The sequence below is a fragment of the Leptosomus discolor genome, unplaced genomic scaffold (assembly GCF_034619465.1).
Source record: "Leptosomus discolor isolate bLepDis1 unplaced genomic scaffold, bLepDis1.hap2 HAP2_SCAFFOLD_67, whole genome shotgun sequence".
Lineage (NCBI taxonomy): Eukaryota > Metazoa > Chordata > Aves > Leptosomiformes > Leptosomidae > Leptosomus > Leptosomus discolor.
The window spans coordinates 804,178-866,919 of record NW_028237828.1 but is presented as its reverse complement, the minus strand read 5'-3'; the positions used below and the strand labels follow the sequence as shown (position 1 = coordinate 866,919).

The 62,742-nt window shown below is 52.5% G+C and overlaps 2 protein-coding genes across 2 annotated transcripts; one reads left to right on the top strand and one right to left on the bottom strand.

The window, feature by feature from the left end:
- Positions 1-2,228: 2,228 nt before the first annotated feature.
- Positions 2,229-35,440, bottom strand: LOC147412710 (uncharacterized). The gene is made up of 3 exons (XM_086481102.1): positions 35,437-35,440; positions 32,101-32,727; positions 2,229-2,401 (listed from the first exon to the last, which is right to left on the bottom strand). Exons 1-3 carry the CDS (start codon positions 35,438-35,440, stop codon positions 2,229-2,231), a joined length of 804 nt encoding a protein of 267 aa, XP_086337228.1.
- Positions 35,441-36,206: 766 nt separating this feature from the next.
- Positions 36,207-59,918, top strand: LOC147412709 (axonemal central pair apparatus protein HYDIN-like). Its single transcript, XM_086481100.1, has 14 exons — positions 36,207-36,279; positions 36,607-36,842; positions 37,714-37,814; positions 39,088-39,223; positions 39,709-39,873; positions 40,568-40,720; positions 46,688-46,926; positions 49,284-49,539; positions 51,412-51,555; positions 53,279-53,422; positions 54,278-54,591; positions 56,327-56,360; positions 58,223-58,348; positions 59,850-59,918. Exons 1-14 carry the CDS (start codon positions 36,207-36,209, stop codon positions 59,916-59,918), a joined length of 2,190 nt encoding a protein of 729 aa, XP_086337226.1.
- The last annotated feature ends 2,824 nt before the right edge of the window (positions 59,919-62,742 follow it).

The following is a 62,742-nucleotide window of genomic DNA, read 5'->3' as shown; positions in this document are numbered from 1 at the left end:
TAAATGTAAAATCTGAATCAGAAACCTAAACATACAGTGACATAAAACCTAAACATAGAAAGAGATAGAATCTAAATCTCAAATCTCAGCCTAACATCCAGACCTAAAATCTAAACATAAAGTTGTATAAATACTAGATGTTAAATCTAGACTTAAAAAGTTGAACTTGAAATCTGAATGTAAAATCTAACCCTAAAATCAAATTGTAAAGTGACATAAAACGTAAACATAAAAACAAAACCTAAAATGATGTAAAATCTAAATGGAAAATAGGACAAAATCTAAATCGAAAATCTAAATCTAAAATCTAGACCTAAAATCTCACTGTAAAGTGGCATAAAATCCTGCTGCTCCTTTCTGTACCTCTGTGACCGCCCTTTGGCTCGGAAACAGATTCAGAAAAATAATCTAAATGGAAAATGCCATAAAATCGACAGGTAAAACCTAAACAAAAAAAGGTAAACTCTACACCTAAAATGACAGACTTCCCTCAAACAGTATTTATAACCTATCCAAGTAAGGGGACGCCAATACTTCCAATAGGTTTCATAACCCATAATGTAGGTCTTTGTGCTCAACTAGAGATTCTGATTTCAAACAAGAACAAACAATGAAATAACCCCTTTCCCCACAAAAAAAACCCACACCAAACCAAAACCTTCCTGCCGTCATATTGGCACGCCAGGGCTGTGATCTAACCTGCTTTGAGCCAGCTCTAGAAGCAGAAGGAAAGGTTGCTTCCCAGTCCAGGCACAGCAAGAGCAGGCTGCTCCTGACGGGATGGGGATCTCCGGGCCAGCAGGACCTACCTCAGCACCCCAGTAAGGCAGCAGGGCAGCCCCAGAGGTGCCTACAAGTCCAGAGCACCAGGCAAAGCCACGGGGACAAGGCAGGGCCCATACCAAGCCAGGAAGGTAAGTCAGGATCACGGCCAGCCAGCACAGCCAAGGTCAGACACAGTCCCGCGGGGGCCAGGCAGGCCTACAAGGACAAGACAGACAGACAGACCAACAGCCAGCATGCTGGGGCCGGGAGCAATGAAGACCCACACTCCCACAGCACTGCTCAGGGAGAAGGTTATAGCCTCAGGCTGAGCTTCAATGGAGCTCCTGGGCTGGGGGCAGGCTGGGGGGAGACTCCAGGACAGGCTGAGCAGGGTCATTAAGGCTGTTCTCGCCCTTGGGGCCCTGGAAGTGAAGGTTCCCCCCAGAGGGGAAAAAGGGTTTTAAAAGACGGAACAAATATTCCCATTCCACTATGAGTAAGGCAACTCTACTTATATCATGGGCACAGGATACTGAACTAAAATCAAACCTATCACCTGGAATCTCCCTCCTACCAATCCCAAGGCGCTCGCTTGTCCAACCTCGTTTCCAAATCCTGCAAACTTAGGAGAAGAACCCATATTCCTTCTAGCTTCACCATCAGCATGTGAAGCGGCACTCCTAAAGAAATCACAGGCAGCTCAGTGTCCAAGGAAGGCTTAAACAGGGAATACTTCTTCACCGACCTTTCAGAGTAGCCGGAGGAAACGCGCCTGTCACTTTTGAGTGCTCAGGAAACGCGGGATACCTTTACAGTACAGATTAAACATTGCTCAGAACAGGACCACAAGAAAACTGGCTGCATTCATCTTACACGACGGTCCTGGTACCCAGCACTATCTCCTCAATGCACTTGCAGGAAAGTGGATCTTTCCACTAAGCACAGCTGATTGGATAGTCCCCAACTGCCCCTGGAGAGGAACAACCCCAGGCACCAGTATATGCTGGGGGCTGCCTGGCTGGAAAGTGGCTTTGCAGAAAAGGACCTGGGGGACACCAAGTCGAACACGAGGCAGCAACGTGCCCTTGCTGCAAAGGCGGCCAACAGCACCCAGGGCTGCCTTGGGAGGAGTGCTGCTGGCAGGCTGAGGGCAGTGATCCTTCCCCTCTGCGCAGCTGTGGAAGCAGAGCTAGAGGCGACCTGGAAATTAGACTTGGATTAACGGTGCAGCAGTGTTCCCCCGCTAAGGAAGGGCACAAAAGCAGAGTGCGGCGGGTACACAAGGAATCCACTCCCCAGGAGCTCCCCAGGCAACCTTGGCTGTTGGCAACATCAGGGGAGCTTGATGTGCTGACTCTGAGAGACAAACGGCACGGCACAGAGGGTGGGGGCGGCCAGGCTCTGCGGTACCGCCCTGGGATGGGAACTGGATGGTGCTGCGGAACCAATAAGCTGCGTATTTGCTACCCGGGGCCGACGCTGTCATTCCTTGAGAGAATACTGTCCTTTGGGTGGACTTTGCCCATCATAATCTCACTATAATCCCAGAACACGCCTCCATCCCAAAAGCTACCCGCCTTCAAGGTGCGGCCATCCCTCGCTGAGCTTGAGCCCTGAATGTCTCTAGCCTGTACCTCTAAAAGTGAAGCGGGAGAGTTGGACACCAATCATAATGAGGGTCTGTACGACTGGAGTCACTCAAGCTCCGCCCAAAAAGTAAAAAATAGTATAAAAATAGCTTAAGAGAGGAGGCTGTTCGGGAAGATGTCATCGCTGACATGTCACAGACTCCCTTAAATTTCTGGGATCAGTCGACAGGCTGAGCCTCTCTTTCCCCCCACAGGGAGACCTTTGGGTAAGACTCAAACACTCGCTTGCACCACGTGCTCCCCAGCAAACTTAGAAATCTCTGTCGAGTTGCTTTTATAACTTAGTGTGTTTTATAGCCAGGCTGTGTTACTCTTACCTGAAACTTGCACGTGCCTTGCAGACAGCGAGTTTATCACCAGCAATCCAACCAACTTGTGTGTCTGTTGCCTTGGTGGCACCCAACTAATCTCAAAGACAACAAGAGAATCGACATAAAAGAATGTTAAAGGTCTGGTTTCATATGTAAGGTTAGGAGTGACATCGCTGACTTCACTGTAGTTTTGTATATAAGATCCAGCTTTAGCTCTCAAAAGCCGTGCTAGCTTTATGGAGTTACCACCTCACACCCTTTTTTGTGCAGACTGGAATTAAACCAGTATCTGGACTCTGTGGTTGTCTGCTCTTTGCACACTGGGTAAAAGAACCCTGATTTTGGGACAGCAGAACCTCCAGGCCAGCAGAACAAAAGGCTGCTGAGCATCAAACAGATGGATGCACTTTGAAGAGCTTTCAGAACTCGACAGTGCTCTGCCACAAGGTTTCTGGTGACGCAGCCTGAAGCTGCTTTTCAACAAACGATCCAGCTTAGTACCTGCCAGCACTCTAACGAACAGCAGTCTCTCGGCTCAGGGCTCGGGTTTTAGAGAGACTCGGGCCACAAACAAATGCCACAGATGTAGAAAACCTGAAGACTGAGAGCAACTGAAACGTAACTATTTTCCATTCCAGCAACCAGTTCTAAAACTACTTAACTCGTGCACTTCCGTAACAGAACACGGTAACTAACAAAAAGAAAGCCTTTTCTTCAGAACAGATTAGTGCGTTTTACAAGAAAGCCACCATTGCAACTTACAAAGTCAGCATTATCATTAGCAATGCACCTCTCCTGAAGAGGGAATCCCGACCCTTTTTCAAAGGTCAGCTGCAAGAGTGTGTGAATAAAAATCCCCACAAAAACCCCACACCAAATCCCACCCACACTCATACCCCAAAAGCTCCATTTAGATTATATGCCCATGTATTTATAACAGGTCTTCAGAGATGACAACAAGAGCAATTCCGGTCCTTCTCCTCCAGGAACCAGCTACAAAAGAGTAAGACAATTCTGTGTTAGTACCATAGAGCTGAGTTCTACAACCCCCTACGTGACAGTTCTTGCTTTACAACACTTTAGCAGATGGAGACTTCATGGTAGACCACAAAAGCGGTTTTTAGATCCCCTATTATCTTCCTCTTCCAACACAGGAAGTCAGTTACTGCCAGAGAAGCACATGCCAAAAACAATCTCCAAACTAAAAAGAATGTTTAACAAACCACAAAGGACATCCAAGATAACACACATTTTGGGTTTTGTCTTTATTATTCTCTTCAAGATGATTCTGTCTAGAAACACTACAGCTCATTCTGAAAAGGACAAAGAACATGCTTCCCTTCAGGAAGAATTTTTCCAATTGCTGATTCTTCCCCAGACTGTTGTTATACTGGGGAGCTCCTTTCCTCTTGCCAACTTCTGTTGCTCTGCAGAGCCCAAAAACTAAGAGCGAGCCTGAACCCTTCTACAGGCAGCAGGGTCAGCACAGCATTTTACGGTTAAGGAGGTAGAGAACGGAATAATAGAAAAAGAAATACCAAAGAAAAAACATGAATAAGGGGAAAAAGAAGAGACTAACCATTTCTTTTACTTATATATATATCCTAATGTCATATATCTAAATATCACTTATTAACCATTTTAAGCCTCTTAGCCATTCCTTTTCCATTTATAAACTCTTAATAAATCAGCTGAGCACTTCTAAAGACAAAAAACTTTGCCGCTTTTTGGACTGCGGTAAGAAAATTCTAAAGCAGAGTCTTCCTGGCGTGGGGTGAAGTGTCCCCAACAGAGACACAAGCCCTAACACAGGAACAGATCTGTGTCTTGCTGAAAATTTGCACTCCAAGAATCACAAGTTCTGCTCCAGGGCAGTACAGCACTATTTTACCCCCCCAGACTTTGGGTTTCCTCTGGGCTGCGGCTGTTGAAATCGCCCCCCCGTGTGCCCCCAGGCCTTCCGCTGAAGGGGGCTGGGCAGAGGGGTGGTGGGCGGGGGCGGTGCATGGGGGCTGCATCACCCCCATGGCACAATGCCACCACCCAGAAACGCCTCCACGTGACAATGCCCCGGGGCAGGATCAAGGGAGCCCCCTGCCCTGTCCCTGCCAGAGCTGGCCCGGGCAGCCCAAGGGAGACATCCCCGAGGAGGTCCCTGAGGAGCCGGCGGAATGGCTTGGAGGGGCTGAGGGAGGACGAGTGGAGGCCGCACGGGGCTGCTGGGGAGGAGAACCACCAGCGACAGCCGGAGGTGCCCAGGGCTGTCGGGCCTTTCCAGCTGGAGAGCAGCGGCCAGGCAAGGGGATGCCTTCTGGAGGAGCACTGCGGAGCTCGCCATCCTCACCCCTGCGGAGCCAGGGGCAGCGGCAGTAAGAAGGGGGACGCAGGCACGCTGGCAGGGGTGCCAGTGCTTTGGAGCACCCACAGGTGCCCTGCCAGGCGTGGTGGAGGGGGATTCTTGCCCCCGAGGTCGATCAGGCCGGGGGCATTTGGCCGCTCTGGGCAGCCCCGGAGGTGGCTCCAGGTTGAGGAAGAAGCAGGGGTCAGGCACCTCCTGGGAGGCGCGACCAGCCTGTGGGAGGAGGAGGAGGAGGAGGCAGGTCATGCTCACATGCTCAGGGAGCAGCCGATCACCAGCGCTGGGGTCAGGAAGGAATTTTCCCCCGGGGCAGATTGGCACTGGGCCCTGGGGGTTTTTTGCCTTCCTCTGCAGCACTGAGCACCACCACTTGTGAGGGCCCCTCTGCTCCGGTTTGGCTGGGTCACTGCCTGCTGCTCCTGCCCCACGACAACGGCCTCTCGGGCCCTGCAGCTGGGCGGAGGAAGGCTTTTTTACCCCCGAGGTGGGCTAGCAAGTGTCCCCGGGGGTTTTTTGCTTTCCTGCGCAGCACAGAGCACGGCCCCTTGCCAGGGCTCCTCTGGGCCATTCTGGCCAGCTTCTTGCCTGCGGCTCTCGCACCTCCCACGCGCTGCTTGTGCCCTGGCTCTCTCGGGCTCTCGTGCCCTTTGCAGTTTGTAGCGGGAGCGAGCTCTGCTCTTGCCTTGGCTCCATTTCCCCAGGGGTTTGGGCTTGGGCAAAGCAGCCTGTGCCTCGACAGATTCCACCCGTCCAACCTAACCCTAAAACGATATAAAATCATAACCTGAAACCCAAACCTAAAAACTATACCTCATTATAAAAAATAAAGTCTAGACTTAAAAAACAAAACATAACATATAGACATATAATTATGTAGCATCTAAACATAAAAAGACATCAACGAAGCCTAAAGCTAAAATGACATAATGTAAGCTAAAAGCCCGAACAAAAAAGCTCACCCTGAAACAAGCAGTTCAAATGCAAACCCAAAGTCTAAAGGTGAGCTAAAAGCCGAACCAAAAAAGCTCGCCCTGAAACAGGCAGCTCAGATGCAGACCGTAACTCTAAAAGGTGAGCTAAACCCCGAACCAAAAACCTAACCATGAAACACGCAGGTCAGATGCAAACTCGAAGTCTAAAGGTGAGCTAGAAGCCGAACCAAAAGACTCACCCTGAAACAGGCAGGTCAGATGCAAACCCAAAATCTAAAGGCAAGCTAAAGCCTAAACCAAGAGCTCACCCTGAAAAGGCAGCTCAGATGCAAACCCAAACCCTAAAGGTGAGCTAAAAGCCAAACGAAAAAGCTCACAGATAAACAGGCAGATCCAATGCAAACCCAAACTTTAAATTTGAAGCTAAAAGCCGAACCAAAAACCCCACTCAGAAACAGGCAGGTCAGATGCAAACACAAACTCTAAACGTGAGCTTAAAGCACGAACCAAAAAGCACGCCCTGAAACAGGCAGGTCAGATGCAAATCCCAACTCTAAAGGGGAGGTAAAAACCGAACAAAAAGGCTCACCCCGAAACAGGAAGGTCAGATGCAAACCAAACTTGAAATGTGAGCTTGAAGCCGAACCAAAAGGCTCACCCTGAAACAGGCAGCTCAGATGCAAACCCAAACTCTAAATTTGAAGCTAAAAGTAGAGCCGCATTTTAAATGAAATCTCAAACTTCCCCCAGACACTTCAGACGCATTTGAGGATTTCAAAAGCTGTCGTTGAACTGATCTGCGAAAGAACTCCACAACCCAAGCTGATGGTGAAGCAGGTCTGTTTATTACAGCTCTGCAGCGCTGGGTGCAGCGAGGGTCAGGTACCCTAAGGATGCTGCACCCCGAGCCGCGGTAATTGCGTCCTATTTAAAGCAACAAAACTTACATATTTACCTATTTATCACTCTGTCCCGCTTCGGATGTCAATTAGATCTCCTCCCCCTTGCGCAGGCACAGTCTTCCCCTTCGGGGGTCTTTTGGTGTTCTTGGGGAGGAAGTAAGAGTTCCTCGATAGTCTTCATCATGACTGTCCTTTTCAACCCGTCCTCCAGAGTGCGCAGTTCAGCCACAGCTGGGCAGTGTCTCGTCTCCACACACCCCCCCCACCCCCACCCCACGACCACAGCTCAAGGCAACATCCCCCTCCGTGGTCACGGTCTCTTGCACAAATACAATTCCTCCCCCATCCCCATCTCACCTAAAACAATGAAGCAGGCCTTCGAGTGATCAAGACCCTACTTGAGCACAATGAAGCAGGCCTTCAAGTGATAAAGACCCTACTTAAGCCCTGCCAAGGGCAGGGGGTCACACTCTTGTTTACCAAAGACAAGGCTAGCTAGCTAATATTGCAGAGACTAAAGCATATCACATATTTCAAAAAGAATATTTTCAGATATTTTCTACTTTCCCATCTCAAAACACATACACACGACTATTTTTGAAACAGTACAATTCACACCGCGACATACACTACAGGTACCTCCTTTTTCAGAAAGTTTCCTTCCTACTAGCACCATCTGCAAACTCATCTCTAGTAACTGTTTGTCATCCGATGGTTTTGGCAAGGCTGAACAAAACCTTGGGAGGGGGCAGTGATATTTATCCTCAGCGAGAGGAAAACACAGGGCCGGTAACATTCCAGGATTCATTTGTCATTTGAGCCCAACTATTCTCTTTTAGCTATCCCATCAGATATCGAGGGGGCTGTTAAAACCTTTAGAACACACGGCAGATTATACTAAAACCACCCACTGACAACCTCCCAGGAAGGCTCTTCAATTGCGCTGTACGGGCCCCCACACCTGCCCTTCTGCACAGCACACACAGGCTCTACACAGCTCTCACAGAAGCCTCTCACAAAACAGTCTGCCTAAACCAGCGGAATCACCGGAGGAGAAGCAACTGGCCCCTGTGGCACTGAGCTCATCGCCCACAGAGGCGGTGCCAGAGCTTTTAGGAGTGCAGCATTTAAGGCAACTAGAACCAGAAGCGAGGAATTGTTATACAATCAACTCTAATCACAGTCATTCTGTCGTTATTTAACTACGAGCGTATTTAATAGATCAACGCTGATTTACTTGCTTATAAAATATACACACAGATCAACACAAGGTATTTTTAGCCTAAAACCTCGGTATTTGACAACATCCCAAGACACAATTAAAGTGTCTTTTTCCCTGAACCTTCTGCAAATGCTAGAGCTTTCCACAAACTGCACGTTTTACACACACAAATAACACGTACAAATGGACTCGTCACACTTGCAACACTGCAGAACACAAACATTACTTTTTACATCTTCTCAACACTATTTCCTAGTAACAACATGGTCAGAACTTCAAAACATCAAGGCCACTGGAGTCATCTCAGAATTCAAACACCACAGAGCTTTCAGTTTTCTTCTGTTAAGTTCCTCATCACCGTCAGCCACCCAGGAGAACTCCTCCCTTCCACTCACGAGGGTGTCGGGACTTTAAAAAACCCCAAAGGCAAGTTCCCTACGGCGCACCCCCGCACTCCGCGGCCGAGCCGCCCCGCAGGTCACTCCCAGCCCCCGGCACACAGTAAAACGCAGCGGGCAGACACAAACCCTCCCCAAACGCACCCCCGTTTCCCCGCAGGGCCGACCCTTCCCCGCAGCAGGCGCTCGCCCGCCCCGCACCCCCCGCCGCCCCAGGGCCGCTCCGCCCCTCCCGCCCCGCCACCGGCACGGCCGGACCCGCCGCTCCCGCCCCGCAAACCCCCTCCCCGGCCACGCGCCCCCGAGCAATCGCTTCTCTTTTCCGCCGAGTCCCTTGCGACCCCCCGCCTGCCCCAGCCCCGGCTCCCCTCCCCAGCCGCTGCCCGGCCCCGTGGCTCCCCTCGGTCTCTCCTCACCGCCGCCCCCGCCCTTTCTTTTTTTTTTCCCTTTTTGCCCCTTCCCTCCCAGCCGGCCCCAGAGCACCACCGCCGGGGAAGAGGCTGGAGCACGGACCTACCGACGCTGCCGGGGCCGGGCCGGGCCGGGCCGCGCCTCCCCTCAGCGCAGAGGACGGACGGACGGATAGACGGACGGCAGCCTCGTGGCAGCAGCCTGGCGGACCGCTGCGCGCCAGAACAGCCTCCCCGACCAGCCACCAATCACCGAGCGCCTCTCCGGCCCGCCTTCCCATGGCAGCCAATCACGGCGAGGCGGGGGCGGGGGCTGCCGCGGCCCTCACGGGCAGCCTCTGCCGCCATGTTGGCGCCCTGAGGCGGGGCTGGGCTGCGGCGGGCGGCGAGACGCCGCCGGGCCCGATCGCTCCCTGCCGGGCGGGAGAGCGGAGGTCCGGGTTTGAGCACAGCAGGGGGATATAGATATAGATATCTATAATAGAGCCCTGCATGGGCTGTCATGGGAGGGGCCGTACAGTGTCTTATTGTGTTCTTATTTTGCTGTTAAAGTTCTACGAAAAGAAAACTGGATATGCCATCCTGGTGTTACACGAGTGGTCAATCGCCAGCCAGCTGATAGGTGACAGACTCCTGAAAATCACTTTGTGCTCTGCTTTGAGACTGTTCATTTCTTAACATTTTCAATGGAAAAAGAATCACCCTTGTTGCCAGTCTGCAGTGGTTAAGAAAAACTCCTCTACACACAGTGAGATCAGTAGAGACGTCCTTTATTAACGATGTGCCCCGGGGACATGGGATCCTTCCCAAAGATGTCTGCCTGCACGTTGCAATCAACAAATATTTATACATTAAATTCATACAGATTCAGTCTATACAATGCATATTCAATTTCATCCTCTCGATGATTGGTTCTTCTCTCGCTTCTGATGCAAATTAGCACGCAGCCTCTGTCGTGGTCTTCTATTGTTCCCTTGTGAGTAGGGGGTATAATTTGGGTAGGTGGTCCGTGAGTCAGAGGTCTCAACCACTCCTCGAATTGGCTGTGTTTGGTCAAGGAACATGTCCTTGGCTCGTAGGCTCTTGGCTCGTACCTCCTTTGGTCACGATTCAAAGATTATACACAGCGGGAACCATCAGAAATCCTGTCTAGCAGACATCTTGGACTGCAACACATTATCCTTGTTTCTAACCACTAACAGATCATTGGTTAATGAATACCTCAGGTCTGGGACTTTACAGGAGTATCCTAGCAGCATTGGCAGTACAGACAATTTGATCATTTATTCCATTTGAGACTTATTTTCCCAAAATAATCATTAGTCTCTCCTACTAATATCCACTAATTAGAATTCTTGATATTCAAATCAAAATGGGAAAAGTAAGGGGACTTCTAAGCAGTATCCTAAAATCCTAAATCTGGTGATTTCTGCAACACCCTGTTCTGTGCAATGTTTGAAACACCCCCGTTTCCAGCACCGGCCTCTCCCAGTGGTTGCACTGCTGTTGCCCTGAGGAAGCGCAGTGCGGGTGGGCCAGGGCTGTGACATTCGGTATGAGCAGTGGGACGACCCCCTGCAGGCAACTGTTCCCGGGCAGAGTCAGCAGCAGGCTCTGGCACCCCTTCCTCCAGAACATGTCCTGGATATCGGGATGAGAAATGCAGGGCTGCATCAGCGCTGTGCAGGCGGGGCTCCCACAAAACACCTCTGTGCGGTGGGTGCTCCACTGTGGGTTGGTTTGTTTCTGTGGGGAGCTGCCCCTGTGTCTTAACTCTGAAAGGAAACCCGGGTTGTCCTGGGTTGTTTGCCTTGTTGTATTTTCCAGAATTGAAGGTGCGGGCAGTTGAATTTGAGACACACGTAAAACCCACCAAAGAACATGTTCTGAAGGCAAAGTGGAATTAACCTCTGCAGTGCACCGCTGTGCGATATTCTTGGGGCTCTGTTTTGTTTAATAGATGCTTTGATCTATCAAAGTCAGGCTGGGGAAACAGGTTTTAAACTGATGAAAATTTTGAGACCAAAATCTTTGTGAATAATCTGGATAGGTACTGCCTGGCAGGTGTCATACCCATGTTTCTGAAGACGTACTTTTCACTTGCTCTTAGTAATAGCTCCTTAAAATGTTTGCTAAACTGCCAAAACTCCCAGCGGTTAGAAAAGGACGAGCTGCCTTCTGATTGAGCCGGATCTTTCCGTTGAAACCTGTCCCTGTTCCATCTCCGTCATTTCTTTGGGTGTCAGAGCTTCAAGCTTGTGATTTCTGTTGTAGGATGAAAGAGGGGCGTCTCAAGGAGTCAGTTTGTGAACAAAACAGACAAACAGCTGGTGCTGGGCACTCTTGTTCTAGTGTCTTGTTAGAAGGCTTGGAGGGGAGGTGACCATTTCATTACTGTGCTGTCACTCTTGTTTGTGTTTCAGGCCTGTTTGGGGACAGACTTCTGCAGTACCCGTCTGGAACTGGGAGTGAGTCGTTGGGGGTAGGGGAGTGTTACTGCCTTTGTTCTGAACATGTTTGTGTTGCTGCTGTGTTTTCTGTTTTCAGTCGTGATGAGGTGGATGTGTTTGGGGTGTCCCTGCACCTCCTTCCTCCTCCGGGAGCTGCAGTGTTCATTGGAACATGTTGGAGTAGACAGGAGGTTTCTCAGCCTGCGCCTGCAAGCTTGTGTCCCTTTCCCGCTGCCGTGTGTCAGGGCTCTTGTGGATGTCTCTATTGTACTAGTGTGGTATTGTGGCAATTGAAGGCACGGGCTCAGGCTGAGGTGAAAGCTCACACTGAGACACCTTTGTTCAGCAGGCACACTTATTTATACCCAGCTGAGATACTGTATTTAGCAACAACCTACTTATACCCAGCGGAGATACTTTATTTAGTAACAAACTTATTTATACCCTCTTGCGAGCCCTGGTAACTGTTAACGTTCCCACGGCTTCCCGCCAACCAAAGCAACCGTGCCTGGCTGGCTTCCAAAGGTCGCCTCTGACTTACTCCTACATAGTATTTCCCTTCCATTTACGGCTCAGCTCCTTTCGGTCTCCCCACAGAGAACGCTGCCCAGATTATCAGGGAAAAAACAGGCACGATGAAGACTCCACAACCAGTCCCAGTGCTCGGTCACCCTCACAGTACAAAAGTGTTTCCTGATGTTCAGAGGGAACCTCCTGTGTTTCGGCGTGTGCCCGTTCCTGCCACGTACACACATACCCTTATGTACGTCTCTTCCCTCCAGATCATGTGAAAGAAGTGTGCAAAACTGCCCTCAGGCGTGTTGCTCAGGCTGCTGCGGGGTGGCCGGCCTGTCTGTGCTGGCAGCGGAAGGGCCCCCTCACAGTTTTAGGGCACCCTCTGGGGTTAATCAGACACGTGCCGTGTGCTGGTGCAAACGCCCAGTAGAGCTGTCGCGTGCTGGCTTCAGAATGTCTCTCTTTCCTTATTTTCATTTAATAAAAACCAAAACAAAACAGGACTTGCTTATCAATGCTCATGAAAGGGACTTAGCCCTGCGTTCCCTACGAGCTGCTGTTCAGGGGTGCCAGGACCTGCCCACCCGCCCCACCAAGCCCCTCCCAGCTGTGAGTGAGCGCAGGTCTCACTGCTGCAAGCTGGGGTGCCCCTGGGGTAACAAGGCGCAGGCACAGGGAGGGCAGAGCTCGCTTGCCCGGAGGAGAAGCGCGGGAACAAGGGGAAGAAAGCGAGTGCCTTCCGCTGTGTGAGAGAGTGACATTTCCCAGCACCCACTGCACTGGAGAGCTGGAGCAGACACTGGCAGCAGCACTGAGCTTGTAGGTACTGCGGGAGTTTAAAAGACAAGTCAGCTTCAAAGTGCCCGTGAGGTGGAAGAACGGGGTGAGATGAGCTGTGCTGTTGCTGTGTTTCCTCCCACATTTCTGAGTAGCTCGGAGCGTGAACCTGTCCCCCAGTCTCCCCTGTCCTGGCCTCATAAATGTAGAGGAGCAGTTGGCAGAGCAGACTTTGGGGTCTGCTGATGCTGCTGCCTCCTGACTGTGAGAGGGAGAGAAAATGGGATTCTGAGGGAAGAAGAATCACCTAAGGCGAACTGCAGAGGAAGTCAAGCAACAAGTAAGCTGATACCCAGACGCTTAAAGCTGGCCACCTGCTGTATTTCACCATGGCAGGGATTCCAACAGCACAACCTTTTACCTTGGATTGAAGATTCTTTTTTTCTTAGATGTCTGAAAGAAGGTAATCTACAGCTGTTTGATGGATTTCCACTGACAGCTGAGGATTTAAAAGACTCCACCCTCTAAACTACATGTGACAGAACACTGAACCAATAAACTGCTGCTTAAAAGTAGAAATGGGAAAAAAATAGGAAAAGCTCTGATAGATTGACACCCACTGAAAAACAAATTTATTTCAGGAAAACTGTAAACAATATATACACAACAAGCTTAAAGGGGTTTCTCCTCTTGCTTACAGGAATGTACGTTCTTTTTGCTGATGTGCCAACACTCCCAACAGTTTTGACGTTACCCGCAATCGGTGCCCCTGGTGATATCACCATCCTTGGCCATGACTCTCCCAGAGCCGTACGTACTTTCCTGCTGTCTCTCCAGGTACAGTCGTGACAGCACCCTCTGGGTGCTCCTGTCTCTTGAACTGTGATGTGTGTACTTCTCTCTGGCCATTACTGAGCTCCATAGTTTTGTTTCCATCTCTGCATTAAAGAAATGTGTAGAAGTATTTAAAAAAAAAATAAATTAAGGACTATATATAGGCTTCAGCTTAATCTCAGAAAAAACATTCAATATGCAAGCCTAAATGAAGGAAGAACTTAAAAATACGATGTTTGTGTAAAGCCTGTTAAGTGTCATCCCAGCTGGCTGGTACTCAAAAACCTGTTTCTGCAAAACTGACCTGACTTCTTTATACTTGAGAGCCTCTACCACACCTCTTCTGCACTAAGTCTATTGCTGCAGCAGGCCAAGCAGAGTGTAAACTGTGATGCTTTGAGCGCTCTCAGTTATCAGCTGTCCGTCAGACCTGCCTGCCGCACCACCTTGGTTCTCCCATGTTCTCACAAGCGAGAAAAATCCCTCAGATTAGGGTAGGAGGAAATACACATGGCTATTCAGCCTTTATGTCTCCTCCAAGCTATCAAAAACCATCAAAATCCAACTTTCCAGCAGTACATCCATGTTTACAGTGCAGTATGTTCCAGTGTGAACTTCTCGAGCTGGCTCTGTCACCACACCCTGCCTCTGTCAGTGAGCCCAAACTGCTCCTCTCCCAGCAGCAGCCTCGGGCACCTGAAGAGGTAAAGCCGCTGGATATGAACAGCAGCGCTGTCTGGAAAGACACTTTCTTCTTGCCCATCCCTAAATAATTCTTCATAGTTTGATCAGGGAAGGTAATTTCTTTCTTGCCATCAGGAAATGCTTCTCTGAAGTGTCTTTGGGGACAATATGCTGATTTATGCAGGTGTGTATCTGGGCAGCAATTCTGAGGAATGGCCGGGTTGGCTGATTTCTTTCCCATTCGTCCGTTTGGAAACTGCAAGACCTCTAAGCCGTCAGAGTATGTCTGAGCTTCAGCATAATAATAACTCTGCAGAAACCAGTTCAGATTTGACATAACTGGTGAGAAATTTTATATGCGTGTGTCCACGTCTGCCTAAATACCGATAGAAAAATGCAGAAGACGGAGGGTATCGCCGCTGTTGGATCAGGCGTAACTGCTTCACACCCCACTGAAGAAGGTCGTAGTTACGGTCTGCCCCTCAGGACCCGCTTTTTTCCATGTCCCACTGGGGAAAAACAGGGGCTGAGCCGCATTTTTCCCAACCTTTTCAACCGAACGAGTACATTATGGAGAGGTCAGCATCGAGCCATCGCACTCACCTGCTCTTTCCTCTTTCACAGCTCTGCCCTGTGGAGTTTCAGAGGGCCAAGCTCTCATTTCTGGCCGTGTCTCCTCGCTGTCTGCATATGCAGGTCCAGGTGGTGGTGACCCATGAGCTTCATTAGGAGAGGTGTCCTGAAGTGACACCGGGCATGGAGCATAACCTCAAATCAAGCTTTGTCTTTACACACGATTTCTTTCCTAGGCTGACAGGTATTTTAGGAAACCAGGAGCATCAGGGGAGGAAGATAAGGCTGGGAAGGCATAAACACAATCCGGGTTTTATGCAACTCCAGTGTAATTGAAGCGGTGAGACAGACGGAGACCCAGCAATAACGGGGGGTCTGTGGTCAGCTGTAGTCCGGACCGAGGCAGAATTCAGTGGTGTGTTGTAGCACGGTGCTCTGCTGCCTTGAGTCGTCCACATCAAGGTGTGAAGCAACTGATGAAGGCTCCTAAAGCCTGAACGCTGCCTGCAGCAAGGAACCGCAGAATTAATTCAGCTGTTCACAAGGTGCTTGTGCCTGGACAGTGACCGTCTCAGCCGAGCGCTCGCTGAGTTAAGCAATAAACTCACTTCTGTGTCTCTGTCCCCTCCTGTCCCTCCGTGTCCCACGTGTGTCACTCCCCATGTCCCCAACCAGCTTTTGATTGCAGGGCTCTGTGTGTGTGTATGTCTGGGCCCCCCCTCATTCTGTATTGGAATGGTTGGTGACCACCTGATACCCTGGATAACGGGGAAAAATGCCCACGGCTCGAGACTGTTCATTCTGACACCATTTTGCAGCTCCTGTTGTTTTGTAAGCGGGAGAAGCAGCGGGATGAGGTGCCCTGGGTGCAGCTGGTTTCACGTGACGAAATATTGATGCGATCCAGCAGAGATGGGAGTCAGTGTGGAGAGATTCAAATGGCTCTTCCTGAGGTGAGCTCTGGAGTGCAGCAAGGATTGCTGCGCTGCTGCTCTGCTGTGTGCAGGGCTGTGGCGTTAAAAGCTTCAGAGTGAGGAGGAGGAAGATGGGGAAAGGCTATGGGTGCTAAAAGGCAGGCTTGGAGCCTAAAAAGGAGATGTGGGCCCTACAAATGGGGCTTTCCAGCCTAAAAATGGGTCTTTGGGTGCTGAAATTGAGGCGTTGGACATGAAGAAAATGAGGCTTTGAGCCCTAAGGGAGAAGCTTGTACACTAAAAGGAGGGTTTGGACCGTAAAAATGCGTCTTTCAGAACTCAAACTGAGACTTTGAGCCCTAAAAGAGGGATTTGGACCCTCCAAATGCGGGTTTGGACTCACAATGCAGCTTGGGCCCTAAAAATGCCTGGCAGGATCCTAAAAACGAGGCTCTGGAGCCTGAAAGTGAGATTTTGCAAGTCAAGCTGACCTTTTGGACCCTAAAAATGAGGCTTTGGACATGAAGAAAATGAAGCTTTGTTCTCTAAGGGAGGAGTTTGTACCCTAAAAGGAGGGTCTGGAGCATAAAAATGAGGCTTTGGGGACAAAAAATGGCACTCCGAGCCGGGCGGGAGCAGGGCAGGGACAAAACTCAGTGCCTCAAGTGGGGCAGGAGCAAAGCTAGCCACCCTGATTTGGGCAGGGGCATAAAGAGCCACCGGAGCAGGGCTGGAGTAAATCCAGGCAGCCTGTGTGGAGAAGGGGCAAAAGGAGCCTCCCCAAGCAAGGGAGGGGAAGAACCGAGGGGGACACGATGAGCAAAAGGCGCCCGAGCAAGGCTGTGGCCAAACGGGATGCCCCAGCAGGGGATAAAAAGAAGAAAGTCTCCCCGGGTGGAGCAGGAGCAGAACGAACTGCCCTGAGCTGAGCAGGAGGAAAACCAACTGCTCCGAGTGGACACTGGGAAAACTGGATGACCTCAGTTTGGGGCAGGGGCCAAACCGGCCAGTTCAAGTGGGGCAGGAATAGCAACCAGCTGCCTCGTCGGGGCAGGAGCAAGACTCACTGCCCGCGGAGCAGGAACAAGGGGTTGGAGCAGACGTCCCGAGCGGGGACAGCCCAAAGCTACACAGGCCAGGCCGGGCAGGAACAAAACTGCCTCCAGGCACCGCGAGCGGGGATCTGGCTCGACAGAGAAGAAAACATCAAAGGAAAAACCCATGGAGACCACCAAAGAACCAGAGCCTCCCGCTTTCCTTAGTATTGCAGCCAGCAGGGAAGTACCATGTGAGACTTCTGGTAGCGTGGAAGTAGAAGCCCTGACCCCAAAGCCTTCCAGGTCAGGGCAAACCAGAGGGCAGTGACTGTGGCTGCAGGAAATCAGCGAGATCTGCAAAGGTGCTCTTGGTAAAAGCCTGGTGTCAGAGGGCCTGCTGACATGCCTGCACGCTGGTGTGGACAGAGGTGGATGGCTTTGGTCGTTCGTTTACAGCCTGAACTGCAAAAGCCTGGCTGGAGTGGGTGGAAAAGCCAAAGTCCGTGTTTAAGGTGGAGTTTGAGGACTGTGTGATGGGAATGCTGGGCCTGGTCACCTGAGATGCTGGGGGCAGGTGGAGGTGATGGATTCCACGGTCCAGGGCAGGTCTTCTGGAGTCCTGCTGTCTGTGTTCCTACTTACTTCAGAAACTTAACGTCTCCCCTTTTGTCCCTCACGGTCTGAGAGGCAGCTTTTTGACTGAAGGCTCTGTTGGTTCATTTGTCAGCCTGCTGACAGAGGGATGCAGGAGCTCTGTCATCTGTAACCCTGAACAATTCGCTTGTTGCTATGGAAACAGCTCTTGTGGTTGTGAGCGGAGTTCACAGTCCTGTGAGAGGCAGATGGGTGTGCTTTGGTGGTGAGCTTTGCTGCAGGTGGTGAGCGAGAACCCTTTACCTCGTGGAAGTATAAATTTGAGATAATTTCTGGAAGATTTCAGTGAGACGTCTTGAAATGTATTTTTCTGATTAGTAGAGCTATAGGTGTAACTAGAACAGTCAGAAAAGAAAAAGATATTTCTGACTTAGGGAAATTGATTAGTGTAAATCTCCTCATCTCTTTCTCTTCTTTTCTACCTCAAGAGATCCTGGCTTTAGAGGTAGTATAAAGACCGTGGGCGAGGAGGAGCTAGTGGCCAATATCATCATTATCCAGGTTAAAATAAACAAATAAATAATCTGTAACACTTTCAGGAATGTCAGGCATCACGAGTTGCGGTATTGAAGGGGTACACAAGTTCCTTCTGAGCCCACATTGTCTGGGTGCCTTTTCTAAAAATGAGAAAAAAAAAATTTCTGCCTTCATCCCTGGAAAAACAAGCTCTGGAAAAGGCAAATCCTCAAATCAAAAAAAAGTGGCCTTTTTCCCGAAGTAGACCAAGTGGGAACAAAAACTGGAAAAAAGCCATTTGGTTTCGGTCGAGTTGCGGATTAACACTGTCCAAAGCTTTAGTTAGGTCAGTGTGGTAACTGAAGCGTGAGCTCTCTTCATTGCAGCCCAGTGAACTGCATCCAACACTCAAATAATCACAATTAGTCAGAATTCCTGAAAATTACCGACCCCACTGGGCTGAGCCATGTTCTGGGTACCTGTTGCTTGTATACCAAAGTAGTTCCTTTGAGATCTTTCCTGGGTTACACTACTATAAACAGATTTAAATTACATTATTTACTCCCTTTAAAAAAAGGTGCAATATTTACCCACTCAAGAGGTGGTGAAGAGGGTTACTTATATTTTGAGAGCACTTTGCAAGCAGCATTTAACGTTCTGTGTAGGTGTTCAGTCATCCTAAACAGAATTAGACTAGAAAGAATGATCTCTCTGCCCGCTTGGAGAGATTGCATATGGAGGAAGATTAAACAATTTTCTAATATTGACAAATAATTGTGATAAATATCTAATTTTTCCATTGTAGAGACAAGATGTTTAAACTGTTCATATGCACTGTGAAGAAATTAAATGTATTGGAAGAATAATTAATGATTACAAATGCATTAAAACTTAGCAAGGCTCCACAGAATTGCTTTTCCATTATCTAACTTTCCCGGGATGCTGGGTGAATAAAAGCAGAGACATGTTTTTGTTTGTTGGTTTTGGGGTGTTGTTCCCCGCCCTCCCCCCCACTAGGGCTGTATGCTTTAGTGTGGTATATTTTGGAGTAAATGGTGCCAGAACAAATACAAAGCTAATTCCCACCCCAAAGCATCAGGTTTTAGAATATCCCCAGAAGATTGAATCATTTGACATTTTTCTTCTCGTTTGAATTGTTGTTGTTTTCTTTCTGGTGTAAGGACTTGTGTGTGAGGTTTATTTACGGGGTTTATTGTCCTTTTTTGTTTGTTTCCCTCGCAGAACAGACACATTTCCTGTATGAATCTGTGCAGCGAACAGAAGTCACCAGTCTGACATTGATTTTTTCCCTAATTTTAATGTATGCAGCTGATGTAATCCATGTGTACTGACTGAGGAAGGCAGAGGCTGCAGTGTACGTTCTCCTCACAAAGCTGGATTAACATATACTAGTTTGGTGCTTACAGTGTGTTTGCGCTGCTTCTTTCCCAGACTCATCCCAGAAGGGTTTGGGCTGGAAGGGGCCTCCAAGGCCACCCAGTGCCACCCGCTGCCCTGGGCAGGGACACCTCCCACCAGCCCAGTCGCTCCCAGCCCCGTCCAGCCTGGCCTGGAGCCCTGCCAGGCAGGGGCAGCCCCAGCCGCTCCGGGCAGCCTGTGCCAGCGCCTCGCCGCCCTCCCGGGAAGAGTTTCCTCCCCGCATCTCACGGGAGGGAAGCGCCCCGCAGCCCCCGGCCCCGCCGCTGTCCCGCAGGGCAAACGCCCCCGCAGCGGCCCCGGCCCCGCGCCCGGCGCCCCGCTCCGGTCGGAGCCGTTTCTGCCCGCGCTGCCGGTGCCACCGGGAGCGCGGCCGCGCAGTTCCCTCGGCTCGGGGCCGGCGCCGTCGGGCCCCAGGGGGCCGCGGGAAGGGGCTGCCAGGCCGGGCGGCGGTGCCGCCGCGGGGGAACCCCCAGAGCGCCCGGCCCGGCCCCGGCCCGGCCGTGCCTCGGCCGAGCTGGGCTCTGCCCACGGGGCGGGGGGAGAGAGCCCGGGAAGGGGCAGTGTCCTCCTTCCCTCTCATGCCGCTTTCGCCGCTCCTGCTCCTTCCCCCGGCCACTCCTTGCCCTCCTCCGGGGGGGCCAGAGCGGCAGGACCCGGGTGACAGGGCCAGAGCCCCTTCCCGGAGGGGCCCGGGTGGCGAGCGGAGCGGAGCGGGGCGGGGAGGTCGGGGCGAGGGGGCGGGGAGCCGCGGGGCCGCCGACTGCGGTGCGGGGGAGAGGGGGCCGACTGCTCCCCCCTCCCGCAGGGAAACCAGTGCCGGGGACACGGGGCGAGGAGGGGAGAGGGGGAGCGCCGCTCTCCCGGGCTCCGCCGCTGCAGTGGCCCCCGCGAAAATCAAGTCCCGGAGCTGTCTCGGGATGGGGCGCGCAGCAGCCCACCCACCCTCCGCGGCCCGGCCCGGCCCCCGGCCGTTGCCCCTCGAGACATTTCCCGGGCCGGCCCGGGATAATCGACGGTGGGGCCCGGACGAGGGGACGAGCGGGCGGGGAAGCGCCGCTGCCGCTAAAGCTCGTCACAGCGGAGCGCCGGGTCGGCACGACAGCGCCGGCGAAGCGCTGCCAGCGGGAGGGGAGAGCTTCGGCCGGCAAGTCGCGGCCGGACGGGATCGGGCCCCTCGCCGGTCCCGGGAACGCCAGCGGCCGCCCGGCAGCAGTCGCCTCTCGCTCGGGGGCACCCGCGCCCGTCCCCGCCGCGCCCCCTGCAGAGCTCCGCCTTTTACGGCGGCGCCGGGGGGGGCAAAGAAAAGAGGGGGTTTGCGGGGGGTGCAGGGGCGAGAGCCCCCCCGCCCCGGGCACGGCGGGACCGAGGCACGGCGGGAGCATCCCCGGCACCGGGCAGCCCCGGCGGCGGGTGTCCGTCCGCCCCGCAAACGCCCGGGGAGGGCAGGGTGGGCAGCAGCGGCAGCCCCGAGACCGCCCGCAGCCGTCCCGGGGCGGGCGAGCCCCACCGGCGCTGCCCCGGGATGGGGAGGCGGGGACGGGCGGGTCCCCCCGCGGGAGCTCGGCCGCCGCCGGCCCCGCCGCCCCCCTCCCTCCCCCCGAGCGGCGGGGACAGCCCGGCCGCCCGCCCAGCGCTCGGCTCTCCCGGGGGGCTCCGGGCCGACCCTGGCAGCGGGGCCGAAGGAGCAGCGGGGCCCCGGGCGGGCTCAGGGAGAGCATCGCTCCTCTCCGCACCCGGCCCCCGGCCCGGCCCCGAGGAGCGGCCCCGAGCGCGGCTTCCCCCGCCTCGGCCGGAGGACTCGGGTCTCACCGCGCCTCGGAAGGGGCAGCGGGATCCGCCGCCGGAGCCCGCGTGCGGTGCCGGCCTTGCCCGGGACAGCGAGCCGGGAACGGCCGTGGGAGCCGGGTCCCGCCACCGGCAGCCAGAGGAGCCGCGGGGGAGAGCGGGAGGCCGGGCCGGGAGGGCGCGGGCTGCGCAGGGGGAGAGAGCGCAGCGGCTGCCGCCCGCCGGGGCTCCTGCCGGCCCGCCGGGAAAGGAGCCCCGGAGCCCGGACAGCGCGCTGGGTGCGCCTGACGTCACCCCGCCGGGCTGTTCGCCCTTTTTTCCCCTCAATCTGGCCAAGCTCAGCAGCAGCTCGTACACAGGAGTTACCCTTTTCCTCCAGCTGTCGAACAGTCGAATAATGCTTTGTTGTTACCTTTGTCGTTGAACTACGAATTCCCGTGGATCAACGGCCAGAAAGTCAGAAGAATTGGTGATTCGGGACTTCAGTACCCCTGGGGAAAAAGGGAAAAGGCCGGTGGTTCAGTCCGGATCTTCCCTGTCTGATTCGTTACTATTATTCTATCTGGTGATGTGGATGGACGGAGAGACTCACTCCGAGCCCAAACGAGCCGGTTTATAAACACCACCGCCTGAAGGGCTCCGTTTATACTTTGTCAAAACGACAAAACGGTGGAGACGTGCGGGGACAACGCGACGGCGGGACCGCAGGAAAGGTGCTGTAAAAGAACGACCGGCTTGTTAATCGATTAATGTTTATTGAGTGTAAATATTTGGTAAAGTTTTTAGGAAAACAGGCGATTCTAAATGATTAGACCAGTCAGCAGGGCTTTTGAATAACGCATCCCATTAAATACATCTAAATATCTCTGTAGCGATTGCTTTATTCGCAGGGCATCCCCCGCATCTTTCTCTCCCGTTCATTTGTTCTTCCGCCGCCAGCAGCTGGTTTCTTCTTGGCGCGTTCGCCTGAATATCAGGATCCCCAAATACGTGTTTCTCCCTGTACTTATAAACCGAACGTTTACAGAAAATGCTCTTTCAGCCTTGACATCGGGAGCGGTAATCACTTGGAAATTTCGAGTCGGAAGCGAAACTATGAAACTAAGGGGAAACCGAACTGAGCGTGTATACATTTTGCTGGTTGGTGACTTCTGTTTTGTAGACAGCATTTAATTTAGACAGGTTTGATTACAGACATATTTTTCCCAATAAAAGCCTTTTCTTTCTGTTTCAAATTCCCCCCCCCCCCCCCCCCCCAGTGCATGATTTTCACGTTTCCTTATTTCCACCGGAAAAAAAAGGCGATTATTTCCCATCGCTTTCCCCCATCCATCCTCAATCTCGCTACAAAAAGAACTGATATTATTATCACTAATGACGCACCCGAAAGGCGCCTGCGGGGCGGGGGGTGCCGGGGAGCCCGCTCCGCTCCGTCCCCGGCCGCGCTCTCGCTCGGGGGGGGCCGAGGGACGGCCGAGCTCAGGGGACACGCCGAGGGGGCAGGGCCGAGGGCTCGCACCCCGAGGCGCGAATCCTTTTAACGGCAACGATTGACGTGAATCAGCGAGAGACCGGGCCTTCTCCTCGCCCGGCTCCGACCTGGCAGCTCGGCATCGCCCGCCGCCCCAACCCTCTCCCGGTGCCTGCGCCCAGCGGAGACCAGCCGGGAGCCGGGACCCCCGCAGCGCCCGGGGGACAGTGCCGCGTCCCAGCGCCCGCCCCGGCGGCAGCGCTCAGCCCCGGCCCCGCCGTCACCGCCGCGCCCCTCCCCCGGGACGGCGCGGCTCGGCAGTGACCGACTCCGGCCGGAGCGGCTGCCACCTCCCCCCAAACCGCGCTCGGCCCCTCACAGACACCCCGCTCTCTGCCTGCAAACCGCCCGCGCCAGCGCGCCCCGCGGAGGCGTGCGGAGAGCGGAGCGCTCACGGCAGCCGCTCCCGCCGGCCCCTCCCGCGGACGTGGGGCTCGGAGGGTCCCGCTGCCGTCCCCGCCTCCCGCCCCCGCCGCTCCCGGAGCCGGTCCGCCCGCGGCAGAGCCGAGCCCGGCCGGCGGCTGAGGGCGCCGGGCGGGACGTGCCGGACGCCGGGCGAGTCCCCGCCGGCTGCGGCTCCGCTGGGAGCGCGGGGGCGGGCGGGGCAGGGCGGGAGGGAGGAGACCGGCAGGGCGGGGGCTGGGCTGTGGGGGCTGGAAACGCCCCCGACCAGACCGAGGCGCTGCAGGAGCGTTCCACAGCCACGACCCCCTGTCACTCCTCCGGCCGTTCGGCACCCGAGGCCCGTGCTCAGCCTCCGGCCCGGCAAGTCTCCCCCCGGGGGAGCGGGGACGGTCCCGCAGCTCCACCGCGGCGGGCGGCAGAAACCAGCGCCCCGCGCTCGGCACGGAGCCGCCGTCCTGCCCGGCACCGGAGCGCCCCGGGGCAGCACAGACAGCTACCGCGGCCCTCGCTCCGCACCCTGGAACGCAACAGCTCCGCTATTTCAGTTAGAACTGCTGACAGTGAGGGAGAGTTCAAATCCCTGACAGACAGAGGTGCCTCTCTCAAATCGTCCTTCGCCGGCACAGACCGGCTCACGCATGGGCAGACCAGGCGCCAGCAGGGGCTCCCCGGGGGCCCGCTCCGTCCCGGGAACCGCGCTGCGCACCCCTCTCACTCAGACGGACACGACCAGCGGCAGCACCGCGGGGGCCGGGGCGTCTCTGCGCGTTCGCCGCGGGGAAAGGAGGTTCGTCAGCGCCTGGGCTCTGCCCCAGCCGATGCTGAACCAGACCCGACGGGACCTCCTGGGCTGCAGCATCTCCCCCCGCAGCGAGGAGCAGGCGAGGCGCAGCGGCTCCCGGCCGGACTCTCACGCAGAGGGTCGCGGCGAGCGGCTGCAGCCTCCCCCTGCCCCGGGGGGAGGAACTTGCCCAACTTTCGCTGTGTCGCAGCCCGGGGCTTCTCCCAAAGCGCCCCCACCCTCCTTCTGCCCTCGCAGTCATAACCCCTTCGTTATCCTTGCCTGCACTTTGAACAGCAAAACCAACAGCCCGCGCCTCTTCCACACCTAAGCCCCTGCCGGCTTTTCCTCTGGGCAGGAACAGCAGCCGTCGGCACAGTTGCCGTTTAACCGCCGCCGGGAGCTCAGCCCCACACAGCCGCTGCTCACTTCCCCCCGGTGGGACGGCGGAGAGAATCGGAGGAGTAGAAGTGAGAGAACTCGTGGGTGGAGATAAAGGCCGTTTAAGAGGCAAAGCAAAAGGTGCGCACACAGGCAAAGCGAGACAAGGACTCCAGTCACCCCTTCCCACCGGCAGGCAGGCGTGCAGCCCCCTCCAGGAGAGCCGGGCTCCACCACGCCTTACGGGTACTTGGGCAGACAAACGCCACCGCTCCCAACGTGTTCCCCTTCCTTCTTCTTCCCCCAGCTCTTTACTGCCGAGCATGACGTCACACGGTACGGCACATGCCTTCGGTCAGCTGGGGCCCGCTGTCCCGGCTCTGTCCCCTCCCAAATTCTTCCGCACGGCCGGCCTGCTCGCTGCTGGGGCACTGGGAGAAGCAGAAAAGACCCGGACGCTGTGCAAGCACTGCTCAGCGGGAATGAAAACTTCCCGGGATTATCGGCTCTGATGCCAGCACAAAGCCATCGTCCTTTGGTCATCAAAGAAAAAAAAAAAAAAAAAGAAAAAAGCGCGGGACAAGCTGTTTTTTTCCGCCACAAGGCTTCCAGGCGGGGAGGGCAGGACGGGCTGACCCAAGCTCCAGCCCGGCCATGTCGGAGCCGCCTCACTCCTCGCCACGGCCCGTCCCGACCCTGACGCGAAGCCACCGCAGCCCCAGGGCGCACCCCTGGGGGCCCTGGCTCGGGAGAGAGCGGGGCCGAGCCGGAACGGCTCCCAGACCGCCTGGCCCGCACGGACGGGGCAGCCCCGCGGAAACCTCTACCGCGCCCTTCGCTCCACACCCGCAGCGAAACCGCTCGCCACCCGGGGGGCCCCTCCCCTCCCCGCACCCGGGCCGGGCCGGGCGGCTCCCGCACGGTCGCTGCCGCCGCCTGCCGTCCCCCCCGCCGCTACCCGAGGCCCAAAGACGCCCCTGCCCCGGCCCCGCCGCGGGCACCGCGGCCCCGCCTGCCCCGGTCTCCGGCGCTCCCGCTCGGCCGACGGCTCCTCCTGCCCCGCGGGCACCGGCACCCGCGGCCCGGCCGGCCCCGCGCGGGTCCGCGCTGCGCCTGTGCCGCCCCGCGCCCCGGGCAGCGGAGTCCGGCACCGCCCGCCCGCCGGGAGCCCCGCGACGCCGCCGGGGCCGGGGCCGCCGCTCCCCAGCAGCCCCCAGCGAGCAGCCGGTGGCTCCGCCGCTCTCCGCCGCCCAGCCCGGCCGCCAGCCCAGGCCCGGGCCGGCCCCGCTCTCCCCAGCGGCGGCCCCCGCCGCGGCAGCGCCGCCCCGCCCCCGCCGGCCCTCCTCCAGAGCCATCAGCACCGCTGGCACCGCCCGTGACGTCAGCTGTAAATTCCAGACCCGACTGCCGAGCTGCAGGCATTCCAGTCACAGCCTTGTCAGGCTCATAAGCCTTCACGGGCTGTTGCACCGCCGTCCTCGGCTCCAAGATCCCTCCCAGCACTCCCGCCAGCACACCCTTTCTTCTTGAAGGCTGCCACAAAGGGAACCAAGGAAAAAATCACGTTCAAAAGCCCAACCTAAAGAGTGAGGAGTAAAAGCAAAACCCAGAACTGTTAAGATAATCGCTGTTCAGAGGACAAATTAATGTGCAAGGTGCCTCAGGCACCAACGGTTTGGCTCTTCCCACAACTACCAGGAGCAACCCCGAATGCAGGCAAAGCTCTCAAGGGCAGGGTAAACAGCTTGTTGTTCTTTGTTCTCCTCAGCCCCACTCACCCACTGGTTAGATACCCTTGTTAACTGAAACGGGAGTTCAAGACTTACCTGTTCATTCTCAAAATGTTAAATGCTAAAGGAACACTGTTTAAAAATTCTGCAAATATTCTTTACTTGAAGTTTGTGGTTTACGTTAAATAGATGTATGCTGGTGATTGGCTAATTATTTGAAAGAGTTCCAGGCCATATTTATTACTTCCTTACCAAGCAGCCAGCAGACATCTCATATAAAATGAGAACAACAGAAAGCAGGTCAGGGAGTTTCATCTCCCAAACCACAACACTTTGTCTAGGAAAACATTCTGCTCTACAGGCAGAGGAAGAATGAAGTGTTACACACAGATAATTACTGTTTGATCCCCAAACTGCACAAGTAAAACACAGTTGAATTATTGATGAAATGAGCCTTCAGGGTACATGAAAGCATAAAGTGTAAATATTTCCTGAACTGCCAGAAGTTCAGCCATCTGACAAATACCAAAAAACATGGGGAAATGGGAGACTGAACCTCCCCCCCTTCTGTCTGCTCGTAATGCAGCAAAATAGAAACTACAAGATCAAGTTGATGTTCAGCTGCTCGGCCAACAGGAAGGGAAAGTGCCTGTCACAGAGCCCTGATAGCGTCACCTTGACAAAAGCTCCTCCACTGGGTGACACTGGGGTATCATCTCTAATCTGGTACAGTCAGTCAAGAAGGGCTCTGAGAGATGCACGGCCAGATTGGAATGCATCCCGTCTGATAAAGAGGAAAATGAAATATGAAGACAATTCTTTCATTTACAGCCCGAGCAAGGAAACCCACCAACTCACATTAAATGCTGGTAACACTACCAAGGATACAGTCACAATTATAATCTCAGCTATAAACAAACATACTGTCATTCAAAATTTCTTAGCTACGTACAATTACAAATAACACGTTATAATGACCCATGAGATTTCCAATCAACAGAATCGCTGTTAAGCTCCATAAGAGAGGCCACACAGAGTAACCCATTGTATCTTTCCATTTTGCATAGTTAAGACCAGAATGAACTACAACTGTTAAAAGAGAACAACAATCATTTATTAACATACAGCCGAATAATACCAGTCCAGTTTGGAAAACAGGGAGTAGATTGATGTGACATTCTAACTTATTCTGAAGCAATAGGAAAAACCGGCCTCACCACAAGAATGGGACAGCTGTACACACATGGACATACAGAGTTGATTTTTTTTTTTTTTAACAGAACAGTCTAATTCTGTGTTTAATTAAAAATACCTATTGATGTGCATAGGTATGTGCGTGTGCATGCACACACCCACAGGGTAGATTTTTATCATCTCTATTGTGTAGCAGAAAATGGTGCTATTCACACCTGCCCCTGGTTTCCAATGACACACAAGGGTTCTCAGTACCTCTGAAAAGACGCTAAAGTCTCCAGGGAATTCAAGTTTGTGAGAAAAGATGAACCACTTACTTCCCTAAGCTTTCAACCTGTCCCAGGCAGGCTGAAAACCAGTAGCTGTGCGCTATCCCAGCGGAAGGCTCTAACGGCTGGAAGGCTCACATGAGAACAGCACTGCCGCAGGAGCGGGATTCTGGCTCCGGTACTGAGGGAGCACGTTGCAGGGCTTTCCCTTGAGCTCGCTGCTGGATGCTGGGTGTCACGGGAACACAATTCGTTGGCTTTGCAATACGCAGCACCAGGGACTCCACACGATACTGCACAACAGGTTGGATACAGTCACTGTAATTTCAGAAATGCAGAGTAAACACGGCTGTATCCAACTGTGCGAGTACACACTCACATTTCCTGAACTTAAAGTACGGACAACCAGTTTTCCAAAATAAACAGCCACGCTCTCGCTTTTAAGGTACATTTTCTATCACATACAGTGGAACTTTTCCATGTGTTTCTTCATCATTTAGCCCTAATAACTGAAAATCAAGTACTTCTAATTTTTACCTATGGAAAAATAAACACCCAACAGGCTGCAACAACATGTGCGGATGGCCATGCTGCAGTCAGGGAACAAGTGTTTACTAAACTGTATTTTTGTTGGACTTGCAGAACACTGAAGAAAACACAGTATAACATGCAGCTGGTGAGCATTTTCCCAGTCATCATTCCAGGAATGAGGCACTGCATTATTATTTCAACATCTGGGAAAACAGAGAAATGACACGGGAGCTGTGTCAGCTGGTAATTGTGCCTCCAAGCTTTTAACCGTGAGGAGTAACTAGAACGTGCTTTGCAGCAAGAGAACTAAGGGAAGAATCCAAGTTAGCCCAGTTCAAAAGTCTGCTGCTTTGCTCCGGGTATCGTGCTTTCTGCCTGAGGATGCCACAAGTAGTATAGGAAGCATAAACCCCCCAAAAGTTTAAGAACTGTCACCTTGTTCGAGACATCACAAAATGTTGCATCACAAAACGTAGCAACACGATTAAAAACCAGCCCTATTTATTTATTATTCAATGCTTTAGTAAGGCTTTAAAAGCACTGATAGCCAGGTATTCACTGTGTCCATTCACAATAAAAGCCAAAATAGCTGAAAATTACACACATGGGTGGCAAAGGACTGAAAATCCCAAAATATCAAAGAACAGCCCCAGGTAATCCTGATTCTGTTCTTTGTAAGCAACTCAATCACGGCTCAAAAGCCCTCTGCCTGACGCACTACACATTCAAGTATTGTACTGAATGGCTTCGGTCTAATTTCTTTAACTCTGACGTTATCAATGAACTCAGAGAACCAGCAGCTTTAACCAGACACTGCTACCTCACAAACAGGTTGGTGCGGGAGCTGCGTGAGGACACTGGCACGATCAATGTGATCTAACAAGTGAACCTTTATTTCCGTGTTTCCAGTGCAATTTATAACCCTCGACCACACCCAATAAATACTGATTGGCTTCATCGCAAATAACAGCCCATAGTCCAACCCGATTGGCCACATTGCGAGTCATGTTCAAGCCACGTTCACAGATGTTCACACCCATCTTCTTCAGCAATTAAAACTGCGTCATTACTGGCGGCTGTCTCTTCTCCTGCACCTGCAAGATGTTGATGCCCCCTGCACCGGAAGTTGTTTATGCTTTCCGCAGTTCCGGTACGTCCCAGCCCAGGCTCTCTGAAAAGGCTGGATTGTTCACATGTCCCTTAGTTTGTAAATATCCTTCCACACTCAGTGTCTGTCTTGCAGTGAGGGGCCCTAAACCGCACCCAGCATTCGAGGGGCGGCCTCACCAGTGCCCAGTACAGGGGCACGATCACCTCCCTGCTCCTGCTGGCCACACCATGGCTGACACAGGCCAGGATGCTGTTGGCCGCCTTGCCCACCTGGGCACACTGCCGGCTCACGTTCAGCCGCCTGTCGACCAGCACCCCCAGGTCCCTCTCTGCCGGGCAGCTTCCCAGCCACTCCTCCCCAGCCTGTAGCGCTGCTGGGGGTTGTTGTGGCCGAAGTGCAGGACCCGGCACTTGACCTTGTTGCAACTCGTGGAACTGGCCTTGGCCCAGCGATCCAGCCTGTCCAGATCCCTCTGTAGAGCTTCCCTGCCCTCCAGCAGATCGACACTCCCACCCAACGTGGTGTCATCTGCAAGCTCCCTGCGGGAGCACTCGATCCCCTCATCCAGCTCATCCATCAAGATGTGACACCAGAGCGGTCCCAATGCTGAGCCCTGGGGGACACCCCTCGTGACCGGCCGCCAGCTGGATTGAACTCCCTTCACCACCACTCTCTGTGCTTGGCCATCCAGCCAGTTTTTAGCCCAGCTTGGAGTGATGATCGGAAATGTCCGAGTACTTTACTGTGTCACTGTTCATTGAGATAGAAAGTAGGACCATATTTATATACATCTTGCATTCTGAAAAATGTAGAGCCCAGACAGGCTGATAGAGTCAATAAAATGAGTAAAAGAACAGGTGTAGGTGGATATTAAACTAAACAGCTGCAAAGTCTTAGATTTGGAATTGTTTTTTCTGAAGTAAGTATTGTAAAACTTTAGACTTACTGCTATAATTATTGTCAATTCAGGATGCTTCAGTTGCAGGGCGTACACATGTTAATTGGTGATGTTTAATAATATATATTGCCTTGAAGAAAAACTACGTTCACTTACCTTTTCTTTTGCTTCTTTGTTGTTGGGCTTAAGGTTAACTGTGATTGGATGGCTTGAACACTTGTCAGAATACCTTTGTGTAGAAACTGGAGTCAAATAAAAAAATCCAAAGCCAACTGAAAGACTAGACGAGGTCATAAGCTTTGAGCAGGGAGGTTGGACTAGATGGTCTCCAGAAGTTCCTTCCAACCTCGACTGTTCTGTCAATCTGTTCTGTGACAGAATAACTGCATTTAATAAACCTGCCTTAACATAGGTTTATCCCAGTAATTTGTATTTCAGACTTTGTTCCTTGTTTTGTTGAAATTTTTTAACTCATTCTGTTTGTGATAAGTAGAGACACGGACAATTTAAAGTGTCAAAATCCAATGCGAATTTTATTATATTAGCAAGCGAACAAGAGCAAAGGCAGCGCTGGGCGGCCGGGGAGTCTGCGCTCCGCCAACGGCTCGCAACTTCCCGCCTCGTGTAAGCACATTATATACAGTCTCATTTCCTGTATTCGCGATGTCGCAATCAGGGCGATACTCTGCGCATGTTCCTTCTGTTGCTGGGGGGTCTTTCTCTGCCTCCTGGTGGTCGTAAGGATGAAGGCTGAAGGTCTTCCTCGTTGCCCTGTGGGTGAACTTATGCAAGAATGTGATTACTCAACCCCCTCAGCCGCGGGTCCTGTTTACTTTGCCGGATGTCCTTCGGTTGAGCTATCAAGCCTCGCGAGCACATAAATCTTCCATCCATACCTTCCCATACAGGTTTAATGAACAAAACACAATATGCTACCTATTACAATCCCCCCTTTTTCTTTTGTCCATTATTTTGTTCATTGAACCGTTGTAGCTCTTGAGCACTCAAAACAAGGGTTTCTGCCAAATCGGGCTCATCGGATACCGATTCGTACTTCGCTCGAACAAGCATCAGGTGAGCGGCTTCTAAACGGTTCTTAACTATCGTGATAACTTTATTAAAAATACAAGGTCCAAATGCAAGCGTTAAAGTGAGCAGTATTAATGGTCCCGCCAATGTTGACAATAAAGTAGTAAGCCAAGGAGAATGGTCACACCATGATTCATACCAACTTTGTTGGGATTCTCGCTCTCTCCTTCGTTGTTCCAACCCCTTTCTTAGCTCTGCCATTGTGTCCCGTACTATTCCGGTATGATCTGCATACACACAGCACTCTTCCTTTAAAGCTGCACACAATCCCCCTTGCTGCAAGAATAATAAATCCAAGCTGCGTCTATTCTGAAGCACCACTTCTGATAGTGATCTTAGTGATTTTTCCAATGCGTCTATCGATTTTTCTATTCTGCTCAAATCCTCATCCACTGCTACTCTAAGTGACTTAAATTCAGCTTGTTGATTAATAGAGAGGTCATCCCTGTGGTCGCTCCGGTTCCTCCAATCGTAAGGAGGGCGGCTATGGTCAGAGCTGTAAACGGTTCCCTCCTAGCAAGATGGTGCTCGGGGGTGGTTTGATAATTGTAGACAAACTCATTTGAGTGATATACAATTTTTGGAATTATTGCTACTTGTATGCAATAATCTTTGCTTTTATTAACATTTCGGAGGCTCAAGCAAGGTGTTACTCCGATGCTTGAGCACACCCATTTTGTGTTTGCCGCTGGTATTAACCAATCCGCAGGAGCTTCCTTTGTGAGTGAAATACTTACATTACACAAATGTTGTTTTGTGGGTGGAATTGTCCCAACGCACTGTCCTTTTCCCGTTACTTGTTCCAAGGTGAGACCTTGGACCTGATCCTTTCCTTTTTCTCCATAAACATTGTGCAGGGTTTGTCCCATTTACCTGCCTAGCCTTGGATGTAATTCCTACAGCCTCGTAAAAGGGCGGTTTAATGCTGTAACATAGCCAGCAGGAGCTGGTTATTTGCGGGTTAGTCTTATTTAGTATTCGGTAGCTAGCTTGCATCACTTTCCATAGGGTATTTCCTTCTAAGTTTTCTTCTTCTGAGATAGTTATACCGGAGTGAGTATTATTACCAGTAAACTAAGTATCATTGCTTATACCAGAGTGAGTATTATTACCAGTAAACTGGGTATCATTGCTAGTTTCAGTATCATTCGCGGGTCCCAGAGTTTGTTCATGTGTTAGCACGGGATTTGGTCCAATTGGTTCCGGATCATTTGGAATGGTCTCTTTTTTTATTAGTATCAGTCCTCCTCTATCAGTTCCCGGTTCCCAATAACGCATTCCCCAAGTTTTTCCCACAAACCATGTAGGGTTCTGGTCTTGAGAAATATTCATGTATACAAACTGGCAATTTCCAGACAATAGTATACCACCAGAACTATCACGCTGAGGGGGTGCACATCCCACTGGTCCCCATGTTACTGTAATAAACTTGTCATTCCCTCCCCCGGGAGCCCAGTCCGATGCTATGGTTTCACAACCCCAGTATGTGCAATAATAATGTCCTGGTGAATTACAATAGGTCCTTCCTGGATTTGAACTAGGGCAAAAATAAAACCCTTTTAGGTTTAAGCATGGTTGTATTGGCACGAGTTGGCACAATGTGGGAGTAAAACTGGGAGGTCCAGAGACTATTTTTGTCTGTACTACAGCTTGGTCTTCCCATCTAAACAGGGTCCATTTAAAAGGTTCATGCGCGTACGGCTCACAAACAGGGATGCATAATACTACCCAGATTGCCCCTATAAATACGTATCGGGAAAAGTGGTGGGTTTTGTAATATACCAATTGCTTATTCCTACCCCGATTTGATACCCGTCCCCGATTTTTGTCGTTTGCACTCCAGGGCTTCGCCTTTTCGCTACCATCCTTGAGGCAGGATCTCAAGCACTGCTTTACGGTCCCAATCATTGGGTTCATTCCTCCACAGTTTTTTACTCCTCTGCCTCGCTCGTCGACTAGGTTGCTTCGAGCCACGAGGGGTACCGTCTTCTCGGCAGCAGGGGTATTCTTCAGGAGGACTCGTGCTTACTTTAGCCACTTGCCTCAGGATGTATGAACTCCAGTTGGTATCTTTAACTTGGGGTGCGTTGCACTTCACCCCTTTCAGGAACTTCCGGCACTGCCCTCTTACTATTTCAGCGACAAAAGGAATTGGTTCGTTCGAATGGTAACAATAATTTTTGGGCCGAATTCCTTTAGCAAATATCTCCCACCATTCCTCTGATTCAAGAATAATCTCTCCCTGTGATTCTTTTAATTTTAATGCCAATTCTGTGAGTTCCCTTTCCCACTCCCAGCAGATCCAGCAGACACTCTTTGGGGTCTTCCGTTTCGGCAATGGGCCCACCACCGTTCCCGACACACCTTACACACAAAGCACACGAATGGGTAACAGTTAATATACCACACTTGATTTCAGCATCTACATGCCCATCTTCAGTCAGAATTGGATTCTCACTATATTCAATTTTAAAGGTGTTCATTCAGGTCCTTTGAAATTTTATTTTTAGGTCCCCGGGTACACTGGTCACTTGCCACTGTTGATTCTTTACGGGTCCTTTGATTCGGCTGGCGTGAGTCCACCCTCTTTCAGCTGTTCGTATGGAGGTTTCTGTAGTAAGTAAACCAGGATATCCCACTATGGGGTTAGTAAGGTCTCTTTACTTTCAGGTCCCAGCTGGCTGAGTAAAATATACGGATTTGCCACAACTGGGAACCTTGCAAGTGTTCTTTTGTTAACTTCCCATAGGTCATGGACTAATCTATAGGACCCATCAGTTTTCTTTACGGGTAAGACGGATGTATTGAAGGGAGACATGCATGGTTCCAGTAGCCTTGGTTTAACTAATCTTTCAATCTCTGGTTTCAACCCCATCCTGCCTTCTCGTGAGATTGGGTATTGTTTTATTTTTATTGGAATTTCCGGATCCTTGATAGTTACAGTGAAGGGTGGGATATCTAATTTGCCCACTGTCTCCGGAGTGTACCAAACCTCGGGGTTAATTTTTACTTCATCCTCACTCCTAAGGGGACATAATTTTACTTGCAACTCATTATTTTTAACTTCCAAATTAATGCCCAGTGTGATGATCATATCTCGTCCCAATAGGTTATAATCTGCTTCTGGGACCAACAATAGGGATCCCACCCCAAATTTAGATTCCATTTCAAAAAGAACGTCTTTTATTACTGGAACCCCGAAAGGCTCTCCTTTTGCTCCAATTACTTGCATTGTCTCCGGGGACAAGTGACATCCCCGGGGTAATTCTTGTACTGTGGACCTTTCGGCCCCGGAGTCCACAAGGAACTCGATTTCCTGTTGCTGGGGACTTACTTTAATTTTTATCAAGGGCTCAGTCTTATGTCTAGCCCCCAGCAAATAGAGCCCCTGACACCCCTAATCCTCCTTGAATATTTTCTCATCCTGCAGCCGCTTTCTGCATTCCCTTCTCATATGACCCTTCCTCCCACAATAATAACACCCTACGTCCTTTCTCCTTGTTCCTTCCACTCCGGGTCCTGGGTCCGTTTTGTGAGTCGATCTAATCCCACCTCCACGTTGTCCTTCCCGAGCCACTGCTACCATCACCTTTGCCTGCTTCTTAAACCTCTCGTCTTTCCTTCTGACAAACACCTTCTGTGCCTCCTTCAATAGCCCGTCCAAACCTCTGTTCTGCCAATCATCTGTCTTCTCAATTTTTCTTTTACTATCTTCCCATGCGTTTGCTACAAATTGCATTTTCAGCAGGGCCTGCCCCTCCTGAGTGTCTACATTCAGACTGGAATACATTTGGAGACTCTTTCGTAGTCTCTCTAACCATTTAGTGGGCGACTCATCTGCTTCTTGATATTCCTTGAAAGCTTTATTAATTCTTCCTCTCTATTCTTCCTCCCTCGGTAGCCACCCCCCTTTTCTTTTAAAGGGTATAAATTTACCCTAGTGTCAGCCACCATCCACAGACTGGCATATTCACTTTCTTCCAAATTAAATGGTTCCTTTGAGTTAACATAAATGTTTAGCGCCTGACATATCCAATCCTCAAATGATCCAAAACCAGGCCAATACAGATGGTCTCCTCGAATCTGTTTTCCGCCCCAGACCTCTATGCAATAATGGACCATTTTTACCTTATCCTTTCCCTGCCTAGAGGGAAAGTTATCCCAGTGTTTCAACATCAGCCCTAGGGGACTATCGGGCGGTATTTGGGGCAATTTCACATGGGGCCCCTCTCCCATGGGCTCAAAGGGCTTGCTTTTCCTTTGTCCCATCTTCTGAGGCACTCACACACACACACCAACCGCTCCCCTCGTTTGGGGCTCGCTCCCTCGCAGGCTACGAGAAACGCACTACTAGAGGGTCCGCACTCACTTCGCCCTGGCAGGACGTCTCATACACCGTGCCCCAGGATACCCAACCCAAACCGAACGGATTCCCAGCCTATACTCACGCATCCTGCGTCTTCGTTCGGAGCTTCGTGCACAAAGATTACAGGGTTACCGGTTCTCCTTTGCTCAGTGTTCAATTTAGGTTCGTCGGTCGAGACAGAAGCTACCTGAGGGCTGCAGGGGCCGCCAGATGGCGGGGCGCCTCCCCAATGCAGCTGCAGGCCACAATCTAGTCGCAATCCGAGTCACGGCACCAAATTGTGATAGGTAGAGACACGGACAATTTAAAGTGTCAAAATCCAATGCGAATTTTATTATATTAGCAAGCGAACAAGAGCAAAGGCAGCGCTGGGCGGCCGGGGAGTCTGCGCTCCGCCAACGGCTCGCAACTTCCCGCCTCGTGTAAGCACATTATATACAGTCTCATTTCCTGCATTCGTGATGTCGCAATCAGGTCGATACTCTGCGCATGTTCCTTCTGTTGCTGGGGGGGTCTTTCTCTGCCTCCTGGTGGTCGTAAGGATGAAGGCTGAAGGTCTTCCTCGTTGCCCTGTGGGTGGACTTATGCAAGAATGTGACTACTCAACCCCCTCAGCTGCGGGTCCTGTTTACTTTGCCAGATGTCCTTCGGTTGGGCTATCAAGCCTTGCGGGCACATAAATCTTCCATCCATACCTTCCCATACAGGTTTAATGAACAAAGCACAATATGTTACTTATTACACCAGGAGGTGCCTTAAGGATCCTGCCTAGAGAAGCTGCCTCAGATTGCTTTGCATCATGCTGTAGTTCCCAATTTCATCTTTCCTTTCTCTTACTGTAGCTTCTCCTCGATGACAATACACTCCTTTTATACGTTGAAAACTGTGGGAGGAGTGTTTGTGGAGTTAATAGGGAATGTTATGGGTTGAATTTTCAGAAGAAATAGTCTGTCTGGGTGCAGACTCCTACATGAGAAATAACTAGTGCTAGTTTTGGTGAGAGTGCTCCTCACAGTCAGAGAGAGAAAAACTGGTGTTCAACGTCGCTAAGAGAGGGCATTTCCAATGAAGCAATCCATGATCAGCGTAAAAGGGAACTTAAGTGACGACCAGTTCCTCGCTTAGCTTCTCCATCAGTTGTAATTCAGATCCAAAAGAGCTGAACTCCAAGTGCAGTTTGATCATAACAATATTGACACCAGGAATCATGGGATAACTGGCGGATAAATTCATATTTGTGTTATTTTCCCAGGTTTTCCTTGTACCTTGTCATGTCGCCTCACTAACACGTCCTCGGTACCCGTGACTTTCAACCTTCGCATTCCTGGGGATGGCTCAGGAGAGCCCAGTGTCAGTAGTTTTGTTCAAGTGGTGGACAACACTCGGTCATCCTGGAGAAGAGGAGCCCAAAGTCACGTCAAGCCGACGGAATTTACCATAACGCCCTGCAGAGGGACCCTCCGCTCCCAGGGACACCTGGATATCCAGGTAGGGGAAGAGTCCGGCCGTACGTGCTTCAGCAGGTGGAGCTGAAGCTTCATGGATGTATGGGAGGGCTTTGGTGATGCTGGCTTGGAGCATAACACGCGTGAGATCCCTGCAGTAGCGTTGGGCTTTTGTTAGCTGGGTTACTGTGGGGCTTTTCTGAAGGAGAAACGTTTTGTTTCCAAAATCATAAGCTGAAGACCGTGCACCCTGTGATCAAGTACAGAAGCCATTCATGTGTTTGAGAGCTGCTTGGAGCAATTTCTTTGATTTAGAGTGGGCAGAGGAAGGATGAGGACAGAAGGTGGCTGTTAAAAAAAAGAGATGTCATTGTATAAAGCAGTTTGCTTTTCTTCCCGGTCTTATTTCTCCTCTCCTGTTGTGCAGAATGAGTTGTGTTCACTGTGGCGATCTCCAACGGGGACTACAAAAGCTCTGGCAGCCATGAGTGGCACATCTTCTGTGTTTTCCTGCTGTTTGTGGACTTTTGCTGGGCCCCATTTTGCCCTCTGCTTCCCGCTGTAAAGCTGAACTCATTCTGTTGAAGTCAACAGATTTCCTCTGGTTTTTTGCTGTTGGAGTTGAGATTAAAAACTCATCCCTTGATTTTAATACGGTGGTGGGTAGAGCATTAGTCTAACTGTGCTTTAATTTGGCTTGCATGTGTCCTGCTAACTGCAAGGTGTATTTAACACAGAAGATGTTGTCAGAAGCCTTTTGTTCCTCCCAGAGGCAGTGTTCTACCCGTGGGCCAGCAGCAGAATTAAGGCAAAATTGTCCCTTTCCTTACCATGGAACGAGAACCGGAGGGCACCACCCTTGGATAATGGCTTTTGGGAGTCATGAAGTGTTTGATGCTCTTCTCTTCCACCAGGTCACCCTGTGTTCCAACACCGTGAGGAGCTACGAGCTGGCACTGGTGGTGGACGTGGATGGTGTGGGCAAGGAGGTGTCGGCGCTGCTCCTCACAGCCAGGTATCAGCGCTTTCCTTGCAGCTCCTCATCTCTCCTTGTGCATCCATCACCAGCACGTTGCCTCGCACCTGGTTTGTTGGCTCCAGCTCCAAATGAGAAGTGTTGCTCAATGAGCGAGTTCTGCCCAGCTGGGTACGAGAACAGCAGGGCTTTGAAAGCAGCCCGTGTGGAGAAGCACCCGTGCTCAGCGGACAGGCACAGCCCTGAGCCTTTTTTGAGAGGGAACAGTAATTATACTCATTATTGGCCTTGGTTTTGGTGCTTGAGGTGTAACAAATTTCCAAAGGGCCACCTCTCCTCCCTGCAAGTGGTGGGCTTGTGCTGGGCTGCGACCGAAATACAACATTTGTTTGGGACGCAGCGAGCAGCCTGCTGAAAGTTGGTGTCTGGTTCGGTTGGTGAAGACACATGCAAATGGGAAAGGGGCTTATGGCAGGACTGGTGAGGGAAAAATAAAGGCAAGATCTTATGAAGGGGAAAGCAATCCTTGATGTGGAAGGTGAGTGAGCTCAGGTTTCTTTTGAGCATCAATGTTCTCAGACTTCAGCCAGAAGTTGTTCTTGCTGCAGCCAGACTCAGTCCTGTTGGGCTGCAGTGGGTGTCAGTTTAATGACAAGAGGGGTGCAGTTCCCTGGTGCTGTTCCCTCGCCCAGGCAGAGTCATCCAGTCAGCGCCTGGGCTGCAGTTTTGTAGAACAAGAGCAAGTGGGCACAGACAGCACACGGACCCGTGGGGGTGAAGGGCCAAGGTAGCTGTAGGAGCTGGGAGAGGATGATCACCCGCTGCATGAGGCAGGTGGTGGCCTGTGCCCTCCATCGCTGGGGCAAATGGCTGAGCTTTCAGGCAGGGCAACAGTGGTGTGGGAGAGGAGGGAGTCTTTTTACTGGAGTCTTGTGTCCTTGAGTCTTGGCGAGCCCTGGTCCTCGGTGGGAAGGCTTCTCCAGAGGTCGTGCCTTGCTGGGACCCTTGGGAGGGTCCTTGCAAGCCTCCTAGGGCAGAGGAGGGGCAGAGCTGGTGGGACAGCTGTGGGACAGGGCACCGTGCTCTGCCTGGGCCCTTGGCAGCCTCTGTGATGCTGAGTCTCAGGGTTTGCCCCTCCTTTACAAGAGGTTGTTGAGTAAAACGAAGTCAAAGGTGATTTATCACTGTAGGGGTATTAAAGGTCTATTTGACAGTGACAAATGTGTTAGGCTCCGTTTCACGCTATCTGGGAAGTGAACATTCTACATTCTCTCAGTGTGCCCAATTCCCTTTCGGCCATCTCTTTGCCTAGATGCGTGGTGCCTCTGCTGCGAGCGCTCATCCCCGTCGTGACGTTTGAACAGTGCCTACTGAAAGTCCCTTGCCAGCAGACGCTGACCCTTGTGAACGACAGCGATCTTCCAGGCTGCTACAGGGTTCTTCCTCAGGTTTGGCATCGCGTCCGCCTCCTGCCCTCAAAGGTTATCGAGGGGTTTATTAAGGAAAAAAAGTGGTTTGGATAAGACCTTGCTAGTTTATATTCAAACCTAAAGGTTTGCTGAGAACAGGAACCTACCTGAGTATAATCTTTAGGAAGCAGTTAAATAGGAGCCTACCTGAATATAAACTTCAGGAAGCAGTTGATATTCTGGTCTTTGGGATGCTTTCATGCAGGAGAACTTAGAGGGTTGTGAAAAGCTGCTGCAAGGAGGCTGCCAGCACAGGAGTGGGTGGTTGTGGATGCAGCAGCTTTTGAACGCCCTGAGGGTGCTAAGCCCATGCAAGTCTTGCATGTTGTGTTGGGCTGTGCCTTTCTGCGTTTCTCCTAGGGATTTTTAAAAATGTGTGTGAGTTGCCAATGTGGTAGATGTTAAGGAGTCTAAAGTTTCCTCAGAAGTCCCTCTGAAGTTGCATTTGCTTCTGTCCCTTGCAGAAACGCAAGGAGGACGCTGCTGTGCGGTACTGCAGCCCTGTGCCGTGTGGGATCATCCAGCCTCACAGCTCGGTGGAGGTCCCGTTCACACTGGAAGCCCAGGTGACGGGGAAGCAGGACACCATCGCTCGTATCGCAGTGTTTGGGAGTGAAGGATCCCCACTGGTGAGTGCGAGGGGAAAAGTGTGCCTTTGTGTGACTCATCTTGGTGGGGCATGAAGTGTAGAGGGCTTCTTCCAGGGAAAACAAGAACTTGATATGGCTGGTGTGGGTGAGAGGAGGATGGATTCATGGCGTAAGCAACAGCTAATGCCTAGAGAAGAGGAAGGATGGTGTCCTCTTCGGTGGTGATCTAAGTGTCCGACACAGCATGTAATGGTGGATATGTGAGATGCCATAAGAAGCCCAGTGTGAAACCCAGCACAGTCCCTGGGTCTCGTACTCTGCTGTGTCATTAGATGAACAGCGACTGCTGCTTCGTTGGGGCTTTTGTTCAGGAGCACCCAGGGACCTCCCCGAACGCCGCTAAAGCAAGCGCTGTGTAAGAAACCATGCTGAGGGGATGTTTTGTGCAAGGCTGGATTTGAGCTTTCCTGAAGGTAACAGTGTGGGAGAGGTGTGAAGAAGGCAGCATGGGGAACAGGGTTTCTTTATCCTCTGGTAACGGGAGCTTGTGACTTTCAGATGGGATCACTCCAGTTTCCACACTTGCTCCAGGCCTTCTGTTTCAGTCTTACAACACTGAAAACTCCAAACAGATGTAGTTATCCCCAGCCTAGGAGTACCCTTAGAGCTGTCTAGTCTTTTTAAACGTTTGCTGTTGTTTTTTTTTATCTTTCCCACCTGCTTCTTGGAGCAGAAAATCCATCTAGTGAGCATTGGAGAAGGACCGGTTGTCTACATGCATCCGAGTAAGATAAATTTCGGCAGTATCCAAGTTCTACAAGAGGCTTCTCGAACTCTCCGCCTCTCCAATCAGACTGTCATCCCTGCGTCCTTCTGGGCAGAGATGGTAAGTAGCTGTGGGGCTGTTTTCCAATGAAAATGACTGGTCTGTAGCAGCCTGTGACTTGATTTTTACATGCAACATTTCCATATAGCTGTCTGAGAGAGAAGGCAAGCTATTCCGTCGCAATGCGGCACGAGGAGCCTGGCTCTGGGGCAGTTTTAGCTGGGGCACCCCTCAGTTAAGTAGAGTTTGTGTAGATTTTTGAGCAGAAAAGAGTCTGGATCATTTTTACAAGTTCTCCCTTTATTTTGTGGAAAGTATTTAGCTGTGAGAGTCGTGGGGTTTGGAGCTCTGAGCTCAAGAGAACCCTGTGCCCCTTTGCTCCTGAAAGAGCACGGATTTCCCTACGGTTTGCCTCTTGCATCTGCATTCACTTTGTGTCAAACTGCTGTTAATGGTAGAAACGAGGGTGTGAGGTCTGTCCTCAAACTGCTCCTGGCGAGGCGAGTTTCACACCTACTGGGGGTCAAACCAGCTGGGTTGTTGCAGAAAAATACACTTTCAAGGTTGTGTACTTTCAGCCTGCGGACTCCGTCGTGTGGCAGAGCCTCTCTGGAGACCGGCTGCAGAAAAAGGCTGTTTAATTCCTGGAGGCTGCCTCGTGTGCCAAGCTGCCTAGCAGAAAGAGCTTGGGTTGCTCCCCTGGCAGGGAGAGCAAGGCTGCTGCAGCCAGGAACGGCTCGTGTGCTGAGGCTGGGTGGGATGTGCTCCCTGCTATGAGGGGCTTGCAAACAGGGCTCGGGAGAGATTTGTTCTCCGTGCTAGGTGGGTTGGACTTGTGGAGCTGGTAAACCCAGCCCTGGCACGGCAGGCTTGGCTGTGTCTGTGGATAAAGCATCAGGCAGTGTGTGAGAGTCTGGGCTCAGCCTCCTGGGCCAAGGAGGAAGGGGCTGAATTTCCCTCTTGCTGCTTTTCCAGCTGTTTGGGGGATAAATGTAACCTCCAAGTGGGGGATTCCCAGGGCAGCTTTCTTTGACTCCACAATGAAAATGCACTTTCCATCTCTGCAGAGAGCAGGCCACCTCGGATGGGTGGTGCTGGTGTATAAATGCTGAGTTTTGCATGCTTGTACCAGGCACTGACAGGCAGAGCTGTTGAGGTACTGCTGTCCTGGGGTGATGCCTTCCCTCCCTCCCCTGGGCAGCTTGCAGTGTACCCGGGGGGGCTGGCAGGAGTAGATGTGCCTCTCCATTGCCTCAGGGCCCTATTGTATGGGATTGAGCAATAAATCCTGTCCTACTTCACTGCAAGCTCCGCCAATATTGTGCCTAATCGACAAGCAGAACAATAATAGGAGTGGTTCGGGGATGGTTTCCCTCCCTGCAGTAAGATGGGCTCTGCTGCTCCATAGTCCCTGCTGCTGACTCCCCAGGGTTGAGTTACCTCCTGGTGAGCATCTCCGCTTCTCAGGACAGCTGCTGCTGTCATGGAGATGTTCAAGCAGGCAGGTCCCGAGAAGCTGCTCGATCAGTTGTTTCAACGAGGGCTCTTCAGACGCCTCAACACGGTGATGCTGAGCCTGCCGGGCGGGAGCAGCACTGTGGAGGTGAGGTGTGCTCCAGCTGCTCCCCTGCCCTCAGCAGCTGCCTGCTTTGGTGCTGTTTTGGTGCCTCAGTTGAAGTTTTGCCCTTTTGCTGCTGCCTTAGGCTGCCTGGCAGATTATTGATGGAAAGAAGAGAGGACTGGATAATTTTAGAACTCAAATTTGAGATGCAGTGGGGTGTCAGGGTGACTTGCACACGTACATCCGAGAGCAGAACTGGCTCCGGCTGCCCCTTAGCCTAGCTGGTGGGTGGCTTGGGCATCCTTCATTCACTTGTGCCCCTGCACCCAAGTCTTGTGCTCTCTAAGATGCCAAAGCCTCTGCTTTGATTTCCTGCTTGGAGATCCCTGCAGGATGGTGAGGTGGGATTTCCCCAGCTCCCGTTTGATGGCTCATCTGGAAACTGTGGCTGTTTGCAGTCAGGCTTAGAGATCACGGTCCCCACTTGAAAGATAGAGCTGTTGACTGAAATTTTCACAGTGGTGTTGGATCAGCAATGTTACAGCACACTGACTGGCAGCTTGACAAACTGAGTGAGATTAAATGAAGGGGCAGCAGCAGGGCAAGTAAAGGGCTGGTGTCTTGTCCAAAGGCAAATGCTGGAATGCAGATGGCCACGCTGCCACCTCGGTGATATCCTTAACTGTCATGTGCAAATTGCTGTTCCTGTCAAGTCAAGCTTTCTTCTTGCTTTATGGGAGAAAAGAGCATTATCTGAGCAAGCAGAGATGGTTTTGGTGGATAACTTCAGTTTGGGATAGCGACATGGGATTACCTGGAGTACCCCTCGTGCACAGGCTTTCCCATCCCCCTGTCCTCTCTGTTGGACGAGTTGCAGGGAGCAGCACTGAGCATCTCTGCCACCAGAAGGAAATAAGTAAGGAACCTCCAAAGCTGTGTGCTGAGATGGGGCTTTTTGGGTTTGAAGAGGAGTTTGAAGGACTTGATACCTGAGGCCTGTGTTGGCTTATCCCTGCTTGCCAGGGTGTCTGCGGGTCTGCGACCCTTGGGACCAGTGTGTCATCCCATGTCATCCTCTGAATCCTGTGTCTGATGTGCTTGTCCTTGTCAGGTTGCTTTCCCAGCTGCCAGGCAGCCCTATTAGAGAATCGTCTGGATCCAGCAAGGGGAGGATTTGGTTTTTTCTTGGGTAGAAAAGTCTGGAGGAGTAGGTCAACATGAAGGAGCTGTTCATGCCCTTTCAAAATTGCTGTATTTCAGTAATCAGAGAAATTGTTATTCTGCTTGTCTAGGGCAACTGAACTTGTCGTACTGTGCTGCACCCACTGGCCAGCTGAAGAAGGGTGGAAGTCTTGAAGGCAATTAGGCTCCTGCAAGCAAGAGTGACTCCGCTAAGTGCTTTTCCCAGGGGAAAAGCAGGAGGAGTTTGGTTATTAACCGTTGTGCTTGGCCGCAGCCGGCCAAGCTGTGTCCTGGCTGGAGAACCCCGATGTGCAGAGTGGTGGCACTGGTCTCCCCAGCCCAATGGGGAGAGCAGGTGGGATCTGGAGCTATGGACGGGGGACGCAAATGGAGACAAGCCTCGTCACCTCACTCGGCGGTCTCTTAGCTGAACCAAGCGTGACAAATTAGGCTCCACTGTCAGTGGCAGCGAGTGCCACACTTCAATTTTTGTCTTTTCTGCTGGCTTTAGAGGCCATGTCTCTTGATTTCAGTAGAACATCCCCTTGCTGGTGCTCTGGGGCAGAGGCTAAACCAAAGTGGTGCCTGTGCTTTTGCCAGGGAGATGCTGGTGCTGAGGTGCCAGGAGGAGGCTGGTTGTTGGTGGGAGCATCTAGCCAGCCTCAGGCTCTGATCTCCACCTCCTCCTGGGGCTTAGGGTACTTTTGGGCTGTCTTCTGTCACTGGCAGCCTGTGTGGTAAAGAGTAGTTTTGAAAGGAAGAACACGAGGTCCCCCACCTTGGGCCTGCTGGGACAGCTGGGACAAGGCTCTGTGCACAGCTGAGGTAGGAGAGGGCTTTATTTCCCCTTCGTGTGCAACCTCTAGCGAGGAGCAATGGGTCAGCCTGACGAGGTGTGAATGCTGTCTTGCTAGAGCTGGGCCTTGGTACAGCACAGCTGCATTTTTGATATTGAGTTCTGCTTCCTCGTTCACTTGCGCAAGGCCAGAATGACCGGATCCCTTTAATGAACTGGGCTGCAGTATCGTCAGGAGAACGGAGTGCGGTGGCTCCTCAGTCATCCCTCAGGGCAGCCATCCAGCCATCTCTCAGATGCATGCTGGTTATAACCAAATGTTGGCAGCTCTTCTTCACACTGGAAATCTGGCCTGGGAGAAGCTAATGATCTCAGCATTGAACTTCTTGATTGAGTGATTGATCCCAACGCTTGCCTAGAACTCAGGGACTCTGATGTCCAGTAGTGCAAGCCCCTACAGGGGCAAAAATAGCCACCGTCTTTGTCTATCCAGTGCCTACAGCTATTGCATCATTTTCCAGAGCATTCAAGGCTAAGCAAGTAGCAGGGATGTTATCAGAAGTTAGAGCGTGGTCTTCAAAGTGGAGGAATTTTTTTAGTGTGACCCTGAGAGATTTCTTGTCTCTGGGACACAGCCTGGATGGGTGTAGGCAGAAGCTGACCTAGAAACCCGAGTGAATCTAGCCCGGCAGAGCCTTTTGTCCTGTCAGGTCTCCTGTTCAGCGATGCCCTGTGCTGCCCCTTGGACCCACACCAAATGCTACCTGAAAGAATGAGGACACGATGCAAATGGTGCTCCTCTGGAGCGGGCTGTTGGCCTGGCAGGGCCTGCTGGGTCTGCGCTGGGCCACTCTGGGAGGTTCAGAGTCTGGCTCCATCGAGACAGCCTGTCATTATTCCTCAGTAATAGCTTCTTGGGTACAACTTACTGCCCAGCTTGTGGCCAAGCTTTGATAAATGAGCTTTGTCAGAGAGCAGACTTGCCGCTTCACCTCTGGAGCAGAGCTGCCAGGTCTCCTTTTCAAGCGAGCTACCCTGTGCCCGCCTGAATCAGAGGAAGAGTTGTACATTGATGTCAGTGAGAAACTCCCGCCCAGCGGCTCGGTAGGAACGTGTTGGCTGGGTGGCCCTGGGCCGATGGCAGCGCAGTGGCTGCCTCCGAGGCCTGGCGATCAGCTACGGGTGGGATGCAGCGACAGCAGAAGAGGGTTGGTGGGATCCTGTGTGGTCAGTGAGTGTTCACCCTGTGCCAACTGCCTTCCTCCATCCCATTCTTACCTAAGACTTTCTTTTGCAGCTCTAGAGGACAAATTAAACGGAGCTGAGTTTATTAGTTTGGCCAGCGCCTGAATCCTTTTGATGCCTTTGGCGTGCTCCATCCTGGGATGCAGGCGTGCAGGCCTGACCTGCTCTCCGTGCTGGGCACAGCCGGCCTAAGGAGATGCCGTAGCTCAGGCACCTACACACACTGCGAGGACCCTGAGTGCTCACCAGGTTGTTGCTTCCCTGGCCTCCAGCTCGTCTTACCCTTGTTAGCAGAGGTCGTTCTGAGGGGGTTATTTAAAATGCTTCCCGTGACGTTGGAGTGCTGCTTGGTTTTCTGATGCTTCTCTCCCCCGGGCTGGCTGGTGGCCTGTTAAAGCTCAGTGCTGCCAGCCTGACAGATGGAAACTCGAGCGGACTTCACCTGGATCTAGCCTTGCTTGGCTTGTGTCAGGCCTCCAAGCACAGCGTTGGTTTCTAGTGAAAAAAAAAAAAAAAAAGGAAAAACCCCTTCTGTTACAATACTGCAGAGTTGTGGGTGAGTAGTGCCTGTCGTCCCAAACCCAGCACTGAACTGTGGGGTGCAGGTACCACCAACACAGTGATGGACACTTGGAAGGCGTACATCTACACCCCAGTGTGTTTCGTGCTGGACAAGGAGCGTTACATGCAGCTTCTCTTCTGCGAGCAAGCTTGCTCCCTGTGACTGTGGTTTTAGATGGTCTGGGGGTCCAGCACCCTTATTGCCCCATTTACAGAGGGAGGTGCAAGAGAAACCAGAGAAGGAGAGGGCTTGGGAAGCTGGGGTCATGTCCACAGAACATGTCTTGCAGTTTTCTTTGTGCTTATGGCTTTACTGCCCTGCTGTAACCACTTAGAGCTGAATTTTCCAAATGCGGACACTGTTGTCGGGAAGCCAGGAGAGAGAAAGCAGCTTCTCTTGGCACACACTCCGAAAGAGAGGCTGGAGGGGGAATAACTTTCTTGGAGGATGAGCATCCCTTGGCTTGGGCAAAACTGGGTCAGCGAAGTGAGTCTGTTAAAGGAGGGTAAAGTAGAGGTTGTATAAGCTCCTGCATAGCTGCTGTTTCCAGACACCGTAGCTTAGATTTAGGGAAATTAAGCCGTTGTGGTTTTTACCTTCGAATCTTTAGTCTTTCCTTTTCCTGCCCTCCCCCAGGCTTCCTGGGTTCCATCCTAAGTTAGAGTTTGCCCTGTCTTACAGTCTGGCAAATGCTCGTGCTGGAGGATTGAGCCCAGTAAAGGAGTGATCCCCCCCGAGGCCGAGGTGTCTGTGGCTGTCATAGGAAACTTGGACGACACTGAGAAGTTCGAGGACGAGGTGAACGTGTGCATTGAGAACAGCTGTACCTACGTCATCCCTGTCCGGGCTGTTGGCATCGGCACCACGATCGTCACCGACGAACGATTTGCTCCGGAGCTCAACTTGGGACCTCACTTCAGGTAGGGTATCTCTCAGCTCCCACTCCTCCCATGGGCTCAGCAAGGAGGAGTTTGGCTGTGGTCCTTCAGGCTGGTTCTTTAGTGCTCAAGGTCCTGGCTCTGTTTCACTGAAGCCCCAGGGATTCCTTTAGAGACATTTTATGGCCACTTGAAAGTTCTTAGATACCCTCAAAAGCCATCCAAATGGAAAGCAGTTGCTCAATTGTCACTGAATTGTTTTCAGTTATAAACCATTTATTTTCTCACTCTACCAAACAAAAATTTGGAGGAAAACAGCAGGTCCCAGAAGCCTCCGGCTGGAAAATGCTACATTACAAGTATAAACCTCTTTCCTTTTGCAATAGCATTGCTTGCTTTTCCGTTCGCTATGCAGTATCGTCTCGCCACAACAGCAAACCCTGGCGGTAGCTTGTTAGCAACCCCTCAGCTAAATGAATGGTGCTGTTTTGTTTCCCTTCTGCCCAGCAGTCCTGGAGGAGCAGCAGAATTTCTTTGCCCTGCATTATGCTTCAGTTCACTCCTCTTTCCCAGCTCCCCTGCCAGGCTGCTCTTTATCAGACGTAGTCGCTCTTCCCTCCTTTCTCCTGCCGGCTTTCCTGGCTGTCTGCTCCGCAGCAGCAGCCCGAGGCACGGGCAGGCGAGGCGGCTGCAGGAGCAGCTCTGAAAGGGAGAGGGGGAGAAGCCCGCTGAGGTTGGGTGAGATAAATTGGGAGTGTTAATTGAAAGAGCTTAGCTCGAAGGAGGGGATTCCCTGCTCTTAATGCCTGTGTCTGAAGGTGGGCATGTTCTTATAAATGAGAGAAAAATAAGGCTTTTCAAAGTGCTGTTTGCCTTGTGTTGGAGACCTGTTGGGATGAGAAGAATGGTCTTCTCAGTGTCTGTTCCTTTCCCTGGCTGCAAAGAGGGTCCACAGTGCTCTGATACTGAAATTTTGGGGTAGAAAGGGGAGGTTAATCCTACCTTAAGCATTTAGGATAGATTTGGGGCGGGGGGGATAAATGTGCACCCACAAGCCATCCACATAAGCAGGGACGTTTCAGGGAGGGTGGTGCTTGTGCTCTGTGCAGCCTCAAATTGGCTACACAACAGAGGGGACAATGTCAATGGGATCGGTGCCATTGTCTTCTGCCACCCTTCATGTCTTCGCCTGCATACTGGGTTTGGAGTTGTTGCCATCGCTGTTGGCTGTGGAGCTGCCACTGGGTGAGCTGAGATGGGACCCAGGTAACACCTCGGACGAGTTGGGCTTTCCCAGAGCCACCAATTCTGCATCTACCCAAAGCTTCTCCAAGCTTTTAGCTGTTGCTGTCCGCAACATAAACCATTTCATACTGAGCTGGTGCACATCATTTTCACCAGTCTGTTTCAAGGACAAGTTTGTTCTATGCTGTCACTTCTGTGTTTGTATTTAGCTGCTTGTGGCAGACATGCGTTTTGTCAGCCACATATTCCGTACCTTTCGAAAAAAAACAGTCACTGTTCCAGGAACATTTCCTGGCCATGCTCAGATTTATGGAGGGTAAAAGAATTGCTCCAGACTAGCCTGCAGTTAGTGTTTCTCTACCTGAAGGAATCAATTTCCATTGAATATCCATTTTGGCTTACATCGGCTCCAGTTATTCATCCCTTGTTGTCACTCCATTCCCCCTCAGCAGCTAGACCCGGTCCTGCTGCTGTGTTCGTGTTGGGGAAGCTTCTGTTGATCGTGTGTTCTCACAGTGCGTTTGTCTTCCTAAAACACAAAAACAGCTGCACCGTTCAGGCAAAGGGTGCTGTGTTGGGGGCGATGAGAGCTGGGTGCTCCCTAAGGGGTGGGGGGATGAGGGGGCTAACATGGGTGCCAGGGCAGGGGCCTCACCAGCGAGGCCAGTGGTGCCCAGATCACCAGATGAGTCCATACACCCTGCAGCTTCCCAATAGCATCTTCAGAGGAAGCCACCTGAGGCAGCAGCTCCCCAGGGGAAGGTGAGATGGCAGTGAAGCTGTTGCTCCATCTCCTTGCAGCCAGGACAAGGCCAGCTGAGCATCCGATGCAGTGAGAGCTGCAGGAAGCACCTTGGAGAAATGCTCTGATAATTGAGCAGCAAAGGCTGCTGATGCTCTGTCCACAGCAACTGAGGTGGTGATCTTGAGGAAGCTTTTTCTTGCTGTATGCAGAGACACCAGCTGCTGGATGGTGATAAACTTAGGGGCAGCCAAGGTCTGACGTTTGCTGAAGCTTTGATCTGGGTCAGCCTTTTCGGAGGTGGTTTTATTGCTGAGTGTGCCGTCAGAGAACGCTGTCGGGGCGCTGCAGCGGGGCGACCGCTGGGAGACAGCAGCTCCCGTGACGTTTTCCATCTCTGCTTCTCTCCTAGCCTGGATCCCTGCCGTTACCGCTTCAAGGTAACGAACAAAGGGCGACGCACCCACCTGCTCTACTGGACAACGGAAGGTTTTGCCCCGTTTCGCCAGCGTGATCGCCCCCCTGCCAGCAGTAAGGCCAAGGGCAGCAGCTCCTCCCAGAGGCCCCAGCCTGCCTGCCCTGTGTTTAAGCTTCGACCGCTGAGGGCAGAGCTGAGGCCGGGCAAGAGTGTGGAGATGATGCTGGAAGGCTCCTCCAGCACTCCCCAGGTGAGGTCCCCCACGAGGGCTGTCCCTTCCCCGTCAGATCACCTCCCCTGGGACTTCTTCTGCAGCCCCTTGACATTTGCCTGCGAAAATGAGCAGGTGCTTTCAAGAAACTGTTTTAAGGCCACAAGTTACCGTGGCAGCCCCAGTGGCTTTCCTTGCTGGCCACTGTCAGTTGCTAAGGCTTTTTCGTGTTGCCATAGCTACCATAAACCCAATTTGCTGATACCAAAATATAGGCCGAAGGAAGTGTTGCTGCTTCAGGGGCAAATGGGGGGTTACAAGGTGTCGTGTGCTGAGGCAGGAAGTGAGGGCAGAGAAAATAAGTTCACTGAGATGATGAATACAGGCAGAAAGTAAATGAAAAACTGCCAAGTAATGTGTCTGGGGGAGCAGTGAGTAAAAGCACCTGCGAAGGGAGGGAGTGTCTGGGAGCAGCATCATTTTTCCTCTGTAGACAAACATGGGCAGAGGGCTTGTCTAGCGCTGAGTCCTGGAGGAGAAAAACGAACACAGGGTGTCAGCTCTCGTGATCGGAGTGACGTTCGTCCACGTGGGAAACTGTTCCCAGGGATCATTATAACTGAGAGTTTGACTTTGGTCAATGTTTCCGTAAGAGCCTGCCCCAGTGTCCCAAGGGCAGTCGGGTCTTGCAGCACCCTCGGGTGGCAGCTCAGGGGGGAACATTTCAGCAGGGTCCCTGGATGCCCTTCTTCCCAGGGGAAACCCAGCTCTGCGCAGAAGCTGCCAGCTGACCCTGGTGTGCGTTCCCTGGCTTCAGGACCACTGGGCACAGGTGTTTTAAGCAAATGCAGAATAAATCTGTGTTAAGCTCCTGCTGATTCTGGTGTTTTGAAAGGTGTCTTAAAGGGTTCCCTCAGCAGTAGCTTGAGGCAGACTTGATTACTCCCCTGGGTGCCTGCAGCGGGACTGTCCCTGTGCAGTTCTGAGCCCAGAGGTTTTGCTGAAGAGGGGAAAAAGGTTCCAGAAAGAAACTAGTGATGAGGGCACTGGTGAGGGTGTCTTGCCTGGAAGGCCAAAAGGGGATCTGTGAGCTCAGCTGTGGCTACCTGGCTCCTGCAGTCAAAGCCAAGACCATGGGAGCAGGCTTTCCACCTTCCTGAGGTCTTGAGAACTTAATACTCTTCAGGTTGGCCAGAAGCCCAGCCCCCTGCATTGCACGTGATGATTTTCAAGTCTGTAGGCTCTGAGGAGGAGTTGGGTTGTGGTGTTGTACCAGAGGGAAGAGTGAGAAATGAAGGGAGGAATTTTGAGGCAGTGAAACCATGCGAACTCAGGAAAAAGTCTTGAAGCATGCCACTTAAGCAGAGGGTTTTCACGTGAAGTGCAAGGCATGTCTTTCCTGGGGAGATTTCTTTTAAAACCAGCTCTAGGAGGGCACAGCTCATCCTAGGAATGAGCGATCCCTTTACCTAAAGGCTGGCTGGCTATTTGATTTATTTTTTTTTCCCAAGGATGCTTTCCACTTGGCTTCCAAGGAGCGTTTGCTGCCGTTGGCCCTTCTATCACTTCTTTCTCTTAATATAGTTCCATACTTTTTTCTAACTAGTTCCTACAGCTTTCTGTAAGCCTTATGCTTGGCAACAGGACAAACCAAACCAATAATCCTTTGGGGCAGGGGTTATTACAGCTGTAGGCAGCACGTGACTCGCGAGTGCCGTTTGTGGCTGTTGGGGTGTAGCATTGCGGGCCTTTGGGGTCAGAATAAACAGGACGCGGCACGGAGAGAAAAGGGGGCGATCGAGGAGACCAGGGACTGTAACTGTGTGGCAGGAGCACGGCCCGTGGTTGGGTGGCCAGCAAATGCAGGGTGTTTTCTGGACCCTCTGGGTGACGTGTGACTCTTGCATGCAGGTGGTGAAGGAGCGGCTGCTGTGTCACGCCGTCGTGGGGAGCGAGGCAGGGAAGGCACAGATAATGCAAGTGGATGTCACGTGTGAGTTTGTTGCTCCCGTTCTGCAACTGTCCTCCAGAGAAATCACTTTCCGGATGGAGAAGGTAAGTCTCTGGGTTGCATCCTGGCATTCAGTAGCGTGGCTGAGGACTGGAAGCCGGTGGGGCGTGTGTGCTGGTGTTCAAAGGAGGGAGTTAAGCAGCTTCTCCAAGTCCGCGGGGCTTTGGCTGTTGGTCTGAGATCATCCTTTTGCTCCTCTGGGGTCAGGGACAGTCTCAGTAGCTCTATTCTGCCCTTCTTGATGTAGAAACAGAATTGAGCTGCTGAGCCAAGGGCACGGGGTGAGATGGTGTGTGGGGACCCAGGAGAACAGCGTGGGCTTTGCACAGCTACCTCGAATGCTGGGGCTGCAGGTGGGAGAGCAGATCGCTGCAGCTGAGCGATGCTCAACCCCCTCCTGCCCTTTCTGAGGTGCTTTGTAAAGTAAGTGAGGTTGTTTTCAGAGATGGGACTGGTTTTTTTGACTTCACCAAAGTAAAACTGAGATGACAGCTGCTCAGGGATCATGGGGGGGATCAGGGCCACTTCTAGAGAGCCACCAGTTTCTGTACTCAGTATAAAAGGGAGGTTTTTGAGGATCCTCGGAGGCACGGTGATGTCTTAACACCGATCCTGTAGGGAAGCTGAGACAGACTGAGATTCCTGTCAACGCCTCAGTCTGATGAGGAAAAACTGTCCTCTCTTGTCCCTCTTTGCCTTCTCTGCTGTTGGTATGGATGCTAGCTCTGCATTTCCCCAAGCCTTACTTTCTTCAAAGGACCTGCAGATGTCCTTCAGCTGCAGTGATGATGACACCAATGCAAAGCAGATGCCCTTTGTTCTTCTGATCCTGACTCCTGCATCATCTTTTCCTCTCCCATGAGGTGTCAAAAAAGAGAAGATATTTCATTATTTAGTTTCTGTGTTTTCAGGTCTGTCCTCTGGTTCCCAGGCTTCCAGAGAAGCACAAATTCCTGTGAGCAGGCAGTTCAGATTTTAGTTAGAAGCTTTTCAGCCCCCCCGATGTCTGCCTGTGGTCTGCTTGATGCCACGCACTCCAATTTTTCAAGTGCTATGACACTGCAGCTGTTTGATATCAGGACATCCAGAACTGGTTTCCCAAACACAGTTTAGTTTATATAAACCGTGCAGGAAGCCCAGAGCAATGCATAAACAGGAAGAAATAGCTTAGGCTGAGGTAGCTTTGAGGCTACAGACACCTTGTCGCTGTAGCAGGGGCAGCAGGAGACACGTTGCAAGCGGACTGTTGAGGTTTCTAGCTGGCTGTATGTGCCTTGAAGTGTTCAAAGCCAACCTTGGGCTACTGCAGGCTCTCTGCTACGGGCCAAATCCTGCTTGCTTTTCTCCTCTGACTGGCATCACTGCTTTTATGAGGCTACTGGAACCGATAAGGTTGTAAGAAATGACTGTCTGTGAGTGAAGATCATCTTGTGCCTTTCTGCCCAAGAGAGCATACAAAACTGGAGACAAAGGGTCTGGGTTCACTTTCTGGTTTTGATCTTGTTCAGGCAGCTGCCGCCTCTCAGGGTCCTGTTCCCTCATCCATACCCAAGACTGTTTCCCTGTCCCCTGGGGGATGCTGTGGTTTCTGAATATGAAAAACATCCGATATTCTTAGAGAAGAACTTTCTTGAAGGGTAGAAACTAATAAAAATAGTAAATAGAGATGTATGCACTTTGGGGGTTGAAAAATTTGAAATGCATCGGAAGGGGAAGGAGATCCATGGGCACTTCAGGTTATTTTTTCCTTGTCTTCTGTTTCTGTAGCAACCCAGTGATGTCCTGACTCTTCAGTACAAGCCTCTCTCTTTAAAAAACGTCTGCTCCCTGCCAGTCAGCATTGTCCTGGCCTTAGGGCAACCCTTCTTAATCTGCGATGTGGACCAGCAGCCCCTCCCTGCAGACGTTCAGGTGAGCAGCCACAGACCTTCCTGCTGGGGGCGGGTTGCAGAGGGAGGAAGGTGGTGGTGCGTTTGTGTGGGGAGGTCCTCTAGCAGACAAATTTATTCCTTAGAGTCAGCAGTAGACTGGCCTGAACTAAATCAGGTTTGAAATGAGCCAGCGAAGGAAACAGAATATACCTGACTTGGGAAGAGACGTCCTGGCTCTGAGACACGAGGAGAAGGGAAGAGACAGCGAGGTCTGGGCAAGGCATGTAGTAAAGGTGTCTGCTGGAAACCATCCCAGCTCTGCAGCAGCCGTCTCAGATAACCTCCAGAGCAGCTTGCTCTCCAAGGGCAGCCCTGCTTTCCAGGAGGCTGAGGACGCTTCTCCAGCTGCTGCCTGGCGCCTGCCCCGTGGTTGGTAGAAGCTGTTGGACATGGACTCTGCTAAACACGGGTTGTTGTAGGCATGGCCGCCACTTCTGTGCCGTGCCAGTGAGTAGCCTCTGCAAGGGCGAGGCAGCGACGCTGTGTCACTTGTGCTGTGAGGTGAAGGAGTTCCTCTAGAGGCCGGGCAAAAGGCCCTGGCGTGCCAGAGCGCTGATCTGGTTGTGTATTTAGTGTGTAGCTTCTGTGGGTCCAGAATTCAGGAGAACAATATTTATTTCCCTCTTGTATTGGTGCAGAGCACAGTGACGTGAGCCTGAGAGAGTCTCAGACCAGAGTCTCGTGGTGCTTGCAGTCAGGCGCACTCTGGGAAGAAAATGAGGGATGAACTGAGAAGCCTGAGCTGGGGGTCACCCTTTGAACATTGGCATGTTTTGTGCTATCAGACCCTGAGACTTCATCACCCTGGTGATTAATACTCTTCATCTCCTTGCAGCCCATCAAGCTGGAGATAGGGGAGGAACTTCATCTCTCTATCAGGTTTAACCCTGCTTATGAAGAAGACTTGAGTAGCCGGGTAGTAGAGAAGGTTCTGAAGATCAAGTTCCTTGAGCATCCTCATGAGGAGCTGGTCACCGTTCGGGGAGAAGTCTGCTTCCCGAATCTCCGTATCCAGACCACGGCCCTGGACTTTGGCTGCATCTTGAATGACACTGAAGATGTGCGTTACGTCGAGATGACCAACTGCAGCCCGCTTCTCATCCGGTACCGCCGGTTGTTCCTGACAGACAGCCACGTGAGCCAGATGAGGTACGTGCACCTTTGCCCTCTCCTTGAAGCTCTTCTCCTTCCCGATCTCGTGTTTGTAACTTGCAAAGCCCAAGGCTGTTTGCCTGCAGTGTGACACATCACCTTCAGCTCTCCCTTGAGGAAATAACACCTACGGGCTGTGGTCAGGCTAGGTGCTCGGGGGAGAGGTGATCTCCACGGGTGTGACTCTCAGAAGGAGACAACGTTCTCCAGCCAAGCTGGGACTGTGAAACACTGCCAACACTTCTCACGTAGCCCATAACCCAGAGTCCTGCTCAGTCTCTGGAGCTACAAAGCTGTGCTTAGGCACTTGGACACGCAGATGTAGAACATGACCTCGTGTCCTTCCCTACCAACCCTGTGTGTTGTCACCTCATGCTAAGAGCCTACACAGGCACTGCCACCAGAATGATGTGCTGCTGTCCCAGTCTCGTGCTGCTGCTTTGCTATAGCCTCTGTGCTGGTTCCCTGGGAAGGAAAGCTGGTGTGGAAAGCTGCTTTCTCAGACCTTTGTGGCCTGAGGCAAACACCACCTCGGTGAAGTGAGTTTTTGTCTGTCGAACTGCACACCACGTTCACAAAGCTGCTACTTAGTGTTTGACAGCGAAAGGGCAGGTTCTGCTGCGGCTGTAGGTACAGCTGTAGATGTTGGTGGGAGCACTTGTCTGAACATTCCTGGGAATCCCCAGGGCCATCCAGAGCTGCTCTGTGGTTTCCAAGCCCAAGAGCAATCTGGCAGTCGTGCTGGGGCACATCTATAAACACATTTCTAGCAGTTCCTCCCACTGTGGCCTCTCTCCATAGTACGAAAGTCTAGTCTGGGCAGTTTTAATTACAGTAGCAAATGGTTTTTCCATAATGCCCCAGGAAACCCAGCAAAGTTAACTATTGTGCATTGAGGTGCTGCTATTACAAATAACAGAGATCATCAATAAAGAGTTTTGTTTAGGGAATTGGGATTTGGCTCAGAGGAGACGACCTGTTGGGAGCTGGAGATTAGCTGTGGCTAATAGGAGGGCTTGGGGGAGAAGACCTGGGGTAGCCCATGCACAGCTGGGTCTTACCAAGTAACAAGCAGGCTTTAGTGTGGCCCTTGATGCATGGCACCTTCAAGAACAGCCCCTGAAATGCAGAGGAAGGTCTGCAAAAGCAGGTGGAGGGAGATGGGCAGGGAAGGAGGAGCAGGGCTGTAAGCTCTGTTTGGAGGCTGCTGTCATCTCCTGGTAAATTAGATGAGGGTTTAATTCCAAACTAAAGGGAAAATCTAACAATGCATATAATTGTAATAACAGAGAAACAAGGACATTACAGCGAAGCCTGTGTGGAATTCATTTCCTCTGGGGAAAATTCCACTTGTTTGCCAGCTGCCTGTTTACTTTACTCTTATTTCTTTGTTTGGAACCAATTCAGGTTTTTGGAACCGTGAATGCCGAATCAGTTTTCAGTTTTTAATTACCCAGCTCCACCTAAATTGGCTTTGCTGGACCTGAGCCTGCCGGTGCTCGTTCTTCCAGCGGAGGCTGAGTCACCTGACTCTGCTGCAGAGAGTAGCAGTTGAGGGTCCTGAGCATCTGGCAGGAGAGGAGCCTCTGCTCCAGAGGGTTTGGCAGAGCCCCTTTGCTGGCTCGTTAGCGCTGTGCATGTTACGAGAGCTCCCTCTTCTGCTCTGCCTGTTAATTAAGCAGTAATGTACTCCCGGTCCCTCACCGGGGCCAAGCCTTGTTCTTGTGTGCAGCTGCAGGAAGGACAACTCAGGTGGGACCTCTCAGGTTAGGAAGAGCAGGGCCTCTAATCCAGATATGAAAACCAGCCTTAAATAATTAGCTCCAAAGCTAAAGAGAAATATTGATTTGGGAGCACGTCATTGAAGGCACCGACTTCCCAGCTGGGAATGAAGCAGCCAGGTTGCTGTAAAACATCTGCCTTGTTTGACTGTGGGGGGAACACTTGCAAATAGGCACGGTGCCAGGCAGGCACGGTTGGAGTGTGTCCATCCATGTGCTTGAGGAATACAAACAGAGTTACTGTGAGTGCCTGCTGTGATTTACACCAGGGAATGTAACCTGAGTCACCTGGGAATGTTTGAAAATGTGAAACCATTTACTTTTTACTGACAGCTGTTGGTCAGACTATGAACAGCTTGTTTTAGGAAGGAACAGAGCTGAGTTTGGACTGCTTTGCTTGAATCATTTGCCACGTTGGTCCCCAAATGGTTTGTCTTTAGAAACTGCTGGGGAGGGAATCACACCATCGGCAAGTGCCACGTGGGCTATAACCTTATTTCAGCAGAGCTGCTGCCCTTTTAGCTCGAGGTACAGTTAGAGGTGCTGTTCTGCAACCAGGGAATACCTGCAGCCCAGCAGGGAGCTGAATCTTGTCATCATGTATGGGTTAAAAATGACCAGAGCTTCCTTCCCCAAAGCGCTGATCGCTGCTGCTTTGGTGCTCATCAGGGGTCAACGGGCTGTTGAACTGTGAGTCTCTGCCTGCAGCTGCTCGATGTGTCTTTCCACGTTGCCTTGTGTGTGCGAGGGTGTCCCGTGCGGGGCTCTGTGGGCGCCCCTGGGCGGTGCTGGGCTCTGTCGGGGTTGGGGCGCAGTGGGCTGCGGGCTCCATCCCTGCTCCTGCCGGACGGTGCTTGGAGAGAGCCACGGGGATCACCGCTGGGGGTGTACCGAAGGTGGGGACAGCTGACCCCGCATGACCCAAGGGGTTCCAGACCGTTTGGTGGTGAAACTAGGGGGGAGGTTGGCAGGGGGCTGCTGCTTGGGGACTGGCCGGGCATCGGTCAGTTGGTGCTGAGCAGTTGTTTCCATCTGTATCGCTTGTCTGTCTTGGGCTTTATTTTTCTCTGTTTTTTTTTTCTTCTTTTCCTTACGAGTTATTATTGTTGCTGTCATTATTTCTTTTTAATTATTAAACTGTTTTTATCTTAACCCATGAGTTTTCTCACTTTTGCCCTTCTGATTCCTGCCTCCACCCTACCTGGGTGAGGGGCAGTGAGTGAGCGGTTGTGTGGTGCTTAGTTGCCGGCTGGGGTTAAACCCCAACACCAGGTTACTCGCAAGCCCTGCCTGGTTCACGCTTTAGGCTCTCCATGTTATTCCCACCATCCCGACAGCCCAGCCTTGTTCTTCATCGCTGCTTTATCGTGCCTTCTGTGCCCTAAGAGCAGTACTCGTGCCATGCAAGCATACCTGTCTGCCAGCCTCTGGGAAGGTAACTCTGCCAAAGACAAAGAGCAGAACAGCCACGGCACAGTCTGCTGCAATTCTGCCCCTCGAGGCACCCGGCAGCCTCTTTCTCTCGCCTCTGGCTCTGCCCAGCTGGGCAGGGCAGTGTGGCTGTTGCAGAAACTGCTACACCCTGTGACTCCTTCTCAGGCTGTAGCTTTGCCCTGCGTACGGGCTGCCGAGGCCATCGACTGCCCGGGGGCCAGACAGCCTGGGGAGCTTTACCCCAAGCCATTCCCTTCCCCTTTGGGCAGCAGCGGTTCTGCTGCTGCTACAGGCAGCCGCCTTCTCCAGGGCAAGGGGCTGGGAGCACAGGCTGCTGCAGAGACGTCAGACCGAGACGCTGGTCCCTGGGCACCTGGTGCAGGGGACGCTGAGGTCCGTTCTGCACTGCCCAGGGCTCTGCACGAGAAGAAGGTGTCTGTCACCAGCAGCCACGTGTCACTGTGCCCAGCGACTTGGCAGGTGTCCTGCTGCTTCGAGAAGAAGCGTATTTCTCGCCTCGTAGTCTTGATGCTGAAACGGTTAGGGGTTCAACTTAGAAAAGTCTTTTGACATTAGAGCGAGATGACAGATTTTTACCAGTGGTAGGATTATGAGAGTGTCTTTACAAAAATATAGTACCATTTACCCGGGCTGGTACAAGATACCACAGACCTAAACAATGAATAGATAAGGAGGAGAGTGTTTTTGCAAGTACATGGCACTGTTTATCCAGAGGAGCCATGTGTTTATGAAGTAATCAGCAGGCCTTCTAAAACAAAAGGTGCCATATATCTCAGCAATTAGTGAATCTCAACGGAAACCAAGAACCAGACTACAAAGCTCTGTTAGATAAGACAACTTGCAAGAGACAATCAGGAGAACTCACCAGACTACAAAGCTCTCTTAGATAAAACAACTTGCAAGAGAAAAATCATTAAAAAAAAAAAAATTTCCTCAAAAATTTCAAGGGAAGTTGGAACTTTTCAACTTTAGGAAACAGTGCACAGGCTTAATAGACTTATTAATATTATCTTCTCCACCCAGGAGATGCATAATGACATGATAATGAAACATACGATGCATGATGCAAAGGGGGGGTACACGTTAAGGGGTAAAAATGTAGTATATGTAGTAGGCGGGTCGGGAAGTCTGTGCCTTCCTAGTACCTTAGCCAATGGGGAACGGGAGAGGGTCCTATGTGGCCGGGAAATTAGGATAGAAAGGGGGCTTCGACCCCAGCAACTTTGAGAGAGCCCACGGGATCTGCCCAGTGGACTCTCCCTTTATTCGAATAAAGTTTATTTTACAGGACTCCTCTGTCTCCTTTGTGAACACTGACCGCTGGTGCAAGGATTTTTCCGCACACCGGCGCTGTGTTTCAGCTGTGTTGCTTGCTGAAAACGGCTTGCAGGCCAGGGGATACTCAGAGGGGTCTGAAATAAAGAAACTGAGCGTTGAAGCGATTGTTTTAAGGAGGTGCATCAGGCAGCCAAGGGAAGCGAGCTGCTCACCCGACACATGGGCAGGGCAGCCCATCCAGCCCACCAAGTATTGCGTGTTGCAGGCAGCAAAGTGCAACTGCGACGCTTGCTGGCAGGAGGGGCAAGGAGAGCAGGGGCACAGAGCTGACATGAAGCCTCCAGGGCTCTGCGGGCACCAGCTGAGGACACCTCATCTACCAGCCGCCTCTTTCCCTTCCCTGCTTCACGGCTCATCCCTTTGCCCCCCGGTGGGGTGAGTGCCGTGGCGCAGTGTCCCCTGTGCGAGTGCAGCCTCGTGTGCGCGCAGGGCGGCAGAGCAGAGCACAGGCGGCGCAGAGGCGAGGGAAGGCGCAGCCGCCCCCACAGAGCCCGAGGGTCACCGGCGTCTCGCCCCGCGGCGGGTCAGCCCCTCGCGTCTGGCCGGCCTGGGGGCGCTGGTTCCTGCTCAACACCGCGGCCCCCCTCCCAGAAAGCAGCCCCTCCTCTCCCGCCTTCAGCACGCCGCCGGGGCTGCCTTCCCCCCCCAGCGTGTGCTGAGCCGCTGCTCTCCCTCCCCCAGCCCCGATGCCGCCTGCAGACCGACACAGCGACCCCCGGGGCTCGCTCCGGGGGGAACAAACCCGTGTGAGGGGTTCCCTGCGCGGCTGCTCCTCCCCAGGGAGCGGGGCGGGGGCACAGGCAGGAGCGAGCCTCAGGTCTCCCAGCGGCTGAAGGCGAAGGGCCGGAGCGCTCCGGCCCCGCGGGGCCGTGCGGGGCAGGGCCGGGACCGCCGCTGCCCGGGCTGCGAGCGGGGCCGGGACTCGGCGGCTCCGGCGGGGCTGAGGCAGCGGCCGTTCCCGCCCGGCCGGGCGCTCGGATGGGGTCATTCATCACGGAGAAAGAGTCATTAAGGAGAAAGAGTCATTAAGGCGACGCTGCCGCCCGGACACCAAAGCGCCGACGGCCGCGGCGCCAGCGCGGCCGCCGCGCATGCGCCGTGGCAGCGCTGTGCCGCGGGGCGGTCCCTCGCGCTCGCCGCCCCCTCCCGCTCGGGCCGCGCCGCTGCCGCGTGGCCGAAGCGCGGTCCTGCAGCCCGGCGGTCGCGCGCCGGCTCTGGCCCCTGCGGCGCGCCGTCGGGACCGGCGCATGCGCGGTGCGCAGAGGCAGCGTGGGCGAAGCGGCGGGCGTGGGTCCCGGCGGCGGCGGCGGCGGCGGCAGGTGAGGGCCGAGGCCAGCGGTGAGGCGAGCGAGCCCCTTCGGCGGGCGCGGGGGTGTGTGCTGCCCGCGGGGCGCCCGGCGCTGGCGGCACGGGAAGCGCCGACCCCCCGGTGCGGCGGGCTGCCGGTCCGCGGGAGGCGAGCCGGGCCAGGGCAGCCCCGGGGAGCTGCCGAGAGCGGGGAGGAGGGGAAGGAGGCGGGCGCAGTCCCCGGGCGCCAGAGCCGCCCCTGAGCCTCCCCGGCCCCGCTCGCCCCGAGCAGCTGCCCCCAGCACCGGCACCTCCCCCGCAGCCTGTGCCGTAGCCCCAGGCCGCCCCCGGCCCCGTCGTGCCGGCGGCAAGAGGGACGTGGACAGTGTCTCCAGAAGCCCCTGACGTTCTCTCGTTCCGGGTTCCTGTCCCTGTGTTTTCATTCTTCCCCCTCTGTCCCACAGCCCGTTCTTGCCTTCGCTGGTCTCTGCCTGGCTCCCTGTCCCTGGTCTTTAATTGCTCTGTCTCCCCCCTTGAGCTCATCGAGGCTTTCTGATCTTTCTGAATCTCTCTCTGCCCCCCTTACTGGGCCCTTTCTTAAATCCTCCCTCTCTGCCCTGTGGCCCGTCCCTGTTGCCAGTCTGCACTGGTAAGGAAAACTCCTCTGCACACAGTGAGATCAGTAGAGACGTCCTTTATTAACGATGCGCCCCGGGGATGTGGGATCCTTCCCCAAGATGTCCGCCTGCACATTGCAGTCAACAGAGATTTATACATTAAATTCATACATATTCAGTCTATACAATGCATATTCAGCATCGTCCTCTTGATTGGTTCTTCTTCTCTCGCTTCTGATGCAAATGAGCGTGAAGCCTCTGTCGTAGTCTTCCATTGTTCCCTTGTGAGTAGGGGGTATAATTTGGGTAGGTGGTCCGTGAGTCGGAGGTCTCGACCACTCCTCGAATGGACCGTGTGTGGTCAAGGAACATGTCCTTGGCTCGCAGGCGCTTGGCTCATACCTGCTTTGGTCACAATTCAAAGATTATACACAATGGGCGCCATAATAAATCCTGTCCAGCAGACATCTTGGACAATAACACATTATCCTTGTTTTTAACCTCTAATAGATTATTGGTTAATAAATACCTTAGGTCTGGGACTTTGCAGGGATATGCTAGCACCCTTGGCAATACAGATTTTAGTTTATATTTGATCATTTATTCCATTTGAGACTTATTTTCCCGAAATAATCATTAGTTTCTCGTACTAATATTCACTGATTAGAATTCTTGATATTCAAATCAAGATGGGAAAAGTGAGGGGATTTCCAGGCAGTATTACTGGTGCATGGCAGGTTTCCAGTTTCTCTAGTTTTTAAACTGTAACCACCTGGTGAGGTTTCTGTGGTTATGAGCCTCAAAACACACACACACACACACACACACTTGTAACATCCTAAATTTGGTGATTTCTGCGTATCTCTGCCTTGCTATGTGTGTGTTCAGCTGACAGAGCAGGAAGTAGAACAGACAGCAGTGCTTCACAGTTAGCACTGCCGCTGCAGGGAGCTCCAGGTGGCTTTGGGACACCAGCCCTTACCATTCCTGTCACCAGGACTGAGGCTGGGATGTGCCCTTTCTGCGTTACCGCTCCAACGATCACCTTCAGTTTTGCCAGGAAGGCAGCACAAAGAGATGCACCACAACATACCAAACAATCAAACTCTTCCTCCTGACTGGTTACCAGAGCCAGCTCAGCAGGAATCACCGACATGCTGACCCTTCCCCTTCTCTCTGGCACGAGTCTGGAGGCCTGTGTCTGCCTGTGCTTCTTACTGCAAAGGTCCCCGGACACGCAAGGGTCCCCATGGGCTGGGTGCAACCAGCTTTTTGAGAGCAAGGTGCGAAGGCTCGTCCTGGGAGTCTGTTGGATAACCCAGCCTGGACTATGGCTCCTGCTGCCAGTTAAAGATCTGGCAGTGGCACTTCCTAGTCTGTTACCAACTCTGCGTTGTCTTAGTTTTGAGAGCCCTGGTGGTTCTTCCCCCTTAGCGCTCAGCTCTTCTGACAGGTGTGGGACCAGGGGCTTCTCTGGCGGCACCCCTGTACAGAGCAGGGGGCTAGTGTTTGCCCTGGCCGTGATGACCGGCCCTCTTGGCGCTGTTGGATTGCAGGAGACCATGAAGAAGCGGTAGGTACCTTAGCATGTTTGCAGGACCAAAGATAAAGGCTGCTAAAAAAGGTGGCTTTTATTTCCGTGGGGTTATTGGTCCATCGCACGTCTCTGG

What these genes read in the sequence shown, in the direction of transcription:
- LOC147412710 (XM_086481102.1), bottom strand. An exon ending in CAATGATACCCAGTTTACTG is followed by an intron (nt 2,402 to 32,100) that starts GTAATAATACTC and finishes CTTCACTTTTAG; the next exon opens with AGGTACAGGCTAGAGACATT.
- LOC147412709 (XM_086481100.1), top strand. Translation starts at nt 36,207, where the DNA reads ATGACAATACACTCCTTTTATACGTTGAAAACTGTGGGAGGAGTGTTT. An exon ending in GCTACAGGGTTCTTCCTCAG is followed by an intron (nt 39,224 to 39,708) that starts GTTTGGCATCGC and finishes TGTCCCTTGCAG; the next exon opens with AAACGCAAGGAGGACGCTGC. An exon ending in GTAGTCTTGATGCTGAAACG is followed by an intron (nt 58,349 to 59,849) that starts GTTAGGGGTTCA and finishes TCCCTCCCCCAG; the next exon opens with CCCCGATGCCGCCTGCAGAC.